Source organism: Bolinopsis microptera, chromosome 1 (assembly GCF_026151205.1).
Source record: "Bolinopsis microptera isolate Bmic1 chromosome 1, MBARI_Bmic_1.0, whole genome shotgun sequence".
Classification (NCBI taxonomy): Eukaryota; Metazoa; Ctenophora; class Tentaculata; order Lobata; family Bolinopsidae; genus Bolinopsis; species Bolinopsis microptera.
This window is the reverse complement of record NC_087072.1, coordinates 18,195,239-18,267,327: the sequence shown is the minus strand read 5'-3', so window position 1 is coordinate 18,267,327 and position 72,089 is coordinate 18,195,239. Positions and strand designations below refer to the sequence as shown.

The 72,089-nt window shown below is 39.4% G+C and overlaps 3 protein-coding genes across 4 annotated transcripts in view; 2 read left to right on the top strand and 1 right to left on the bottom strand.

Annotated features, from left to right (window-relative positions):
* Positions 1-1,175, top strand: part of LOC134815015 (CAP-Gly domain-containing linker protein 4-like) — a gene marked incomplete in the record, with an annotated part of 15,358 nt that extends 14,183 nt beyond the window's left edge. The window contains 1 exon segment of the mRNA XM_063823453.1: positions 1-1,175. This exon segment is cut by the window's left edge and continues 391 nt beyond it.
* Positions 1,176-2,379: 1,204 nt separating this feature from the next.
* On the top strand, positions 2,380-15,064 carry LOC134815000 (ankyrin repeat domain-containing protein 60-like). 2 transcript variants are annotated; one of them, XM_063823432.1, is made up of 6 exons: positions 2,380-2,644; positions 11,977-12,078; positions 12,261-12,390; positions 12,735-13,006; positions 14,213-14,424; positions 14,566-15,064. In XM_063823432.1, exons 1-6 carry the CDS (start codon positions 2,390-2,392, stop codon positions 14,792-14,794), a joined length of 1,200 nt encoding a protein of 399 aa, XP_063679502.1. In that variant the 5' UTR covers positions 2,380-2,389; the 3' UTR covers positions 14,795-15,064. The 2 variants fall into 2 exon arrangements, with proteins under 2 accessions (XP_063679502.1, XP_063679510.1); XM_063823440.1 differs by having other exon boundaries at positions 14,553-14,627.
* Positions 15,065-50,843: 35,779 nt separating this feature from the next.
* Positions 50,844-71,111, bottom strand: LOC134821098 (uncharacterized). The gene is made up of 17 exons (XM_063831768.1): positions 70,782-71,111; positions 70,419-70,584; positions 69,993-70,161; positions 66,114-66,215; positions 65,682-65,804; positions 65,340-65,395; positions 65,075-65,160; positions 62,080-62,192; positions 57,300-57,439; positions 56,783-56,909; positions 55,957-56,166; positions 55,682-55,835; positions 53,825-53,939; positions 53,166-53,290; positions 52,645-52,760; positions 52,310-52,514; positions 50,844-52,155 (listed from the first exon to the last, which is right to left on the bottom strand). Exons 1-17 carry the CDS (start codon positions 70,883-70,885, stop codon positions 51,387-51,389), a joined length of 2,880 nt encoding a protein of 959 aa, XP_063687838.1. The 5' UTR covers positions 70,886-71,111; the 3' UTR covers positions 50,844-51,386.
* Between the last annotated feature and the right edge of the window lie 978 nt (positions 71,112-72,089).

Here is a 72,089-nt window from a genome sequence, read left to right as displayed (position 1 = left end):
GATAGAATGAGTCGGCATAAAGTAGTGATGTAACGATAAAGTAGTGGTGTAACGACTGTCTCCGCTATGAATTATGGGGAGACGGTACATGTAATTGGGGTTTCCGTACAAATTTCTAATCCTAGAAGGGATATCAACTACTACTAAGTAGTAACTCTCTCCTCTGCTAACATTTTACAAACAAATGATAAAAACAAAGAATAGCTGAAGTGGTCGTATTTATCCACATAGCAGGAGCACCAACTATCGTAACACCACTCACCACTGGCTCTGGGCTCATGACTAAATTTGGTCTGTGCCTCATCGTGATAATTCTTTGGATCTGATTTTTGTGGCACATTAAAGGTAGCTCATCTAGTTAGTAACTAGCAGTAACTAGTTGCTAATTAGTAGTTACTAGTTACTAATTAGTAGTTACCAGCCAGTTTGTTAAAGATTTGTTGTCTCATGATACTTTGTTATTTAATGTTCAGATATTCAGAAGATATGAAAAGCTTTTATCATCATAATAATAATAATATGACCAATGCTATAAAGCTGTGATCTTTTTTTGAACTTTTGGATCAAACCATTTTAAATCTATTATGTACACTTAAATAAGGTGTACAATTACTATGTATGTGTTGTTTTTGAAGATAATTTTATCCAAATAACATGTGAATAAAATGAGTTAAACTGTAGGTGTGTTGAGCGTTACTACTCCCCCAGTTTACACTAGATAATACATGTTATTTTTATGTTTGCACTAGGTGCATGCTACCCCTTATTCCTTTACTCTCCCCCAACAAGCTGGGCCCTCTCATCATACCATATAAGTAATAATGACTGTCGGATTTTAGTGCGCACTGTATTCCAGTGATTTGCAGGGCTGGAGGTTACCCAGTTACCTTGTAAGTGGGTAATAGCACAAAGTAAGGTTGGTGAGCCTATGTTTATTGTTTAGAGGGACCCAGGGCATTTCCGGGTATCAGGCACTGGACCTTTTAACTTTAGTAAACCATTACAGAGAGTTATTAGTCACTTTATAATGTAACCGGAGCACAGCTCACTGCCCCTTGCGGTGTACTTACTTAGGGTGATTGTATAGGATGTTGTGTAATCATATGGACGGTATATTGTATGGACAGTGTGCACTATGTCTGTTCAATATTGCAAGCACACACACACACACACACACACACACACACACACACACACACACACACACACACACACACACACACACACACACACACACACACACACACACACACACACACACACACACACACACACACACACACACACACACACACACACACACACACACACACACACACACACACACACACACACACACACACACACACACACACACACACACACACACACACACACACACACACACACACACACACACACACACACACACACACACACACACACACACACACACACACACACACACACACACACACACACACACACACACACACACACACACACACACACACACACACACACACACACACACACACACACACACACACACACACACACACACACACACACACACACACACACACACACACACACACACACACACACACACACACACACACACACACACACACACACACACACACACACACACACACACACACACACACACACACACACACACACACACACACACACACACACACACACACACACACACACACGATAAGCTATTTCCCACACACATTAAAACATTTACTAGATATATCTAAGGGAGGTTAATTACTTGCATAGCTTTAGTTATAGCTGCTGCCAGATAATTCTATATACACTTTGATAGATTTAAGTTAAAGTTAGAGACTGCGGTTACAGCTATATTTGTTAAAAGGAAACTAGAAATTAGGAGTGTTCCGGGCTATATAGGACACGTTAATTTCTCTGAGGTTAATCGTAGATTTTGACATGAAAGGATGAAAATATTTCAGATAAAAGTTTTTGTGATGTATGACACGCAAACCTGATCAATTGTCATGGTTTTACTTTTGATAATGTACTACTGAGTATTGTCTGTTATGAAGATCTGTATTGGTATCACAATCACCGCTGTTTCAATTAAATGTAAAATGTTCCACATGAAATTCAAGCGATCTTTGTACAGTAAATCCTAGAAGTTTTTTTGCATACTTCAGTCATCTTATTCAATTCGTTTTCATTATTGCAATGTCTCAATGTCGGCAACCTGAGAAATTACCAAGGGTTTGATTTGGCAGAAAATTCAAAATTTAAAAGCATGACTTATGCGTACGCGCGGTGAATAAAGTTCCAAACGTCGTTGCGCATAACGTACGTTTATTGGAATGAAATTATAGATTCCATGACAATTCTTTACTCCATAGGGTTGAATGGGACCATGGCAACTATGTACAGAAGAGGGAGAGCCTGGCAAAGTGTGGACATCACGGTCAAGTTGATGACAGGAAAAACCCTGTCCTTCAGTCAGATACCTCTCAACACATCGATCAAGGAGCTGAAACTGAAGGTTGAGGACGCCTGTGGCATCCCTTCGCAATGTCAGAGGCTGACATACCTTGACATGTGTGACATGTTCGATCATAAGACCCTCGAGCAATCAGATGTTGTCGACAGAGGACGGTTCAATATGAAGGTAAGGAAATTGTCGATTCTGATTGCCATTAAGCATGTTTGTGACCAAAACTATGAAATAGATGCTGACTAACTTTGTTATAAGTTTAACAAGTTAGAAGAGTAAAATCTACTTTCTCTACTAAAAATTAACTCCCCATCTTTGGCGGTCATATTGCAGAGTTAAAATTCTTCGATTAAAATAATTCGCTACACTCAAGTTTAATTTCTGTCTGCTTCTATAGCTCATTGGTTTCTGTAATTTTTAATCGGAATTTAATACATTTTATGCTTAGGCTTAAGACAGAAAAACAGAAGATAAAGAAAGAGAATTATTTACAACTAGAAGCTATTCACTATTCAGTATATTCATTTCAAGCTAAAATAATATATCACTACGCTACTTCTGCCGAAAACATTATACAAAATAAATTTGAAACTAATAAAGAAAACGTCTATGTAAAAGATAAATATTTTTGTTTTAATGATTTTCTATTACAATTTTTTTCTTGCTATACATATTTTTCTTATTATAATGAAGAACTCATTAGTATGTATGTAGTTATTGTAGATAGGCAGTATTCAAGAAGCCGACCCTGCGGACTTCAGTTTATTCAGCACTTACTACTCGTACTCTGTACGAACTATCCTGTTCCTCCACTTTGTTCTGTCGCAGCACTGACTCTGTTTGACATTTGTCCCCTCAAACTTAACGGAACTCTCCTCATTGTGGTCAGAAACCTTTCTCTCAATCCCCCACTTCTAGAGATGATGATAACAGGATTCAGGGCTGAACCTAGAATCGGCAGCACTGTCCCAAACACTGCTATGAAAAGTGTAAAGGTTGCATGATCAGGTAGTGTTAGTCCTGACAGTATTGAAAACAGATATCCGTATAAAGCAGAGTTACAGATGACAAATAGGGATGACAAGAGGATTACTGTAATGGTCACGTGACGTTGATTGGAGCTAGCTGGGAACTGACTCGATCTGTGGAGAGATATGACCTGCAGAATGCACGTAATAATGATAATAACGACTGGTATTAGAAAAGCAATCACCAGGAGCGTCACCAATGTGCCGTACCATTTTGTTAAACTTCTACCTGCAACCATAGTTGCTAAACCGGAGCCCATAACAACGTATTCAACATAGAAACCCTTAGTGAACCTTTTTTCCACGATATAAACCTGATATATATCAAGTCCAGCAATGACAATCCACGGAACAACATAAAGAACACAGACCAGTATCACCATCTTTATCTTGATCTGGTGGAAGGGTCTGAGGATCATTACTGTCCTGGAAACAGCCAGCACTAAGTTGTAGAATACGGACGATCTGTAGCTTATTTGGATGAGAGTGAAGCATACCACTGTGTTATAGTCCAGAGTTGCCTCACTGATTACATCTCTTGTGAACAGTAAGATTGCTATGGACTGGTGTATGATCCCAACAGCAGTCAGAATATCAGCCCCTGATATCATATTATAGAGGAGAGGGACTAGGGAGAGTTTGTTTTTCCGGTAAAAGTTGACAACAAAGATGTTGAGGGTGATTGTAATCATACTCAGTATTACACAAGGCACCCCGGTGATGAAGTATGGCTCCAGAGTTTCGGGGTTCATCGGGTTCATCGGGTTATCAGTGGAGTAATAACCAGAATAGTAGTCCGTGTAGTTACCAGAATAGTAGTCCGTGTAGTTACCAGAATAGTAGTCCGTGTAGTTACCAGAATAGCGGTCTGTGATGGAAGATTGTAGCACCACTTCAGTGGTGTGCAGTGCTTAATGTATTGGATCAGTCATATTTCTGTTAATCAATGTGAATTAGATAAGGGGCCATCTACTTAGGACGTCCGGCAAATAGGGATGGGGTGGTTTTGGAATTTCGGACAAATCCGGAGAGGGGAGGGGGTGGTTTCTGAAAATCCGAACGTCCGGAAATTTTGCCAGAATTAACGAAAAAGTCCCATTTATTTCAACTCTTTGAATTTTATTTCAACTCTTTGAATTTTATTAACAATGAATTTGAGTCGGTTTTATTTGTACTCTTAAAAGTAGCTGGAAATCCGGACGTCCGGGGGAGGGGTGGTGGTTTTGAAAATCTGTGATTTTGGCAGACGTCCTAATATAAGTAGATGGCCCCTAACTTGAATCAGGGTAAGAGTTCAGATCGAAGTGATAACAAATTCGAATAGGTTGGTAATTGTGAGGGACGAGGCTCTGCTATACAATATGCTGTGCATTACAAGAAGAAGATTAGTCTGATACTAAAAGCTGAAAAGTAACCTCATATAACGTCACCGCCCATAAAATTAGATTGAGCTATGAAAACATGGAATTATAAATTGTCTTTATCTAAAAAACTATTAAAGAAGAGTATGTTCTTTAGCTCACCAAGGAGCAGCAATGTGGGAAAAATAAAACCTATCTTAATAATATGGAGTCCTCACTCTGATTAGAGATTTAAATAACTAAACCTCGTCATAAGCCACATATTTTCTTTTGTTTCTACGACCTCATGAGCTTATTTGAGCTTGTAATAAGTATATATCATAGTATAAGCTAAAAATTCTATTCGTCTAAACATGCTATTCGTCCCTTTGTTGAGGTGGTTATCAACCATTTTTGTGTACAACTCAACCGAGAGAGAGTCGGCGGACGATGTCACTTCGTTTCTCGGAGGAGGTTTCGGGTTGAAGTGCGCTGTTCTTTAAGTTGCTCAGTGCTCTCAGAACAGTGCAATTAGTTTTTAATCGGACTGGTTTTATAACGAAAAAGTCGGTGCGATTATAAACTAATTGCACTGATTATAAAATCAGAAACGTGGAGTTATACGCGAATCTAACTGCATGTATAATGCGATTACACCAGTTATTACACTCGGCTGCGCCTCGTGAAATAACTGCAATAATCGAACTCGGCTTCGCCTCGTGAGATTATTGTATCAATTTGCACTCGGCTGCGCCTCGTGCAATTAATAGTGTAATCGCATTATACGCAGTTAGATTAGCGTATATGTACGTTCTTCATTGAAGTAGTCAGTAAAACAAGGACATGATACTATGTGTGGGGACGTGGACTACGGAGTACGGACCCCATCATAACCCATTTCAATTTTGCCGCCTGGTTACATAGCACTGAAATACAATATAATTCAATATACAAATTCAAAGCAATGTAATCATAGTACACACCAGCCCAAACGCTCAACATTTTCTAATACAGATTCCAAAAAGGCACACAAAATAACAAAAGGTAATACTAATAATATAGAAATGTACACATACAAGAACTGGCGTTCAAATAATGCCAGTACATGCTAGAGCATGTTAAACAGAGAACAAAATACTAAAGTGAAAGTGATGCTGCCCCATCAACTACAGTGCACGAAACATGGAAGGTAGTGTAAACAGAATATATAATAATAATGTATTATGTTCTTAACGTACATGCTCTAATGTCTTTTAAGCTGCATACAATGATCTTCAGCCCCATTCTCCTAATCGCCACTTATTTTCTTTTTTTTGCGACCTCATGAGGTTTATTTGAGCTGATAATAAATATAATTATATATCATAGTATACCTTAAGAACGACAAATTTAGTCTACCATAAATTTAGTCAAACTTTTGACTAAAATTGTTGTAAACCAAATTTCATGAGACTAAATTTTTCGGCGACTAATTTTAAAAGAGACAAAAATTTCACTAGAGCATATATGACATGAATATTGATTACTATCAAGCTTACTTTGTTTATAAGTTTATAGGGCTTTATAATCTTACTATATATAAACCGAGACGATATACCTTATTGGACCTTATTTGGACGGACATTACTTGAACGGACATAATTATGAACGGACATTAATATGAACGCTAGAAGACAATTAAAACCATCAAAAATCCGATTTTTTTTTCGTCATTCTTTGACGCTTTTTTAATTTTAGCAAATGATTTTTAAATCCATGTTTTTCATACAATAAGCTTATCTTGCGCTGTGCAGATAAGGTACGAAGGTACCTGCAGGACTAAATTAGATACCGTCGGTCACATACCTAGGGAGATATCCCGGTTTGTCTTCTACTTTATCGAGATGGGTGGTATGGTAGAAGGTATCGTAGCTGACATAAGCCACCGAAGGTCGCCTATACCAAGTGGGGGGCTAGAGATAAAGCTTAAGCTGTACTTTAGGCATTCAAGTATCTCTCTAGTAGAGCAGTTGGGATCGTTCATTGCCCGGTACGACTACGAGTTGGACAGACAACCAGTTCTAATAGAAAATGTGGAGGTAGAAGAAGCCAAAGATCAACTTCAAGATAGTGATCATGCAATAATGTGATACTACTACCCTTCGATATACGATTTTGGACTCGAGGGTTCCCCTTTGTAATGCGATCTCGGAAGGCAGGCCTCCCCTTCGCAATACGAGATCGGAAGCGTACGTATCGAGAATGACTAGGACCGCAAATTTTCTAAGTCAAAATTTTTCTTGAAACTACTTTTGTTCATGTTTCATGCTACCCTGATCATTCTGAGCCGAAAATATTTTTTCTCGGTTTTCGAAGTCCGTACCTACATTCGGAAAGTTGTGGATGTGATTGGTTTCATATATTAATTATAGAAAACGTGATATTTGGCCCACAGATTTGAAGGAAAACCGCGATTTGTCGCGGCAAACGTAAAAAATCTCGATGCCGCCCCCATTCTAGGTTCAGGGCTGAACCTAGAATCGGCAGCACTGTCCCAAACACTGCTATTAAAAGAGTAAAGGTTGCATGATCAGGTAGTGTTAGTCCTGACAGTATTGAAAACAGATATCCGTATAAAGCAGAGTTACAGATGACAAATAGGGATGACATGAGGATTACTGTAATGGTCACGTGACGTTAATTGGAGCTAGCTGGGAACTGACTCGATCTGTGGAGAGATATCACCTGCAGAATGCACGTAATAATGATAATAACGACTGGTATTAGAAAAGCAATCACCAGGAGCGTCACCAATGTGCCGTACCATTTTGTGAAACTTCTACCTGCAACCATAGTTGCTAAACCGGAGCCCATAACAACGTAGTAAACATAGAAACCCTCAGTGAACCGTTTTTCCACGATATAAACCTGATATATATCAAGTCCAGCAATGACAATCCACGGCACATCATAAAGAACACAGCCCAGTATCACCATCTTTATCTTGATCTGGTGGAAGGGTCTGAGGATCATTACTGTCCTGGAAACAGCCAGCACTAAGTTGTAGAATACGGACGATCTGTAGCTTATTTGGATAAGAGTGAAGCATACCACTGTGTTATAGTCCAGAGTTGCCTCACTGATTACATCTCTTGTAAAGAGTGATATTGCTATGGACTGGTGTATGATCCCAACAGCAGTCAGAATATCAGCCCCTGATATCATATTATAGAGGAGAGGGACTAGGGAGAGTTTGTTTTTCCGGTAAAAGTTGACAACAAAGATGTTGAGGGTGATTGTAATCATACTCAGTATTACACAAGGCACCCCGGTGATGAAGTATGGCTCCAGAGTTTCGGGGTTCATCGGGTTCATCGGGTTATCAGTGGAGTAATAACCAGAATAGTAGTCCGTGTAGTTACCAGAATAGTAGTCCGTGTAGTTACCAGAATAGTAGTCCGTGTAGTTACCAGAATAGTAGTCCGTGTAGTTACCAGAATAGTAGTCCGTGTAGTTACCAGAATAGCGGTCTGTGATGGAAGATTGTAGCACCACTTCAGTGGTGTGCGGTGCTTTATGTATTGGATCAGTCATATTTCTGTTAATCAATGTGAATTAGATAAGGGGTCATCTACTTAGGACGTCCGGCAAATAGGGATGGGGTGGTTTTGGAATTTCGGACAAATCCGGAGAGGGGAGGGGGTGGTTTCTGAAAATCCGAACGTCCGGAAATTTTGCCAGAATTAACGAAAAAGTCCCATTTATTTCAACTCTTTGAATTTTATTTCAACTCTTTGAATTTTATTAACAATGAATTTGAGTCGGTTTTATTTGTACTCTTAAAAGTAGCTGGAAATCCGGACGTCCGGGGGAGGGGTGGTGGTTTTGAAAATCTGTGATTTTGGCAGACGTCCTAAGTAGATGGCCCCTAACTTGAATCAGGGTAAGAGTTCAGATCGAAGTGATAACAAATTCGGATAGGTTGGTAATTGTGAGGGACGAGGCTCTGCTATACAATATGCTGTGCATTACAAGAAGAAGATTAGTCTGATACTAAAAGCTGAAAAGTAACCTCATATAACGTCACCGCCCATAAAATTAGATTGAGCTATGAAAATATGGAATTATAAATTGTCTTTATCTAAAAAACTATTCAAGAAGAGTATGTTCTTTAGCTCACCAAGGAGCAGCAATGTGGGAAAAATAAAACCTATCTTAATAATATGTTAATATGGAGTCCTCACTCTGATTAGAGATTTAAATAACTAAACCTCGTCATAAGCCACATATTTTCTTTTGTTTCTACGACCTCATGAGCTTTATTTGAGCTTGTAATAAGTATATACCATAGTATAAGCTAAAAATTCTATTCGTCTAAACATGCTATTCGTCCCTTTGTTGAGGTGGTTATCAACCATTTTTGTGTACAACTCAACCGAGAGAGAGTCGGCGGACGACGTCACTTCGTTTCTCGGAGGAGGTTTCGGGTTGAAGTGCGCTGTTCTTTAAGTTGCTCAGTGCTCTCAGAACAGTGCAATTAGTTTATAATCGGACTGGTTTTATAACAAAAAAGTCGGTGCGATTATAAACTAATTGCACTGATTATAACATCAGAATTGTGGAGTTATACGCGAATCTAACTGCATGTATAATGCGATTACACCAGTTATTACACTCGGCTGCGCCTCGTGAAATAATTGCAATAATCGAACTCGGCTTCGCCTCGTGCGATTATTGTATCAACTTCCTCTATATCTCTCTTAACAGTTAGTATCAGCAGATTCAATGAAACTAATGGTATTGTTTTACTGAAAAATGTTTATCCGGAAATTTAAAAATGCACTGAGGCCCTTTAAAAAGATTAAACTGAGGCCCTTTATATATATTAGTTTTACCTCCCGATCCAATGCTTCCAGAAAGAGAGAGAGAGAGAAAGAGAGAGAGAGAGAGAGAGAGAGAGAGAGAGAGAGAGAGAGAGAGAGAGAGAGAGAGAGAGAGAGAGAGAGAGAGGGAGAGAGAGAGAGAGAGAGAGAGAGAGAGAGAGAGAGAGAGAGAGAGAGAGAGAGAGAGAGAGAGAGAGAGAGAGAGAGAGAGAGAGAGAGAGAGAGATAACAATACAAATTACAATTCAGTGTTTAATTGGTAATATAGAGCAAAATTGGGGGGGGGGGGGGGGGGCTAACCATATTAAAGTATATTAAAGTATATCCAATGCTTCCAGAAAGAGAGAGAGAGAGAGAGAGAGAGAGAGAGAGAGAGAGAGAGAGAGAGAGAGAGAGAGAGAGAGAGAGAAAGAGAGAGGGAGAGAGGGAGAGAGGGAGAGAGAGAGAGAGAGAGAGAGAGAGAGAGAGAGAGAGAGAGAGAGAGAGATAGATAGAGAGAGAGAGAGAGAGAGAGAGAGAGAGAGAGAGAGAGAGAGAGAGAGAGAGAGAGAGAGAGAGAGAGAGAGAGAGAGAGAGAGAGAGAGAGAGAGAGAGAGAGAGAGAGAGAGAGAGAGAGAGAGAGAGAGAGAGAGAGAGAGAGAGAGATAACAATACAAATTAAAATTCGGCAGTATCGAGATAGCCCGACCACTGGTCCGCGGACCACTGTCCGCGGACCACTGTCTGCGGACCACTGTCTGCGGACCACTGTCTGCGGACCACTGTCCGCGGACCACTGTCTACCAGATCATATTACTGTATAATAACAGTATCCCCTGAATCAAGCAGGGTTCACATCATCCCCTGAATCAAGCAGGGACATAGATGCATTATTTTCTGGAATAGGAAGTCTCGAGCATTCTCTAGGTGGGTCCATTAATTTCGTCCATTAGACAGAAGAGTACCATGTCAGGAATTGGAATAGTTGTTGTTGTTGATGATGGCAACTGATAATACTTCACCAAAAACGAACGACTTATATACCACATTTTAATCGTAATCATTTATTTCATTGAGCAATCAATATTATTTGAAACTAATTATATCCGAGAGACCACATTTGAATCGTAATCAATAGTTTGATCCAGTAATTTACTACGCTACAATTAATTATGCTAGTCGTAACTAATTGCATCCAAGATACCATACATACCATTCATATGATCTGGTAACCAATCAACTATTCACAAACACCTGTTGCTTGATTCAGGGGATACTGTTATTATACAGTAATATGATTCTGGTAGACAGGTGTGGACAGTGGTCCGCAGACAGTGGTCCGCAGACAGTGGTCCGCAGACAGTGGTCCGCAGACAGTGGTCCGCGGACCAGTGGTCGGGCTATCTCGATACTGCCTAAAATTTCAGTGTTTAATTGGTAATATAGAGCAAAATTGGGGGGGGGGGGGGGGGAAGCCAACCATATTAAAGTATATTAAAGTATATCCCCCGGGTCAGAATCGGAAAAAATCCTACATTTTAATATACTTTAATATACCTACAATTAGAAGATTTATATTCTTCGTTAAGATTTACATGATGGAACTATATTTTTCACTCAGATTCGCAAGATAAAGCCTGTTTTAGGACTAGTACATGAATTTCCATCCAGACTGGTCCAAAATTGGCTGAGCTATGAGCTTTAAAAAATATGCCCCATATTTGGGCATACGCTTTTGCCCAAATTCGCTTTTGCCAAAAGTCGATAAAATTTCAATATTTTTTAATGAGACTAACTCTATGTGAAAGATATAACTCAGTGTTTGTTGAATATAGTGGATACTAAGTAAAAAGACCTCCATGAACAAAATTGGGAAAATTGCACATAATATCTCGGTTCGGAATACTAGCCAAAATGACTTTATTAAAATTGAAATAACTCCATCAGTTTTCAATATTTTTTCAAGAACTTTTTGGAATCGATTAAGAATTGCATTTCAAGCTTATTTTGGGCAACAATTTTTGTTGTAGGCCTCCAAGGAGATAGGGATATATTAAAGTATATTAAAGTATATTAAAGTATATCCCCGGGTCAGAATCGGGAAAAATCCTACATTTTAATATACTTTAATATGGTTGGCACCCCCCCCCCCCCCCCCCCCCCCCCCCCCCCCCCCCCCCCCCCCCCCCCAAATTTTTTTAAAAGACTGTTAGCAGCTAGTTCGCCTAGATGTAATCAACAATTATATCCGTTTAGTCAAAATTTCGTCAGAAAAAAAACCAAAGATTATGTTTCAGGTGTGGGCTCCGTTCGGAGCGCTCGTTAATGCTGCGTCAGGAGGTCACATAACTCAAGTCTTTCAAAGTGGTCTCATCAACAACAGAGGCTTTCTTAATCAGGTTACATCTGGAATTTCTACAGTTGTTACTTAATCTAATTCTATCACTTAGACACTTTTTTATACTTTCACCTCGATTTAAATTTAATATGACAGAGGTTGAAGGTACTTACTATTATGGATCAATAACCCCTATTTATATATATTTACAACCGAAATGTGGTAACAAGGGTACATGTTCAGGACGAAGCGTTTCTAGCGCTGTATATAGCAGCTCACGGTGGTCACCTCAGGCTGGTCCTCATGATACTGTCCTATGGGGTGAACGTTAACTTCAGCACTAAACTAGGCCGCACTGCTCTCCACGCAGCGGGTACAACCTTTCATTATTTCCCTGTTTGTTTGCAATAAATACAATTGTGATGCAAATAGGTACAATGCCGACCGGCTGTTAAAGGGCTAATAGCATTGTACGGTGTACCTATATTCTATAATTTGCCCAATTGTTATGCTTCAAATTTCAAGTGTTAATTTCCAGCCTGAAACTAAAGTTCCAACCTTAAATTACAAGAGTATCTTTGTCGGACCAACTATAGGATGGATTAAATTTGGTGCTTGACGATATCGTAAAATGTGGTATTAAAAAGCTAAAAATAACCGCTATAATGCCTGCAAACTCGATTCTAATAGAATATGTCTGATGAGTAAATGTCCCAGGTATAAAAGGTCAGTGGTCAGTACTGTGTCTCCTGATAAATTGGGGAGCCAACATCTACAGTAAGGACGAATCAGGATTTACAGCAATGGACTACGCGCGCATGTTTGGACACAGAGAATCTGCACGTGGGCTGGCGCTCTACGAGTGGCACCTGAACAAAGAGCAGCACGTGCGAAAGAAGCAGAGTGCGTCTGCGGACCAGTCTATTGATATTATGTCCCAGTTCCCTCCTCATTGGATAGCTGAGGTGCCTGGCTGCAATGTTAAACAGGTGAGGAAAAAGTTAAGAAACGCTTCTGTTTTGGTAAACGACTTTTTAATCAAGTATTAGCTTTGACAAGTTTAATGTAAAGAAACTGTAACCCACAGCCAGCGATCAGCCATACACTCGGTACTGAGTTTCGAGCATGGGGTTAGCCGTTAGGACCCTGGTGTCGATGTCACCTAATCATGCTATCATGATGAGCCGAAATCATTGTTATGATATCCGGCCAAGCACCTTCTAAACTACTTACTATTATAGCCGGATATTCGATCAATTTCTAAATTTTATCACTATCAGAGTGAAATTGAGTGGAATTTGAGTTAAAATATTGTCAAATTGTTATTATTCTAGAGGGTAAAAAAGAAAATGTTGATTACGTGATCAACGACCAACGCTATATTTACCACTTAGTGTCAAACTGTTAAATAATCAGCCGCGACTTTATCAGCTGATATAATCATAATTTTATTTGTTTTGACTTGCTGAATTTTATCACTCGGTAATTCATTAAGCTTGTTTCATAAAAATAACGCTTATATTGATGATTGATCCGCTCAGAAGACTAGTACGCTAAATTGATGAATTAGAGTAAATTGTAACCAGATGGAGACCTGTGTAACAGTCGTCAAGCACCAAAAACTGGTTGTTATGCCTGTAATTAATTAACACATAACTGGCGTCGTGCGCGCAAAATAGACTCCTTTTATACACTTAATTATAAATTATAGGGGAGTGATCTATATTGCGAAGGAGCAGACTTTTGTCATCAACGCAGGACCGTCGGGCCACCTCATATATCCAAACCCGTTTACTTATTCCCTACGATATTTTTGCCTTTGGCAAGAGTAGGGAAAAATTAATTTTGAGTATTTTTGGACCACATTGCACTGATATAAAGATTGATTTGGTATATCACTATTTTTAGTGGACAATTTTTGAGACAATGAGAAATCCATGCTGAATTTCTCAGATTCAAAAATAATTTTTGAGAAATTTTGAGAAAATGAGAAATCCATGCTGATGATTTCTCAGATTCAAAAATGATTTTTGAGTGGACAATTTTTGAGAAAATGAGAAATCCATACTGAATTTCTCAGATTCAAAAATAAATTTTTGAGACATTTTTGAGTATTCCTTGCGAAAATGGTAAAATTCTCAGATTCAAAAATTCTCAAAAATACTCACATGCCTCTGACAACAGCGTTACCCCAGATATTCTCCCCGCCGGTAACGATGAACCTGGTGGCTGCACGTGCGGCAAACATGTTGGTAATCCTCCCAGAAATGGCAGGTCGTGAGGACACGGAACGCCCTCCGTCTCCCAACTACGTTTGTGGTCGCGATCACGCGATACCAGGGGTTTCAGCCCTCAATATCAAGAAGAACACGAGACGTGTTACCCTGCCTCCCCTGGTAACACGGAGGTATGTGGTCTTATCATGCTAGTTGTTATCTCATCTTATAAGCTTATAGTTTATGTACTTCATTTCCAGAGATAACATTTGCGTGGTGTGGTCTCGAATAGTAATTATATGTTTACATTAATTATCAGTTTGCATTAACAGGTCCACCCCACCAAATTACGACGAGTGGCTGATAACTAAGTCAAAGCAGAAGGCTCAGCGGGTGAAGAAGATCCAAGAAGAGTTGGACCTTGAAGCAGAGGAAAAGAGGCAGAAGGAGGTGGAGAAACATATCAGAGCAAGAGATGCGTTTGAGAATTGGGTTAGAATCAGGGCACCTAATCAGAGACAGTTTAATTTACACGATAGAGCTAGAGTGGGAACCGTGTAGCGGGGAACTACTTATCGTTCATCAATACGATGTAGGTTGGAAATAAATTAAACTTTCTTTTTTAGCCCGATTAAGTAATCTATTACTCACAGCAAAGTCATAATTTTCAGAACAATTTTGAGTCATGCATTACAGCATAGTGCAATGTTAAGGTACAAATGCTTTCTTTTAACCTTTAAAAATTAAAATATATACGTTTCATTCTAAACCTTTAGTTGTTGATTATATAATTTATTTTCATTCAGATTTTTAGTTTAGGTTTTTAGTTCAGATTATTAGTTTAATATTTAGTTTATGTATGATTATGGTTGTGATCACATTTGCAGCCTGTTTATTATACAAATATATGCGATGTTATACAGTTATCCACTTGTGTACATCCTGTTGATACTAGTTACTGCAAAAGTACTAGGGTAAAGCACATAATTTTGTCATTTTTTGGCAATTTTCCGACTGCCTGATGTAAACCATGGGTTTTAACCTCGTCTGAAATTCCGATTTAGATGAAACCTCCACCATGTTATAGTAGACAGTCTAGGCAAGTTCTAACACAAAAATGATCGAAATTGCTGGGGTTGAAGATGTTCAAAAAAATTATTTTGAAAAAATGACAAAATTAGGTGACTTTACTTAATTTTGTCACCCCGAACCTAATTTTGTCACTTGAAGATTGTGCAAAAAGTAACCGTTTCTCGGTATTTTAGACTACCTGGATGCATCATTCGAGCGCTTTTTTACCAACATTGACCTCAAAAATCCCAAAGATATGATGTTTTCATAGTTTTGTAGCTTGATGAAAAGATGACACTTTTTGGGTATCTAATCTTAGAAAATAGCCCCAAATGCCCCTGAAACCACTGGCATCTTGAAAAACGATTGGTTCTAGGCCTAGGTTGAAATTTTCATGTCTGTATTTTGTTAGTCATTTTAGATTGAAAAAATCAGATTATCCACCTAATATTTCTCGGCGAAAATATGCTATTATAAGTGTTATAAGTGCCTTATACATATCCTATGGGCAAAAAAACTTCAGAATAGTTGTATAAGGCCATTTTCAACACAATCTGTGATTTACAAGAAATTTGAGAAAGGTCGATTTTTTTGACAAAATTAGGTACTTTTGGCAAAATCGAACCTAATTTTGTCACCCTCTGTAACTTAAACAATAATTGCGCTAGAGACTTGAAAATTTGTACGTATACTTCTGCTGTAGAAGATATTTGAAATATGCAATGGCATGAAGCTAGCTCAATTACTTTTGAAATAGCAATAAATCAAAATTTTGAAAATTCCTTAAGAAAACCTTAACACTTAAGGATCTTATTTATTTTTCGGGTTAACAGTTTCGCCTTCATTTTTGACACAGATGCAAAAGAGCTAGAAACTTAAACTTTGTACGAGCAGTTTCAGCAAAGTCTAAGCTTTCTTTATATACACAATCCTTTTCTTTCAAGCTGAAATTCCGAGCCGAGGCAGTTTTTCAGAGCAAAATGACAAAATTAGGTACCCTGACAAAATTATGTGCCTTACCCTAGTCAAGTGAACTTGCTAACTACTACCGTCTCAGTGATCTCTTGCAGCAATTTTTCATAAATTATAGTTTTAATATTAAATTTATAGATTAATAGTAATACATATTTCTAACATTAATGAATAAAAATAAAATGTTAATATGTAAATTTGTAAATACTGATTCTACAATAGTTTTGCTTAGATTGTCTGTATTATTTTTTAAAGAAGCAAATTTCAACTCTTTGAGGTCAAAAAGGTGATGAAATTGTTTCACCTAGGTCTTAGAAAGATCGCTGTGTCGCAATTTTCAAACTTCACAGTGCACACTGACTCATGTTGCAGCTTCTCCTACAAGGGGACTGCCAAGTGTGTCTGGTCAGGCATGAGGCAACGTCTGACAATAATAATATATTTTTTATAAAACAATTCTCCATTGAACAGCAGCAGTGCACATCGTTAGGGGAGGCTCCACCTGTCCTGCCTCATACTCATACCGATTGTTGGGGGAAATAGTAAATTGGGATGATGATTCTGGCCTTATAATCGGTTGCACGCGTACGTCACGTGACGTAGTTCATAACCAATGTTATTCTATGGCACAAGCTGCCGTAAAACCCAGCAAACCTTACTGGCTGGTGGTGTTACTACTACTAGTACTAGTAGTACACTACTACTAGTACTAGAGGTGATAATTTTTCAATAGCCTGTTTGTCGTCTCGATCGCGCGTGACGTAAAGCTCGCTGCTCTGCACGCGTGTTACAATCTGAATTCATCCATAGAGTCATGGCAACCACATTAATTTTCAAAGTTATAAAGCTGCGACCTTTTATTCGGCCCAAAATCATACTTTTCGGGATAACTCAAAATCTACGTTGTTTTAAAGTTTCCCCCTGGGTGCTTGGGGGAAACGTTATTTTTATACAAGGCGATAATTTTGCTAAAATGTAAAAACCGGAATTCGCCATCTCTTTTACTTTTGAAGTTAGGCCCTAGCCAGTAAACTTAAAGTGTTCTACTTCTGGGAACTCCACGGTCGCGCTAAATCACTCTACAGTCGCGATTCTCCTATAATTTTCATCTCTTTTAGTTTCGCATTATAGATAAAGCACTTGTAGCGCGATGCACTACTGGGTCGCGCGCGCATCAAATAATGCTTCTCGCAACCACTGTGCCGCGCCGAGCTGCGATGAATTGACATCGTCAATTGAATCATGAATATGCGAATTAATTAGTGCCATGCAATGTTTGATAGTTGCCAAATTTCGGTAACAAATTAAAACTTAATTTGAGTTTACTGCACGCGCGATGAATAATTTGTGTTTATCATTTATAGAGATCTGCAGCGCGTTATCTAATCAGTTTAGTAGAGGCTCTTACGGGCATTGTCTGCTCGATACGTTAGGGACCCCAGATACACCTTACTAGACGTATTTTTGACCGTAGAATCGATTGAAAGTGGTTTCAAGATGATTGGACTGATTGTTCTGGGGTAAAATCGCAAAAAACCGATTTTTGGGCCAAAAATAGGCCAAAAAACCATGTTTTTTGATATTTTGAGCAAGTTAATTTTGTTGGCATGTCGATTGTCGGCAAAACTTGCATAAAGATAGCTAAAAGACAGCCGCACAAGATTGTATAAAAATAAAACAAATCCCTCTATTTGTTCTGAGGTAAAAATCCAAAAAAGTGGTAAAAATTTTGACTTTTTTGCTTGAAGTTTGAATAATTTTTTGCAGTTGTATTAAATCAACCCAAAAATAGTCACATCGTGTTTGCCTAAATTTTTCCTTTCCGAGAAGTACCCACTTCATATACTTTATCGAAGTTTGAATATTGTCACTCCGCAAGCGTTTTAGCCAAATTTTCGACGCGCACTACGCGCAAAAGCATTTAGTTGTTATCAATTGGCACCCGCGCGTTCATCATAAATTTCAAACAGCTATAACTCAGCGAGATTATGTCCGTTCTAGCTCATATTTTCACACTAAATAGAAAATAATGTGATCTTATTGCTGACAAAATATGAATATAATTACTCTATTTGCCTTAGAGTAATAGACTGTCAAAGTTTAAAACGCGCATTGGTATAGCACGTGACTAATAAGGCCAAATTTATACTTCTTAACGTATTATCGATCCTTAGACATCATACTATTGTGTCCAATTAGCGGTTAGGTCTCTAAACTCGTAGCAGAAAAAACGTCTTTTTGCCCGTAAGAGCCTCTACTAGTTAAACCATTGTTATGTAGCGCGATGCACTACTGGGTCGCGCGCGCACCAAATAATGCTTCTCGCAACCACGGTAGATCGGCGAAATGCACCACTGTGCCTCACCGAGCTGCGAAGGATTGACATCGTGAATCAAGTTAAACCAATGAAATTACGACGTTTTCGTCACGTGATAGTCGAGTGTAAACAGTAAAGTGATTACTAGGATTACTTTAATTGACGATGTCAATTCATGGCAGCTCGGTGAGGCACAGTGGTGCATTTCGCCGATCTACCGTGGTTGCGAGAAGCATTATTTGGTGCGCGCGCGACCCAGTAGTGCATCGCGCCGATGTCGCTGTGAGAAGCCTTATTAAGTGCGCGGCGCGGCACAGTAACGCATCGCGCTACAACATGATTGATGATCAATTAAACCACTTATCACCTGCCAATTTTTAAACAAGAAATGCGGCTGCATTTCTTTTGTATGGGCGACCGTTGCTCTATCCAGAGCCCTTGCGCTTGCAGTAGCGCGCGCCCACCTCACGGCGGTGAAACAAGCGCGCCCAAAGTGGCGCGAAAGCACATGGTTAGGTGAAGGCGACCGCTCAATTTCCCGATCCGCGATATCTCCTAGTCATACCCAGGAAACCTTACTGGTAGGGGCCTAACTTTGGAAGTAAAAGAGATAGAAACGTATGGTTTTCAACAAAATGTTCGCCTTGTAAAAATAACGTTTCCCCCCAGGGGAAACTTAAAAACAACGTAGATTTTTAATTATCGCGAAAAGTCATATTTTAGGCCTTATAAAACTGCGCAGCTATAACTTTGCAGATTGTTGTTCTCTGATTGGCTGAATCGTATCACGTGGTACGCAGTACAATTGCATCTTTGGAATGTTTGAAGCGTGCAAATGCAATGAACTTACGAGCGCGCGCGGAGCTCAACAAGCTTTGAAAAGGCGATCACCCTGTAGTAATATCGCTAGCCAGTAAGGTTTCCTGGGGTTGCATGATTTAGACCGTTGACCCGACCAAACGAATTATATTTATATATCTAAATTTTGAACCCTTGCGCTGTGGGTAGAACTAGAATCCCACCCCAGTTCTCCATTTAAACTAATGGTATTGGTTGTATATTATGCAACAAACATTTGGTCGGAAGGTCATAATTGTGTGTTACACACTTGTGTACGTTGTGTAACACAGCTGTTGATAATAATAATATAAGGCATGTAATCTGTTGTAGGTTTACAACCTACCAGGACGCGCGCCGAGTTGGACTCGTCGACGGTCCAATATATGGAACAGATATTTTACGAGTTATATCACCCGTTAAGTAATCTTATCTGTAGTACAAGTAGTGAATTGTTGGGATTGATTTGTGCCTGTGGCGAGATAAATAAATGGTAAAGCATCCGAGCGTTCATCGGGAAGTCGTGAGTTCAATTCGCACTCTAGCTCGGCACATCTCATCCTGACTTTTCTTGTTATACAGTTATACGTTGTATAGTTAATTGTATAACCCGCCGCGCACGAGTGCGCGGCTCCCCCTGTATCGTAGAAACTTCACGCTATTATAGTGAAACGACAATGGGGGTTACGACGTGATACAAGACTTTTCACGAAACGTACTACCTTAGTCCTTACTGCCTAGATTGAGTGATCTGCACGATATAGACCGCTGGCCCAACCAAGTGAAACTGAAGGCGTTATATATTAAACTACACTAACTAAATAAATCATGATCCAGGTGTGTTAGTTAAATTACACTAACCATGCTGAACATTGAGAAGCTGTTGTTTATATTCAGCTAGAAGACGCAGCTTTCTACTTATGTTTAAAGATGTTTAAGATAAGGTGATCTGTCATCTGGGAGCCTTGGATCGTTGAGAAATCTGGGCTAATTTAGTGAGATGCTTCGTGAGTCAGAGTCCAATGAGAATTGGTATTGTTAGCGGTGTGTATAATACAAAGTGAGAGTTTGGTCGCATTTAAAACTGGGATGCAAATTAAAAATGTGTGAGTTGAGTGTTGGGGTATAATATAAGTATTATATAGGCATTGCAGGACCTTAGGACCTATCTACTGTCCTCGTATCATAACCGAGGATCTTTCTTGGCTGATGATCTAGCAGTATTGTGTATCTACCGCGGAGGGCCTTGCAGAGGAGGACTACTATTTTAGAAACTAACTACCATAAAACTCTCATGAAACTCTCAAGGTGATATTATTAACATCCGGTGGGTATCTGCTAGTGCTACTATAAGTATTCTTTCAGGCCCGAAAAATATCTATATTACAGGGTGGGACAAAAGTCAGTACCCATATGTTGGCCTTTAAAGCTCAGTCACTGAGTGCCCAATTTAAATACTTCTTTCTGGTATGACTTTGTAGTAGTACCACCACTGGTTCGAGGAATTTGTCAACTCGAAAAATATTCGCGTTCATTTTTTTCAAATGGAGGTTCATTTTCACATTTATTTGATAGTTTGGATAGTCGGATCAAGCTAAATGTTATTGAATTGTGTTTGGATTTTCGAATTACGTTTGTCCTGAAAGAATTAGAACTGTAGCTTCTCAGATGACCGAGATATAAAGCATAACAAATTTATTCATTACGTGTGATCAGGTGATTGGTTTACCTAATCACGTGATCAGTGATAAGGTGACCCCGCTAACTACCCCGTTAAACATTATGGGAATTGTTAAGGGTGCCCAATTAAGGTGTCGTGTCACGGTGTCACATAATCATCCAGTCAATTTTGTGAACGAGATACAGAAAATGCTTGATAACTTCGTTATTTCTAATCCGTTTTGCCTCATGTTTTCAGATCATATGCAACATCTAAAAATCTGCCGTCTCTGAAAAAAATTAGGCGTTCAGCATGTTCAGAGAAAACAATATAGGTGTTTTAATATTGAATGGGCGTGGTCTAAAATATTCGAATTTTCAAATTTTGACGACGGAATCCTCGAACCAGTAAGTACAGTATGCCATCTGCAAAGCAACAGCTCTCAAATATAAAACACGGCGGAGCTATTAAGGCCAACGTATGGGTACTGACTTTTGGCCCACCCTGTATAATTCGAAAGATTATATTTGTCTGTCTGTCTGTATGTATGTATGTACGACCGCCCACGTACAAATCAGATGAGAAATAAGAAGTTGCACAGTAACCATAGTGACGCAGCTTTGAACGTGCAAGTGCACGTCCAAAGATGTACGAGCGCCATTTTGATCGGTTTTGTTGTTATTACGTTCTGTTCAGTGCGAAATACAATTTCATCGGCTGTATCTTCGGTTAAGTGACGGATATTTTTTGATGCGATAAAAACTAACTACCTACCAAAGATCACTACTAGCTTCATTTCTGGTTCTACGGGAGCTAGTCTACCATATAGAATAAAGAATTATGTCTGTACGACCGCCCACATGCAATTCAGAGGAGAAATTGGAAGCTGTATAGTAACCATGGTAACAGTGTTCAAAAGCGCACGTGCAAAGATTTGCGAGCGACATTTTGATCGGTTTTTGGTAATTACGTTGTGTTCAGTTCGGCTGTATCTTCGGTTGTGATGAATATTTTTTGATGCAATAAAAACTTATTACGAAAGAATACTATTAGCCTCCTCCCTGTGACCACGGGCTTTCTAGTCTCTATTACAATTCGAAAGTGTATGTTTGTTTGTCTGTCCACCCGCGTGCATATCAGATGAGAAATAGGGAGTTGCATAGTTACGCACAAGTTACGGGGGTGGAGACGCGCACTTGCAAAGATTGATCATCAATCTGGTCACAGGGAGGAGGCTAATAGTATTCTTTCGTAATTTGATGGACTTGGAAAGTTGGAACGTCATTTTGATCGATTTTGTTGATAGATATTTTTTGATGCGATCATAAAAACTGACCATCAAAAACTCAAAAAATTATTATTTATATCTTCCTCCCTGTGACCAATGAGTATGACACTCACTATGACCATGAGCCTTTCATTAATTATATAATATAAAACATTTAATGACAGCTGAAACCGTCCTCAATGGGTGCTGGAAGAAATTTTGACCTACAACCACAAGTAGTATTTTGATTTCTCTCTGAAGCTCTGATAAACTAAAAGCACACGAACTGGTAAATTAAGTGAGATAGTGACAATAAAAGAAGTATGGAATGGGACTGGGAGAGCCATGCTCACGAGATTTACCGAATTGCTGCTGTTCTATTTGTATTCCTTTCCTTGTAGCGCTTGTCGTTTACCCATTGTTTTATGAAGGATTATGTGATTAAAAGGGGGAAGCAGAGCTAATCTATGTGTGTGCGAACAGGAACTTAACAGAGTGTATAATGGCATCTCGCAACTATACTTGTTTTGTTGTTAGAGGGCGATTATATAATTGAATGTTGGACCCATGAAGGCTGTAAAAGGTTATGAGTATTATGTGCTGCAAGGTATAAGCGATAACCTGCATGTTTATAAGAGAAACCCAGAAGGCTTGAAGGTAACGTACTATGAGTATAATTTCACCAATAATAGAGACTTTATAGGGACTGTCAGCAGCTATAGAAGTATAGATGTCATTTATATAGATAAGAAAGAGCAAGGGGCCAAAACGGATCCTTGTGGTAGGCCTAGTTTAACTGGGAGAGGCTCTGATTCTTCACCAAGTACACTAACATACTGGTATCTATTATTTAGATAGCTGGAGAGCAGCTTTAGTGCGTTTCCTCTAACTCCGTAATTACTAAGTTTCTTAAGTAGCATATCAAATGGTAAGGTATCACAGCCTGTCCCATTACAAGGGGAACACTTAGATCAGCAGTGCCCTGGTGGACAGTATAGCTCACTAAAGCATAGCGGACCTCTTTAGTTCTGAGACGCAAAGCTACCACTTTTCTGAACATATCAGACCAACTCAACTCACTAGGTATTCACATCGAGTAGAACTTAGATGTTCCAGGACATAAAGGAGTATACGGTAACGAACTAACGGACGACCTCGCAAGGGACGAATCCAACAACATCCCGGCCATAGGACTGCAGAACCCTTCCTCCCAATTAGGCCATACTCAGTGACAAAGGAAAATCTCACTTGAGATGATCCTCCACAAATTTAAATACAGGAACTTTAATTTTTCTGGAACTCACATCAGATGGCTAACATGGCCGCTGTCAGGATATAGGACTGTAACTGTAACTTAAAGTTGGTATACATGAATACGAAATTCGGGTCACGAAATCCTCTCCGAACCTCCACGTGGTGTGGCCTGGTTGGCACTAACGGGTGGTGTGCTCTCTTGTTGATTACAAAGGTTGGAATTTGCCAACTCAAAGTTCCCATAGGAACCAGGAAGTCAACACTAACAGCTACCAAGCACCAGGAAATTTCTCTTTCAGATATCAGGTTACAAGATAGTACACACACAAACGACGATACGTTAGACACAGATACATATTACATAAGAGCTATAAGAGCTATTAAATCACCAGGAAATTCTCTTTCAGCTTTCAGGTCCCATCGAAGTCACCCACCACAGAGCTAGGGATTCCAATTCGCTCATCCTGACTACAAGGACACACTGATAATGAGTAGTCTTGGCACTTCTCCCTCCAGTAACCACTTTTCAGGTCTTTTCAGTTAAGACAGCTAATGCGTTAGGGCTGACACACGCTAGACACAGGCTCGTGATAAGACAGTGTTAGGGATGTCAACTCTGACTACGAGGACACACTGATAGCGAGAATTCCTGGCACTTCTTCCTCCAGTAACCACTTTTCAGGGGACCGGGTTAGCTTTGCCACACTATTCATTGAAATGTGACTGGACGTTCTACAATCATCTAGTAGCCAGCAGTGTTTGACTGACACCACTACTGCAACTGGTTCTATTCAGTTCTACAGCGGAAGTTCTCAACACTCGAAAACAGTTCATCTCGGACATCCTGCAGAGATGCTTTTTCACAGCCTGCCCCATTACACGGGGAACCCTTAGATCTACAGTATCCTGGTGGACAGCATAGCTCACTAAAGCATAGTGGACCTCTTTAGTTCTGAGACGCAAAGCTAACCGGACCAGGAATAAACATCAATGCAATGCTTAGGGGATGCAAATAGGACATACAACGTTTAACGATTAACTCTAACTTTTGATTTTTTTTTTATCTCGACGATACATGGTATCATTTCAGGACAGATATTCCTTCTTCAGGTTCATTGAGGAAATCGTACCCGCTATTTGCGTTATACAATGGCAAGTATCTGGACTAATGATAACTTAGGATCTCAGATTCCCAGGCTGCATTCAAAGCACTTAACAGCACCAGTTTTAACTCCAGGTTCGTTCTGAACATCTCAGACCAACTCAACTCACTAGGTATTCTCATCGAGTAGAACTTCGTTCCAGGACATGAAGGAGTATACGGTTAAGAACTAGCGGACGAATTTGCAAGGGACGATCAATCCAACAACATCCCCATAGGACCAGAACCCTTCCTCCCAATTAGGCCACACTCAGTGACAAAGGAACATTCCACTTGAGATGTTCCTCCACAAGTATAAATACAGGAACTTTAATTTTTCTGGAACTCACATCAGATGGCTTACATGGTCGCTTTCAGGATAGGTCACAGCCCACTAGTTTATTTTCAGAACGTGGCAAACAACGTCAACTTCGAGACGCAAGATTGTGAACACTTTTCAGGAGAAGCAGAAACATCCCCGCACCTCCTCTGCAAGTGCATCCAGATCATGACGTTCAGAATGAGGATAATTGGTAAACTCTACCTTAAAAACAGTAAACTACAATCATATCTTCAAATTTGTGGAACAGTCGACAAGACTGGATAGGGAAAACCCTTTTGGGTAACCTCCTAGGATTCTTCACCAGGAACTTTCGCTAAATCCCATACTAGGAACTCAACCTAGGCCCATCTCCGCATAGAGACATATCTCCCAGGCTTTGACCTTGCTCGGAAGTCCCTTGTCTGCCCGCAGAAGTACTACAACGGAAGTGGGTTTGCTCTGAGACAGGTAGTGACAGCTTCAAAACTCCAGGGGTCTGTTGCATTGATATTTATTATTTTATGATTTCGTATATACTTTGGGAGTCCTGGCGTGCAGCTAGCAGGAGTTGCATTCTGTGGGCACGGTGAGAAGGCCTCCATCTTTTAGTAAGAGGCCAGAAACCGTTGACCAGAACAGAGAGAGAGAGAGAATACCAATTTTTTTTTAATATGACATTTAGTATTATACTGTCAAGCAATAGAATTTTTTCGCCCGACTTCAAAATACCATGCACATGTTTGCCAATTATTAAGTAAGCCCCAAATGTGGACTGAACACACCCTTATAAATTACATCTGGAACTTAGATCTCCGCATAGGTCCCTAGCATCCCCTTGCACTCTTGGTAATTATCTGCATTACTGTCTAGCAAATCAGATACTACCACCGTTATGTCAGTATCACAAGGTTTATCGGTTGTTGTATCCACGCATGCACAACCAAGATTTGTGCAGCGGAATTCTTTGAAGACTTCAGGATCCTCCATATGGTATATTCTGAATTTTTCAAAACAGTGCAACGTTTTTAGAGAGAGGTATGTAGCGACCCACAAATCGTCACCGGGTATCAACATGATACTGGTGTACATTTTCTTGTCAAGCATATTTTCACAATTATCATACAGAGGGATTCGAAATTGTCTCTTCAATCTTATTAGTGCTATCAATAATATTCCGATTTTGTTGCAGGTCGACTACAGGGCGCAGGCAACGACTGGCAACCGGAGATCAGAAATTCAGCTTGATCAGACTTAAGTATGCTTCATGATGAACAACGAAAGACATTAAACTTGGTTAAATGTTATACAGATCAACGATTGGGCATATCTACTTAATGCTACATCGACATGTTCCCCTGCATCAGTGACGTGATTTGATTCGTCATGTCAAATTCTCAAAACAACAGCACTCAGCAGGATGATCCTGGCCATGATCACGTGACACTACGTGACATGACTATGTGGTTATTGTGGAGGGACGTGATATCATGTGCAGATCATGTGCATTCATCATACACCTCTAGTCATACGGAAAAAACCCGGCAAGCCAATACCTTAGAAGCCTAGCTACTATGAGAAACGTCGTCTTCACAGAAAACTCATCAAACTTAAGAAGTCATCCTTCTTTAAAGAACTGTGTAGTGATATTGAATCAGGTGACAATATTAATTGGGCAAGATTCAAGAAACTTAAAGAACTGAAGACAGAAGGTAGCAAACTTGACGTCTTTGACATGCTAAAGTTCTGCAAATTCTTTAAAGATCTATATGGCAAACCGTCAATCGATGAAACTAGAATCGAGCAACTGCAGAACGGGATGACTAGGAGTTATTTGCAGTTGGAACTCTCTGAATCTCTCGATCAAAACATAACACATGAAGAACTCCTTAGATGCATCAACTCCCTTAAAAGAGGCAAAGCGGTTTCCGAGGATTGTGTCCTGAACGAATTTCTTAAATCTTCGAACATGAACATGCAGACCGCTATCTTACACTTGTTCAATCAGTGCCTCTCTTTTGGTGTCTACCCCTGGAGCACCTAAGTCCGTCAGTCGTAACCCCGCTGCACAAAAAAGGTAGTATATACGACCCAAACAACTACAGAGCAATTGCTGTTGCTAGTAATATCGGGAAGCTATTTTCTGATATTCTTCTACAGCGCCTGATCAGTTTCAGAAATCTTGCTTGTCCTGACACCTCGAATCAACTAGGGTTCTGCAAAGGAGCACAAACTGCTGACCATATGCTAACCCTTTCAACATGTGTAGAGAAGTATATATCAAAGAAGAAAGAGCGAGTCTACGCGTGCTTCGTCGACTATGCCAAAGCTTTCGACACAGTTTGCAGAGAAGCTCTCTTATACAAAATTTGGCACCTAGGAATACAAGGCCGATTCCTCAGCTGTTTGAAACACATGTATACTAACTCATCAGCGAAAATTAAACTCTTGAACAAACTGTCAGAAAGGATTGATGTTCTTTGTGGCACAGAACAGGGTCACCCAATTTCTCCTAAACTTTTTAAGATATTTATCCATCAGCTCTCTGAAGACCTTAACGAGCTGGAAGAAGTTGAAGTGCCTATCATCAATTCGACACGAGTAACTCACTTACTCTGGGCTGATGATCTAATACTGCTTGCCCTAAATTCGATGAGTCTCCAGAAAATGCTCAACACTCGAATCCTACTGCCTTGAGTGGGGCTTCTCAGTTAACATATCTAAAACAGCTATGATCTGCTATCATGGTTTTCAACCGTGCAGGGAGGATACTAAAAGAAAGCAAAAACTTCACTTACGGTCAAATATCCATCTCCTCTGTCCGACCCAGGAAAACTTACCGTTAGGGGCCTAACTTCGGAAGTAAAAGAGATAGAAAGTTCAGGTTTTCAACAAAATGTCCGTCTCGTAAAACTAAAGTTAGCTCCCCAGGAAGGAGCCAAATTTGGGACAACTTAGATTTTGAATTAAACCGAAAAGTTTGATTTTGGGCTAAATAAAAGATCACAGCTTTTAAACTTTGCAAAGTAATGTCGTTGTCATGACTCCAGATTGTAATAACAAAAACTTGACCTTGAAAACCTTTCGTGGACGGACAAGAACTTTGTCCTTTACAACTTTTAAACAAAATATTAGCAAAATTATCAATTGAGAACACTAACTGATATCGTCTTATTTAAAAAGAAACTAAAAACTCATCTCTTTGAAAACGTATTTGTATAAGTATCATGTATTACCTCTCTCATTGCTCATAAAATCCATACTTCATAAAAATAAGTTCTTATGTACATGTTACTCATGAGTCGCTTTAGATGGTTTGAACTGAATCTTTGGGTTTTGAGTTCTTTATGCATTATGGCTATAAAGCGATGTATAAATTCCTACTTATTATTATTATTATTATTAAAATATAACAGCTGTAAGAATCCTAAACGTTAGTGCAGTCAAATAAATGAACTGCGATAATGCATTTGACAGTCAGTCACTGCAATTTATTCTGCAACTTATTTTTAAATTTTCACTGCCACACTTAGGCTTATCTTGCCTACACATATTTTTTAAAACGAAATTCCTTGCGCACGCACCGCGTACTAAAATTGCTTGGATTTCTACCGCTTTGATAAATGACTACAAGAAGATGGGGAGTTAATATTGTTGATTTATATGATATAGATTATTTATTCTTTAGTGTAGATTAACTTTATTTTTATATATTTTACCAAGTGTGAAGGATCAACCATACGTTATTGATATTCTTGAAATATTTAATGATAAATTGATATAATAATAAATTATTGCAATATTTTTATTGAGGCACATGCCACCCCATCGCGGGTTTACTACCTACTAATTCACGCGAGTGAACATGCAGTGAACATGACGTCACGCGCGCTGACTCACGTGCTATGAAAAACGACCACCTCTAGTAACACGGCCAGCCGGTATATAAGCTTTCCTGGGTATAAATGGTAAAACTATAAACAATATTTATTAAATATATTGATAAATTTAAATTGTCTGCGACGCGATAGATTTGTCGACAATTGTTTGTAACATGTTGAACTACTGGGTTGCACTACGCAGTACATTCAACATTAATTATTGTAAGTGATTAAGTCGTGGTGAGTCAAGGGTTAAATGGTTAATTAAACATTACTATTAGTCTGCTGAGTAACACTAACTGTGATAGCGAAAAGTGCGTTATTCAAATAATAATTTGTTATCATGCTATGAATGCTTTAAACTTTCAAATTATGGTAGCTGACGTGTAAAACGGAACATGAACGTTTGCCAATAAAATTTTAAATTTCGAAAGTGGAAAGCCGCGCGCAGATAATTTTACATTTAAGGTTGAAAAGCCGCGCGCTCTAGTAATTTAATAGTCAATAATATTGCTGAAGATTGTTTCGCGTTGGATAAAAATGGACTCGTGATACCTGTTATGCTTGTGATTGGACTACGCAATAGTGACGTGATGATAATACTGAAAATCTTAGCCAATGATGTTGGAACAATCTAAATGTAGCGTGATAAAGCTGGATAGGATATTGAATGTACTATTTGATGATCATTTAGTTATACAATTTTACAGTCTTGTTCGCGTGTTGTTGCCGTTTGGCGTTAGAGAATCCATTAGAAACAGCCGGTCGGTAATTTGAATTTGTGGTGTATTGTGATAAACAATGAGACACTTTTTGTATGTATCATATTAAAGTTAGTGCAACGAGGAGAACTCTATTAGTGAATAATTTTACATTAAACAATATTATATTAAGGTTGGTCATGTGAGCCTCAATGGGGTAAAATATGCCAAATCCGTACTTAATTTAATTTTACGCGAACATTCCGTTGAATGTATGTTAGTGTTACTATAAATATCCTCACATCTGGTTAGATACTTAGAACTGGGCGGTGAACAATTACCTAATACGGAGTTGTCTTAGCAGTTTGTACTTTTGTTTTAGTTTAGTCTTTAATATGAGGAACTGTTTCAGTGGAGATTAGCCAATCTTGTAAGAGTACCTAAGTTGAGTCGAAGTTTAGGCAACGTTTCTTGTCGCAGGTTAATATTGTTGATATAAGAATGATGACTGTGTTGAATGAATGAGGAGTTGTTGGTTGGCTTCATGTATATGTGTGCAGATTAGAACATCGATAGAGTTATACTGAATATTGTGGTTGCTGATTGGTAGCAGTCTTGATCTGTTTGGTTCAGTGTTGAGAAACACTGAGAAATGATCTTAGTGTTGGTTTTTAGTGTTAAAAAACACTGAGAAATGATGCAGTGTTGAAAACACTGCAGTACTGGAAAATGATGAAATGGTGGTTGATAGGGCTGCCAGACCTTGGGTCAGGAGTGATATAACCACCATATACGTCATCAAGTAATTAACATGCAAGCTTGAAGCTTGTATGTCTTAGCTAAATTCGTCTTGCGAATTTAGCTATGACTTTCAATTTTGATGGGTTGATACAAATTAATATAACTAGTATATAGAACAAAAATATAAGTCGATAATTATAATTATTAAACATGCGATGACCAAAAACGTTTTATAAAACATGATCACTAAACGATGGGATTATAAACATTTTACACTACACTGATTTTAACACGCGAGAGAATCTTTTACTAAAAATTTAAATCTTTAAAGGTCTTCGTTTGCGTTGAAAAGTCTTATTAAATGGTACGGTGCAATCACCTAGCCTTTCAAGCAAATGTCCAGACGGAATTGAGTGTCAACGAATTTGCGTTTTAAGGTGTTTCTAACTAACGAATAAACGGCCGTTCAATCCCCGTTCAATCCCTGTTCAATTTTGCATTTCCTTTTAATGTTTAATTACATTTATAAATTTTTTTACTATTTAGTTATAAATTCGACATAAGGAAGAATGTCTTGAAAAATTGCAAAAAGTAATTGTTTCTAAATAAGGAATGAGAAGATTCCGACGAGAAAGATCGATGTCTCCGCTCGAGTTTCCGATGACATTGACACATAGCTCTCGAAGTCTCGACGTCACTTTCCTCGTTCTTCTTCTCGTCCTGCACCCGTCATCCTCGCACACGTCCATCCGACAGGTAAAACCGGTCAATCCTTCAGTATCTTTAACCAACTCTTCATTACCCTTACAAATGTCCTCTTCGCTCATTAATGCCTTAATACCACAACCAAAAAGGTTAGTATAGCCCTCAGTGGGTGTGCCATCCACAATGATCGAGTAGGTCATGAAAAGGCTTATGCACATATCATCCGGCATCATATCATCGATATGGGCGTGATAATCTCAATTAGAAAGATCATTACAAATTTACATTATGTGTCACTGTCAGATCCAGATCAATTAAATGAAAATAATGGAAACTGTTAGTGTAAGGGCAGAAAATTTCGGAACACGATGTTACAGTATACATTTACAATTTCAGAAAATCAGTGCGATTAGTAATCACACTCCCTGTCACAAGTTTCATTTAGCCTGGAGAAGGAAGAACCGCGATTAAAAAAGTTAAGTGGCCGTCAAATAGGTAAAAAGTTATACTGGCCGGCGCTTACAGTTACAGCTTAGCCTGTCATTTCGCCGCAACTTTAATAAAAAATATGATAATAAATCAATTATTTGACCAAAACCCATAATCATGGGTAGAGACAGAGTGGGCCGCTGCCAGTGTCTCTCTTTCCCAAACAAAAGGAAATGATATTAATTTGAATAACCGTCCGCAAATGCAAAATGATATCGAGAATGAAACAGATAACCTTGTGACGCATTGAGACACTGAGGCCCTTGAAGCACCACTTTGAGGCCCTTGAGGCACCTGAGGCACCAATTTGCGACCCTTGATACATCGTACAGGGTTAGAAACATAACATGATGATTAATCTCGTGACTTACTATACCACTCGTTTGGATAAACAGTTTTTGCAAATAACTGTGGCAGTTCATTGTCGTCATAAAACCAATATTTAGTTAATAACTGCTGTTTTGCTCAACCTGAGTCAGTCCGACTGACTCAGTCGATAAATTTATTCAGCTATTGAAATCGAAAGTTAGCCTTCTAGTATATGAATATCTGTATACTAGTGTAACCTGGCCTTCGGCCGGCATTTCACTGCCGCAGTTAAAAAGGGTAGGAGTCAAAACCCGCTGAGTCAAAACCCGCATTAGGTGAGCAATTCTATTCGGAGTGCCCTCACGTAATTAATAGTATCTTAAACAATAGTATCTTAAACAATAATCAATAGAAATTAACCCTTATTAACTCCGCACTAGTTACACCCGCATATTTGAAAACATGCATTACATTTTCGTATGAAAGTATGAACTCTCTCTACAGTCCAAACAGTCCGCTATATATGAGCGATCCCTCCCCTAATACGTTTATAGTATTCATGACAATGTAATTATGATATATGCACCAACGCTACCTACATATTATGCATTAATGGGAGAGAGAGCGAGCCCCGTAAATCTTACCGTTTTCTTGATTAAGCTGCTCAAGCCATTTTATTTAAAATTTGTGGTACAAAACCATAAATTAAACCACTTACCACCGACCGATTTAAAAACCCTTTACCATTTGACTTCCTCGTAGTTTTGTCGGCACTATACCGAAAAAACCAGCCCCGTTTTCTTGATTAAGCCGCTCGGAAATTACAGACAGACAGACATACAGACAGACATACAGACAGACAGACAGACAGACAGACAGACAGACAGACAGACAGACAGACAGACAGACAGACAACCAGACAGACAGACAGACAGACAGACAGACAGACAGACAGACAGACAGACAGACAGACAGACAGACAGACAGACAGACAGACAGATAGACAGACAGACAGACAGACAGACAGACAGACAGACAGACAGACAGACAGACAGACAGACAGACAGACAGACAGACAGACAGACAGACAGACAGACAGACAGACAGACAGACAGACAGGCAGACAGACAGACAGACAGACAGACAGACAGAAAACACACATTCTGAGATTATTGTTTAAGATATAGTCCTAGTCCTACAGACTGGTAATCTAATTGTCCAGGAAACACAAGTTCCAACTGCTCTGATCTACTTGATAAAAAACGTACTACAATTCGGATTCCAACTGCTGTTGATTCTTTCAAAGAAAGAAGCTGTCATTAAAAAACAAAATGTAAACTGACTCGTTAGCCTCAATTTGCCCTCGATTAAATGCTTCAAAAATTGTATTAATCGAAACTAACTTCTTTTAACTTTCTAAAGTTAAATTGGGAAAAACGTGGTCCATCTCGTGCGTACTTTCCTAATGACCAGGGTCACTAAACGTTCTGTCTTTCCAACAAACAATCCGGGCAGATACTGATAAAAAATCTGAGAGTATAGCATATAGCCAAAAGTCCTAGGAGGAATGGCTATTCCTACTCTACCCATGAGTATGGGTTTTGGTCACAATCACATACTTAATCGATTTCTCGGGACAATTAACAATCAAATGTCGTAACGTGATTTATTTAATTTCATTTTAAACTGTTGGCACTGAGTTTACTGTTTTATTAGAAATTTCTTTGAAAGAATCATCAGCAGTTGGAATTGTAGTACGTTTTTTTATCAAGTAGATCAGAGCAGTTGGCATTTGTGTTACCTGGACAGTGGACAATTAGATTACCAGTCTGTAGGACTAGGACTATATAGTAGTCCTGGCCCAAAAGTGACTACCCACACGCAACCTCTTAATAATTCACGTAATTCGTCTCCAAGGTTTTAAATTATCAAGCCAAATGTGTGCAAAAATTTTTGAGTTCTTAGCTTAAAGCGTTCTCATTTTACGAAGACAATAGTGAAAAAAGGGAGTGTCACGCTACGCCCACTGTAATTGGGTGTGGCTTACGAAACTTTCAGGAATTCTAAGTTTGACCCATATCTATAATCTCTGAAATTTTGGTACAATTTGAAGACGAATTACGCGAGTTATTAAGAGGTTGCGTGTGGGTAGTCACTTTTGGGCCACCCTATATAGATCATTTGGTGATTTATTGTACTCCGGAACCTTCCTGCTTTTATGAAGCTCCGCAGTGGAAGGGTTTTATCTTATGCTCCCGACCTTCCAACGCCTATACCTCCTACTCCTTCAGCTACACATCCCTCTTTACAGCTTCCTCCATGTCCAGCACCACACACTCCCGCACCCATACCACCCATACCGCCGACCGCTGCTCCTGGTAACTACCCTAGCACCCCCATAAAATTACTATCCCTAGTCCTATTACAGACTGTGGAAATTGTCTTATGTGCAATAAAGGCTTTCTTAAAACTGACCCCTGCTACTCCAATCGGATAACAGGAGAGGAGTACACAATCTCTGAGCCCATGACGTGTACTACTTCCGGTATAGTATACCTAATTACTTGTGCACATCCTGACTGCCCTCTCCAGTATGTTGGCATCTCCATCCAATCACTTAGAACTCGCTTCACAAATCATAGGTCAGGCCTCAACCATGGCAAAGGCTCCACGCGGTGGAGTTCTACTCTATTCACATGACCAACTCCCCATTACTCATGTTGAGACATATGATGACCAAATATGCCAAGCTCTTATCTGCAAATGTGAACTGACAAAATCTATTATCTGCGTGCTCTACCGTCCACCTAACTGTTCAGTATTCAGCTTCAGATCTTGTCTTGATTTTCTTGATAACTACATTGCACGCGAACCTGATGGTTTTGAGCTATCAATTTTTGGTGATTTCAACCTTCCCCGTATAAACTGGTCCACTCATACTGTTTTACCAGGGGGAACTGTCTCGTCCATGGATGCTACTGCGCTCCTTCTTGATTTTATGGCTGAAAACTTGTGTACACAGTACATATCTCAACCGACTAGACTAGAAAATATTCTCGACCTCTGCATCTCGAATTCTGAAGAGCTTGTTACCCACACTTCTACATCAGACACCATCCTCTCAGACCACAGACTTGTTGAGATTTTCTGGTCTTACAATCCTTGCTCCTTCACTACTCCTGATCCGCCTGACTTTAAAGAACTATCCTTCAGAAGTCTTGATTTCTTCAAAGCTGACTATGATTCAATCAGTAATAAAATCAAGTCAGTGGATTGGGACGCTCTCTGGGAAGCTAGCGAGCCAGAGGTTTTTCCGGAGCTCTTTACTCAGACTGTCCATCAAATCTGTGTAATATATTGCCCAAAGAAAATTCCTCCCAAAAACAAGCAAGCATCACTTGTCCGGATTCCTTCTAGAAAGAAGCGCAAGCTTCAAAAAGAACTTCGTGATGCTGAGAACGACGTTCACTGCCCTAGTACTCGTTTGAAATCTCTTCAAAACAAGCTTGCTTTGGCCCACATAGGAATTCGTGATGCTATTAACAAGACCCTTCAGTATCGCGAAGAGCAGGCTGCAGCAAAAGTAAAAGCAAACCCGAAGTACTTTTATAGTTATGCCAAGAAGTTTTCGAAAAAGAAAAGGAATATCAGCATGCTATTCGATGAGAACAGTAACATCCGTTCTCATCCTAAGGAAATGGCAGACCTTTTACAAAACCAGTTTCTATCCGTATTTAGCGACCCCTCCAAAACTGAGTTAGACGCTGCATCATTCCCTCCTCCGGATTTAACATATCCGTTCACGGATCAGATTCTGGAATTCTCTATCAGTGATGTTATCGAGGCTATTGATGATATTAAGCCAAATGCTTCATCTGGTCCTGATGAGATCCCAGTTGCTCTACTTAAGAATTGCAAAGATGCTATGGCGATTCCTATCCATCTGATCTGGTCAAAATCCCTTGCATCTGGAGAAGTACCTTCATTTTATAAGTACTCCAACGTTTCTCCGCTCCACAAGAAAGATAGCAAGGCGTTTCCTTCCAACTACAGGCCCATTTCACTCACCTCCCATATAATCAAGGTGTTTGAGAGAATCATAAGGAAAAAGCTAGTCTTACATCTAGAAATGAACAACTTGCTCTGTAGCAAACAGCATGGCTTTAGATCAGGCCGCAGCTGCCTTACACAGCTTCTCCACCATTTCGACGACGTTTTTGAGTCATTAACCAACAAAGCTGACTTTGATTCTATATATCTTGATTACGCTAAGGCGTTCGATAAAGTTGATCACAAACTGTTGATCAGGAAACTTCACCTCTATGGCTTAAATCCAAAAATCATCAAATGGATTGAATCTTTTCTGTCAGACCGGAAGCAAGCTGTAGTGGTCGACGGCCACTTGTCATTTCTCGCTCTGATCATCAGTGGTGTCTCCCAGGGAACAGTCCTCGGGCCGATCTTGTTCCTTATTTTCATTAATGATATTGAGCATTGCATAACTGAATCCATCATCAGATGCTTTGCAGACGACACTCGTGTTTCAATATCGGTAACCTGTGAACAAGACGTATCTGTGTTACAAAACGACTTGAACAGTGTCATAAAATGGTCTGAACGAAACAATATGGCACTACATAAAGACAAGTTTGAGTACATGTGTCACAGACACAATCGACGTAGTGCTCTCGTCGAACTTCCTTTTGTTAGTGAACTATACCAGTACTCAGTATCCAAAGACAAGTCACTCGCACCTGTAGGTCAACTAAGAGACCTCGGGGTTCTCGTCTCCAACGATCTATCTTGGCAACCCCACATCAAGACCGCAGCAAACAAGGCTCGACAAAAAGCTGCCTGGGTTTTCAGTGTCTTTCAGACAAGATCTCCAGTCATAATGCTTACGCTTTACAAGTCGATGGTTCGTAGTTTACTGGAATACTGTTGCCCGCTATGGCACCCCTCCAAGATATGTGACATCCAGGAGCTTGAAAGCGTACAGAAAGCTTTCACCGCAAGGATTACTGGAATGCGTGATCTCCATTATTGGGACCGTCTTCAACGGCTATCTCTGATGACTCTACAGCGTCGCAGGGAGCGGTTCATTTTACTTCATATGTGGAAGATTCTCCATCACCATACCAGCAACGACATTAACGTGCAGTTTGTCTCCAGGCCACGTTTTGGAAACCTTGCAGTCATTCCATCTGCATGCAGACACAGCTCAGCAGCAAATCAGTCACTGTATGATAATTCATTTGCAGTCATAGGCCCAAAATTGTGGAATGCAATGCCTTACCATTTGAATTCCATCGGCGACCGAGAGCATTTCAAATCGCAGCTCACCCAGTTCATGCTATCTCTTCCGGATACACCGCCCATCAGGGGCTACACTCCTCAGAACTCAAACTCGCTGCTTTGCTGGAGGAATGACAGAGAGATCTCCTCTCTGTGGGGTGGTCACACAATGTGATGGCCCTGTTAAAGCTTAACGAATCTCAACATAGGTGACATAGGTAGGTGACTCATGTCCTTCACCATTTCACTAAAGTCCACCAGCCTTCAGACCTTCGCATCACACCCCTACGAACAGTCCTAACATCAGATTCTAATCCTAATACCAAGAAAAAGTCTCTGACTGCTGCACTTAAGTCTGCTGAAGATAGCCTTATGCTGTCCTTAAACACTTTATACCCCTATGGCCTAAACGATCGCTTGGAGAAGCCTCACTACCTGGATGCAGAGAGCGAATACCTGGATGGAGCCTGTATCTACAAACTCTTCCCTCCTCGCTCTTCTTCTCGATCATCTCGAGGCTCGAGAAATTCCACTACCTCACCTCTACCTAACCCTAGCAACTTTAACCCTAACACTACACTTTCCTCTATTGTCAGGCTTTTTGAAGAGGGTAACCTTCAAGCATGTCGTGCTTTGATTTGTAATTTTAAAAAGCATCAAGTTATAGGCCTTGGTAGCTTTACTTATAATAATATTGGCAATGCTACAACTGATATTAAAGTTTGTTATTTAATTGTGATTGATTTATGTAACCATTATAAGACTCGCTCCATCTCGTTTTAAGATTTTAAGAAAAATAATTTTAAAGTTAATAAGAAACCAGTTAATAAATATTCTGAGTTTGTGCCTATTAAATTTGTCTCTAAAGAGGTAGAACATTTTGGATTAAATTGTATATTAAATGATTCTGACGCTATGAAAGTATTTCCGTTTAGGGATCTCAGTAAGAAATTCAGTAGTCCTCAGTTTAGATTTTCCACTTGTTTCAAATATGAGAAGTTAATCCGTGCTGATGTCACGAATTATAAGGAACATGTTTTAAGTAATGAGCGTATCTCTAATGTTAATTGTTCATGTAATCTTTACAGTGATTTCATCAACCCGGGTGTCGGGCATGTTATCATTGGGGACGTTGATATTGTTAAGAATAAAAAACTTAGAAAATTATTCAAGAAAGGTTACACGTATATTGAACCAGTTTACATAAATAAGTTTGCTATTTTTAGGAATGTTCAATCCGACTTAAATAGATATATTAAAAGTCTGGCAACTAAGCATAATGTCAGCACTAAATTATTTGATGGTTGGCAAGCCATAGTTCTAGATAGACTAAAATCTAAGATTTTTTCTTCCAAATTATTTTGTAAACGGAATAAGACGGTTATTTCCACGGAGTCTGAGGACCTTAATGTCCTAAAAGAACATTTTATTATGACTAGCGTAGACAAAGCGAGTAATAATGTTTCCTTTGTCTGTAAGAAATATTATTTAGATAATTTACTGCATGAACTTTCTTCCACTAGTACTTATCAAGTTTCCACAGATTCTGAAGTAGATATTGTAAGAAGGCATGTGCAATTTTGCCTGAGGTTTAGGATTCCGGTAAATGATCTTTCGGTACCATTTATGCACATGTTGCCGAAATTCCATAAACCGACCTTGGATTTCAGGTACATTGCAGCTGGGATTAAATCTTCCACAAAAGTTCTTTCTAAGATCCTGAGTGGGGTATTTAAACTGCTTGGTACTACTTTAAAATACCAAGATAATTTTAATTTTAAGTTCTTAGACGCTTCTGGTTATTGGATTGTCAACAATAAAGACAAAGTGACATCAAACTTAAATTATCTTAATAATACTTGCTCAGCTAAGTCAGTATATTTGTTTGATTTTAAGAAACTTTACACCAACCTTCCCCATGATAAACTTATTGAGAAGTTATCATCTTTGATTAAATTATGTTTTGAGGAAAAGAAACTTGATTTTATCAAAATCAACGACCAGTTTCGGGCAAGATGGTCGGGAGTTAATAAGACTAAGTGGTCTTTTACATGTAGTGACCTGATAGATATGTTTAAATTCCTAATGGATAATATTTATGTTAAGTTTCGAGGTGTGATCTACAGACAGGTAATTGGTATCCCGATGGGATGTGATTGTGCCTCTCAGGTCGCTGACCTATTTCTATACTGGTACGAGCATGATTACATTACATTGCAAGTTAAAAACAAGAACCCTGTGGTTCACACTTTGAAACATGCTAGTCGATATATTGATGATTTAACTACCCCTAATATCAGTCATAAAACTGTCGATATAATTTGCAAGGATATTTACCCAGTAGAGTTGAAGATTGTAGTCACAAACTCTAGCATTTTATCTACGACTTTTCTTGATTTAGACATTTATATTACGAACAGTCGTTTCTACACTAAATTATATGACAAACGACGTGATTTCAGTTTTAAAGTCGTCATTTTCCCTAACCTCAACTCCAACGTACCTGTGAAACCTTCATATGGAATATTTGTAGGTGAACTATATAGGATATGCAAATCCTCCTCAGTAGTGAATGAATTTATTAATGATGTTAAATTATTAATCGATAAACTGATCACCCAGAATTTTGAACGGAAAATCTTACATAGACATCTTAAATTATTTATTAACAGTCAACCAGCGTGTATTCTTAAACACTGGCACAATTTCACTGTTAATGACTTCATGTAATTATATTGTGTGTGAGGCCATACCTGTAATTCCTTATGCATGTTACCTCGTCCGTGATCCATTCACTTCCCCCTTTGATCTTTTGATCGTTTCGGAACAGTTTTATATCACGTTAACTATTCTTTGGCAGTTTATTATTTAGCTTTCTAGCAGTATATATTTTGTTTTCTACATTCTTTCAGACTTTTACTTAAGTCTAGTTATAATACATTACTTTATCATATTTTATCGAACTAAGGTGTAGTATTGCCAGATCCCAGTTCATTTTGTAACGGAGTTTTATATTAACAGGAAACGATGTAACAGAGTCGATATATTTTAATGTTGCCATGGGGTGGCAAGTCCCCATACATCGTGGTCCGGTAGTTTCATTGCGTCCTAATATATACAGATATTCATATATACTGATATAGTCCTGCAGACTGCAGGTAACCTAATTGTACATGTAATAAACACATACCGTTGCTGTGACTCAAGGAAAATCACATTTACAAAGCGACCTTTTGATTGTGGAATTCGATTAAAAGTTCCTTTGAGATCCTTGCACCTCTTAATATTGCTTCTGCGGAACACTCCTGCTTCTCAATACTCCAGCAATTTGGTAATCTAGCTAGGCACACTTGGGGCACACTTGGGGCACAAAATTGAATTTCCTGAGACAAACTTGGGGCACACTTGGGGCACAAGATTGAATTTCCTGAGGCACACTTGGGGCACAAAATTGAATTTCCTGAGGCACACTTGGGGCACACTTGTTACTGCCCCTAGTAACTTTTTGCCCCAAGTGTGCCCCAAGTGTGCCCCAAGTGTGACCCAAGTGTGCCCCAAGTGTGCCCCAAGTAACTTTGTGCCCCAAGTGTGCCCCAAATGTGCTCCAAGTGTGACCCAAGTGTGACCCAAGTAACTTTGTGTCCCAAGTGTGTTTAGTTTACTTAAACTGTGCTTCAGGTAATTTTTGCCTCAACTGTGCCCCGAGTGTGCCCCAAGTGTGCCCCAGCTGTGCCCCAACTGTATCTGCCCCAAGTGTGCCCCAAGTGTGCCTAGCTAGATTACCAAATTGCCCAATGCAATACTCCTTCCGCGGAACAAGTGGAACGAAAAATCTAACTGATAGTGCTGATTAGTGCACCGGCCCTGCTAGGTTCAACCATGAACTGTTAATTTTCTACTTGAACTCATAGTTAGTGTTACCTCCTGAGTCCTGAGGCATCCTGACGTGACCTCTTATCGCGATATTGGTTTGGTGATTTTCTTCAATCACCTTTACCGTATATAACTATACCTGACACGTGCTGATTTCTCCGGAATAAGATTGGGACGGATCCGAGGAGATTATAATCTGATCATAAGGTAAAACACTTTGTCTAAAACAAAGATGACGCTTTTGTCATGTCACACTCACATGGTATATATATATATTTTGTAGCTGTACTCCTACACATTAAAAGTCGGTGTTGATTAGATCTTCGAAATAAGTCTTTGCATCATTTTATTAAACATCGTTATCTGAGATAAAATTGTTCTAAAAGCAACTGGAATATTCACAAATCTTTAAAATAACTTACAAACTAGGAAAGGAAAACAAGTCTTAGGAAGACGTACAAAACTATGTGACTTAAAACGGTACAAAACTAAAATATACTGGGTAATAATCAAACGAAAAGAATGGCTGCGTACATTTTATCTAATCTATTAAAGATTAGTTTCTCGGAAAAAGCTAGATTTCTCTGAATCAAGCAGTAAAAATATATAAATAGTAATGGATATAACACGTCTCTGATAGCAATATTGTAAACTAAACACGGGTTAATAGGCTGAGATCATGTCAAATAAAATAAATAAACTAAACACTAAGCTCCAGCGGATTTAAAAAGGATGTGGTTACTATCGAGGGTGTTCATACCCCCATAACGCTCAAGGGTTTTCAATTGGGTCTGGTAGAACCCCTCTCTAGCTTCCATGGCCTTTTCCCTATCTGCTTGACTTATTTCAGGTTTAAATTCAAGAGCGTCCACTATAATAACAGAAAGGTGCGTACTAAGTGAAGAGTTATATAAAGCTACTGAACTAAAATCTAAATCATGATCAATATCTAAAAAGTGATTTACTAACTTACAACTTCTGATACCTTTCTTAATGTGGCTCTTATGATTAGAAAATCTCTTAGGGAGATTAGAAGTAGTATATCCTACATACGACTGTTTACAAGTTCTACACTCCATTAAATAAATAAGGTTATTACTCTGACAAGTTATATATTTAGTAATAGGGAAAACTTGTTTAGAATGGTGACTACTAAATTTGGAACAAGGGGACAGGAAACTTTGCTTACAAACATAGCATTTTCCACAGGCATGGCACCCTGCGTTGTCAGCCTCCCGAACAGCCGGCAATATTGCAGCGTCTGGTTCAAGAAATTGACTAGCAGTGGCTTCTCCATCTCTATCACTGCTTACAGTTCCACTAGCACGATACTTATTGTGTACAAGCATGCCACCGATAGTTTGATTCTTTCGGTGACTTACAAATACACTGTCTGCACGTACTAGCTTCTTCAAGGCTGGATCGAGATTAAGAAGGTGCTTATACTTGTGAATAATGCTCCCCATGTTGGGAAGTGCTGGATTCTGATCCATCACCATGGGTATTAGACAAGTAGTCGTCTCATCCTTATTTTTAGGGGCATACAAGTTTTTCCTATTGGTTATATCACTAAATTTGTTGAAAGCATCGTCTACAATACTAGAATGGTAACCACGGGCTACAAGGTAACCAGTATATACCTCCCTTTGCTCTAAGAAATTAGTGTCTTCACTATTGTTCTGCCTCACTCGCCTCGCCACACCATAGGGTATGTTTTTGAGAACATGGCTCCTATGACATGAGGTGGGGATGAGATAGCAGTGGGTGTCACTGGGCTTAGAGTAAAGTTTGGTATGAATAACATCGCCAACAGCATAGACATAGGTGTCTAAAAACTCAACACCATCCTTAGAGTAGTCGTAAGTAAACACAAGGTCCGGATGGATACTATTGAGCCATTCCATAAATTGTAGAAGCTCCTCAACAGTACCAGGCCAGGCTATGTATATATCGTCACGCAACCTACCCCAGAATGCTGGTCTGTGTGGCGGGCCATGTTCTAAATCTCTTTCATTAACTAAAATATCGATCTTATCCATTGCACAATCTGCATACTCACATGAGTTCTTAGGACCCATCGCCGCTCCACGCTCCTGACGGTATGTTATACCGTTGAACGAAGCTATGTTGTAATCAAGAGTGATTTCTAGAGCACTAATAATGCATTCTGTACTGAACAATTGATCATAACTACTTCTTTCATTCAGGTGCTTGGTGCATTGTTGGATCCCCATATCCCTGGGGATATTGGTGAACATGTTGGATATATCTATGGCAACATGTATCACCTCCTTACCCAACAATATGGTGGACTCATTCAAGCTATCAATCTTCCTCAAAAAATGAGGGGTGTCAATAATTCTATAATCTAAAATAGCCTTCTTCAATTCGTATGCAGTCAGGGCAGATAGGTTCTCAATGTACGAACCACATCCAGTAGTAATCATCCTCCCAGGGTACAAAGGTGGCTTGTGGGCCTTGGGATTCAGGTACATATTACCAGGCTGGTTGAGCTCCGTACACGGAATAACCCACTCCCTGACCTTCTTAGACATACCTAATTCTTCTTTATACTTGACTGTCCAACATGAAATTTTATCAATTAATTCTGAAACTAAATCATCTACATTATTTACAATACTATATACAGATCTATCATTCTATATATAGGAAAGCGCTGGATCGATATTAGTATAATCTGGACGATTTTAGAAGATTCTGGTTCTTGCGTAACTACGTTTCAATAGTTCCGCATACGATTTTGTGCGTGTTTTATATGCTCGTTATTTTGCCGACGCAATTTGTTCATTTGCTTGCTGCTCGCGGTAATTGTTCACTGCTGACGCGTATTTTTCGCAAATTTCTTAAAAACCTCCACATAACTATTTCTTATTCCTGTCATCTTTGACATTGAATTAGAATGTTTTGAACTTAGAATATGCCTGCTGAACTACTTTCGGTGAGAGTTAATGCCTGAAAACAGCAAAGGGGGTATAATAGTATAGTGAGTATAATGTGCTTATTGCTAGCCTGTGCTATAGGATAAAGATAATAATGAACGACTAATATATAATAATATAATATATATAATAATAATACTATGATCCCGTCATATATTAAAGTCACTATTGTGACGGTACATTAGAACTAGACAGAAACAAAGTGTGAAGGGCCTGAACGGAACCCCTCGGTTTCAGTTCCTTGTTTAACACTGCCGTACAGCAAGGACATTCGCCGGGTTCTCCAAGGATGGGCACATAGCTCACTCCACACAATGCTCTGTCAAATGTAGCTTATATACCAAGGATCTACAGGAAATATATATATATGTAATTATACAGGATGCTACTACTCAGCTCTGGTATAAAAGTATAAAGCCACGTACAGACCCTCCTAAAACTTGCTCAAAAATCTTAATGGATTTTCCCTTTTGTTTCCTGGACCATTCTTCGCAGCTTTGCGTCTATCGTTATGATCGTACGATTTTTATTGAATAAAATTTCCTTTTTATTATAATTGGGGGATTTCTATATCGATTGGGCGCAACTGTCGTATCTGATCAAGCAGTTTTTTAATTGGTGGAGGTGGGGGGGATTGATGTGTGTGTGTGTGTGTGTGTGTGTGTGTGTGTGTGTGTGTGTGTGTGTGTGTGTGTATGTGTGTGTGTGTGTGTGCGTGCGTGCGTGCGTGCGTGCGTGCGTGCGTGCGTGCGTGCGTGCGTGCGTGCGTGCGTGCGTGCGTGCGTGCGTGCGTGCGTGCGTGCGTGCGTGCGTGTGTGTGTTGCAAACAATTTGCAACAATTCCTAGAGCTCTTCTCTACTTCAGCACTCTTAGTAGAAAATAGAAATCATATCATTTATAGTATGAAACTCAACAAATATTTAATCTTAAACAAATTGTCATCTTAAACATGGATCACTTCCGCACTAATACTAATAGTTGATTCCGCTTAATTTTGTGTCCAAATAAAGCTAAAATCCCGGTCCCGGTCAAATTTGACTAATCCCGGCCAATTTCAAATTGGATAAAAAATCCCGGTCCCGGTCAAAATTTACCAATCCCGGTCCCGGTCCCGTCCATTTCAAAATTCTTATTCCGGTCGTTTGCTGAATGCTAGTTGATTAGGAGTCGTTCACACTTCACAATTACGTAATCAAGATTTTTACCCCCTCCCCCCTCCGTAATCAACCGTAATCAAGACCCAACCCCCCCCCCCCCCCCCTCCTGACAGCAATATTATGTAATTATGGCCGCCCCCCCCCCTCCCCCCCCCCCCCCCCCCCCTTTTGACTTTTTTCCCTGGAAACACTTTTCTTTACGTTTGATGCTATAATGTTCGCCTGACCCGTAAACTCAACACTATAAGTATAAAGGGCTTTGGAGCATTTAAACACTAACTAATATTTCTATTATATCGATTAAAAATAATAACATCGTTACACTTAATGTAATAGTGAGACTGAGAGTATTGCTCATAGTCATCATAAATTACCTGTATTATCAGGTTGTGACGGTCGTGCTCTACAGCTACAAGTACAAAGCTAAAGTTGCTGAATATCGATTGTACTACTAACTACAAGTGCGATTAGAGCAACAACTCGCTGATTAAATGGGAAGAATTGGGAACCGAGAAGTCTGAATATTTCCAGTATTATAGGACATTGTCCTGAGAAAGAGAATGTCCAGAAGTGCTAGGACGGTGAGCAATGTATCGACGCAATGTATGTGATGGAGGTTCACAAGTTGGTTCTTGTACCTTTCAATGGAGAATTTGTGGGTTTTTAATCTCTTATATGTCACAATTTGCTGGTGTTTGATTGTTTTCAACGTCTTTATGAAGTTCACTTTTGCGTAAAATAGCTTACAAATTGCCGAGGGCATGAGTAATAGGACAAATATAATGCTTAGTTAGAACAAAGTCTACAACTACAACTACAAAGCTAAAGTTGCTGAATATCGATCGTACAAATGCGATTAGAGCAACAACTCGCTGATTGAATGGGAAGAATTGCAAACCGAGAAGTCTGACAGCTTTTTCCAGTATTAGGACATTGTCCTGAGAAAGAGAATGTCCAGAAGGATATTTGAAGTGCTCGGACGGTGAGCAATGTATCGACGCTAGTTAAGCAATGTATGTGATGGAGGTTCACAAGTGGGCACGGAGTAGCTCCTCCATTTTGGCTTGCCAGCTAGGCAGCCCCATCTTATTCTTAACGTTAATGCCTAATATTGATATTTTCACATTTGTTTTATAGTAACCATTTCCTAATATATTTGCCATTATGTTGGTAGGTTTATCCCAACATCCTCCAAATTACCGTCTCTCAATCGTCCAATTAGCTGGAACTGAAACTATCAGTCCAGCATGAAGTAACTCAAGTAAATCTGTGCTTGACACAATGACTCAAAAGTACAGTGTATTCCAAATAAGACCGAATCCGGTCATTACAACTATGAACTAAATTATGAATGAAATTGTGAATGAACTTGCGAATTGAACTATCATTAAAATTAAAGGTCATTAACCAAAGCTCCTACATCCATTGCCTCTTCCTAAAACCCATCGGTTTGTCGTCAGGCCATTGGCCCAGAACGCAAGGCCTCGTGAACTTCACATAGCCATGTGCCTACGCGTACTGCGTGACGCGCTACTGCAAGTGCAAGCGAGAGGGCTCTGGTTAGAGCAAGTAGGATCCTACTTGTGAAACAAGCGCGTCACGCAGTACGCGTAGGCACAAGTAGGATCTTTGCCGCCTCCGCACTCCGGCGGTCGCGCGCTACTGCAAGCGAGAGGGCTCTGGTTAGAGCAACTCGTGAACCCTCGTGTCGTAACCGGTTTGCAGAAATCAAGCCCTGTGGATGCCTAGCCGTTAGTCTAGCTAGGCTGGAGCCTCAACTGAGCACGGAGACTCGACACCCTGTGATGGCACGGACTAAAGAACACCTTTTCCGTCCTTACAAGAGCAAAGAGACACTGGCAGCGGTCCACTCTACCCATGATTATGGGCTTTGGTCAAATATCAATATCATCTCTTTTTGATTAATGTCAGGGTTTACCGGGCCGCGCTCAGCCTGTCATTCCGCCGAATCTCTATTCGTGTTTATGAACATGATAGCTTGAGGTCCCCAGGTAATGTCAGGGTACTTTACAAAGTCGAAATATAAACTGATAACTTCATTAATAAGGAGGTAATTTCAACGATTTCGAAATTTTATCTTTGAAAACATTTCCTTGTGTTCAGGTAAGCATATCTGTCCATCACTGACTGAATATGTTACCTGAGGACCCCAGGCTATTATGTTCATTAACATATAGATTTGGCGGAATGACAGGCTGAGCGCGGCCCAGTAATGAATATGCCACTCATTCAAGTTGGCATTAAATTCATATATAATGCCATTTAACTGTCGTGGGAAAACACGAATTGCGAAAGAGCAAAATTCTCACCTTTCGCACGTGCAAACTTTTTACTGGGCCGCGCTCAGCCTGTCATTCCGCCTAATGTCTCTATGTTTATGAACATGATAGCCTGAGGTCCCCAGGTAAGTAAACTTTGAGCAAACGTTGCGTGCGCATCCAACATTGAATCACCTTAAATTTGTGCATATTGGTATTTTATATATAGTTTGATAAGCAAGCGAAGTTTCAAAATATATTATACTAGAAACCCGCTAGTCGAAAGCTTTGTTCGAGGAAATTTTAAAAATCAGTTATGTTTTAATTTCTCTTCATCATATAGCTCTGTTATACTGTAGACATAATGGAATTTATCTAACAATGGCGACAGCGTTGTTAGTATTCGGATTCCCAAAACGATACTTTTTACCGCATCAAAAAATACCAATCACAACCAAAGTTATGAATATAAGTCATAGCGTGAGCGTAAATGGTAAATGTGAGCTAGTTTTGAAATTATGACGTAGCATACAGCATAACAACGCGCGTAGTTAAAATGTTTTTGCTCGCGCACGTGCATTTTAACGTTGCTACGCAACAGCGCAGTAAACCTTTGCTAAAATAACGACATTATTCTAACGGTTATTTTACCTCACTTCCGACGTTAATTATAAAAAATCTAAAGCCTAAATCAAAATTCTAAGAATGCTATAGCCTATTCCTATCCTTTTTCTACAACCCTGCTAAAAATAGCGAGGTTTCAACTCCATTTGCGAGCTGGGTTTGGCATCACCAGAGGGTCATTTTGAGGTCGAATCTCGGTGTTTTTTCTTCTATGTCCCCGTTGCCGGGGAAATTTCGTCAAGTTTAAAATATAATATAGATAATATTTCGAGAAAAAAGTGGCGCGCGCTACTTCGAAGAAATTTAGACGAGTAACATCCGTCAAACTTTAATAGCAAATATCTTCATTTCAAATACGCCGCGCCATGACACATAAAAATATGTGTAGGACGCACGGTATGAAGGAGCAAGCTAAGAAAACTTTTCGGTAGATTTTCAGAATGCTTGAGTGCAATTATCTAACTTCATTGTTGCCTCAATGCTCAAACTTTCAATAAAATTACCGTACCCCTTTTTATGTATTATGTAAAATAGATTATTGAAGAGTTTTAATTTTACTTTCTCAAAAATCAAGCTTTAACATTTAAAAACCGTTAACTCAAGTGGTAATGATGACGTTAAATTATTTTTCATACAATGCAATGTAAACTGAAGTACGTCTAATCAATTATCTTCAAGACCTGTGCTCCGAAATGGCTGTACAGTGTACCTTTTTAAAGCTTAACCTTTGAATCTACGGACATTTGAATATAATCTATAATTGATTGCCATGCAAATCGTCTATCTATAAATTTGATTAACGATGTCAATAACTCACAGCTCGGCGAGGCCCAGTGGTGCATTTCGTTAACGGGTGATACTCGTAAAATATCTGTTCCATATTACATATATTGGACCGTCGACGAGTCCAACTCGGCGCGCGTCTTGGTAGGTTGTAAACCTACAATGCATTTCGCCGATCTACCGAATTTGTGGTTGCGAGAAGAATTATTTGATGTGCAGCCTAGTACTAGTACATAGTACAATAGTAGCGCATCGCGCTATACTACAAATAAATATGAAATATGCTTTAAGACAATCTGTCACAAAACAAGGGTTCCAGAAAATCCACTTTCCGATACACCTAAAACTTTTTTCGCAGTCGATTTGTTTAACGTCTGACACACACTGCAAAATTTCAGATCTCAACACAATTTTATTTTTAAATGGTTTTAAAGCACCTGAATCAGAATATGGCGATTTCCTTACTGGCGCGGCGCTCAGCCAGCAGCCTGTCATGCCCGCCTAATCTTAATAAACGGGTGATACTCGCAAAATATTTGTTCCATATATTACCTTGTATCACGTTTTTGCGACCCCAACGGTCTGTTTCACAATATATATAATAAGGTGGGGAGCCCGCGCACGTATTCGAGCGCGGGCGGGTCATACAACGTAAGACAAATATTACCGTCGACGAGTCCAACTCGGCGCGCGTCCTGGTAGGTTATAAACCTACAACCTAATCTCTATGATTATGAACATAAATATAACAGCCTGCTTTGATTCACGATGTCAATCCTTCGCATCTCGCCGATCTGCATACTGGTTGCAGAAGCATTATTTGATGCGCGCGCGACCCAGTAGTGCATCGCTACAACACCTGCTAGGTCCCCTGTTGACGATGTTACTCGCAAAAATTCTTCGAATGTAGCGCGCGCCGCCTTCTTCTCGAAATGGCCCGATGCAAGTGCTACGAAAGTAGCGCGCGCCGGGTCAACCATTATCAATGGTTTAAGGTCTCCCAGTAAGGCGATTTTCGTGTTTTTTGCGTATTTTGCGCAAATTTCTTAAAAACCTCCATATAACTAGTAGTATTTCTTATCCTCGTCATCCTTTTGACACTGAATGATAATTTTTGAACTTACTAAGTAATATGCCTGCTAACTACTTCCTTTGATCTTAATGCCTGGAAAACCAGCTGTAGCGCCGCGCCGCGCGATGCACTACTTACTGGGCCGCGCGTCCAGTAATGCTTGAGCTTCTTCGCTAGATCGGCGAGATCAGATGCACCATGCACTGGGCCTCGCCGAGCTGTGAAGGATTGATATCGTGAATCAAGAGAAACAGTAAAAGGGGTATACTACTAACTATAGTAAAGGGGGTTAATTATATAAGTAGTGAGTTAGAGTATAATGGCGGCGGTCGTGCTTGCCAGCACTGTGATATCTGTAGCTGTTTCAGTTTTAAAATCAAAAATTTCGATATCCGATTGCCAAAAGACGTCATGAAAAATTGCTCCCACAAAACTGCGTTGCACAGGGGGAATTGAAATACTGTAATAAAATTAAAACAGTAATAAAATTAAAACCTTTCCACATAGGTATCAGGTAATACTAATAAGTTATAGTACATAGAAAGTGTATATAGGATTCAATTCTGGCAAACCTTAATTATTGGATCAAGTGTTTTTTGAGGTTTCACAAATCAATCATCGTATCACACAACAATTGAAGATGGATTCAACAGTATACGTATAACTATACATACATTTTCATGATGATACTTATTTTGGAATAAAAAACGAAAGTGTAGGATGTGGAGCAGGTACACATACACACTGGCACTCGATGATTAGCGATATTCTCATCGGTATACAGAGAATACAGGCGGGGGACAGTTCGCGCGCGCCCCCCCCCCCACCCCCCCCCCCCCCTGACCTCTGACAAACCCCCCACCATTTTTTTTTTTTTTTTGTTTTTAAAAAAAAAGCCAATTTTTCCATTTCTTTGCACATTCAAATACAATTCTAATTTCAAGCTTTCCATTCAAGTTCAAGCCAACTTTGTTCCTACATTCTTAGATACATTTCAAGTCGCCTTACCACCAATGAGGGGTTTCATTTTTACGTAAGAAGCTGCATTTAGTATTACTTGACAATTCGACTATGTTAAAACTTTAAAATAAAATTAATCGTAAACATTTAAAAAATTTGACTTAAAGATAAATTTGCCGCCGAACAATAAGTTCAGAGTTCCTTTGTCACAACTCCAAAGAAATGGAAATTTCTCCCGGCGATATCAAAACAGGAGTCGAACACATGTCAGAATACGCCAATAAATCACGTTCTGGGAGCACAGTCCCAATGACAAGGAAAATCAGGTGATGTAACAAAAACCGAGTCTGTTACTGATGACGTCATACTATTTGGTGATATCATACTATCTGGTGACGTCATACTATTTGATGACTTCATAGTTATACTATCTGGTGACGCCACGTAGTCAGGTAACGTTACCTCAGTTAAACTTAAAGTCGATGTTATTTGTGTGAGAGAAGTTTCCTCGTTGTCGACATCTTCGTAATCAGTTTCTTCTCCTCATTGGCATTATGTTTGACTGAGAAGGTCTCATAGTCTATAGGGCGGTCGGTTTTCTGAGAAGATACACCCGGGAGTGTCTCGTAGTCTGATTCAGCCTCGTTACTTACAGGCTCCAGTTCATTTCCAGGCACGTTTAGTCTGGTATTCTCGTATATTTTCGAGGGGGAGGAGGAGAGGGTTGCTTTACGAGTCAATGACATGCCTGGAAGAGTCTGACAAACATGTACACTGTTACAGCACGTGCACAAAATGGAAGGACGCCGGTCAGTCGGCACAGCGGGAGGGGTGCCGAGGATATCCGATATTGATTTGCCATATTTCTTCCGGTTAAAACTACGGTTAAAACTACGTGACAGGACTCCCTTCCGCTTGAGTTTTACTTTGTTAGATCTGGAGGAGGTGGGAGAGTAGTCGATCAGACAGCTTGCATGTTTAGAGCGATCAGTGTGGGTCTGTGAGTTAGCACGTGACCTGACGATCACCCTGTCGGAGTCTAGGTTCCATATTTCATGAGCTGATCTGGACTTGGATATTGGGAGATGGTTGACTGAGAGGGTGCTTTGGGAGGGTTCAGAGATAAGGGGGGTAGGAGAGTTCTGGAGTGAAGTATCACGAAGATGAACTGAAGCTTCTAGAACTTCATCAGGTATTTCGTAGTCGCTGTACACTGAGAGGGGAACACTGATTCCTGAGGAAACTGACACGGTCCTACAAGGGAGACCGAGTTAGTGGCCATACCGTACAATTACTGGAGTATTGTTATATTTTTGGGGGACAAAGACACAAGCCCACTTTAAAACGACTAGTTAAGTCCAATAACCACAAAAATGTATATGTATGTAATCTACATAAAAATACAAACCTAGTTGGAACCATGTGTGGGCTGCCCTCACTAGCTCCATTACAAGGAGGAGGCTCGGAGTTGAGGACAGGAGGTTCAGAGTTGAGGACAGGTCCGTTAAAGGTAGGAGGAACTAGGAGACAAGTCTCACTTTGAGACGTCTCTCTCTCATACGATCGTCTTGTCAACTTGTGGGGAACTGGAGACTTTGAGTTTGACCCCATCCCTGAAATCAAATTCATAGAGCTATAGCTGGTGCCTCAAGGTGAATAACTTTCATTTTAGAATCAAATCAGGTTATCCAAAAATATTCTTCAAAAGAAAATTGTTTGAGGGAAAATTAGAACGAAGCTTACATTTTTTGGAGCTGATGAGGAGGTTTCTGAAGGACCGTTTCTCCCAGCTGTCATTTTTGTTTGGTAAAGTTTCGTAACCACACTCGTCTTTTACCGGTCCCTTCTGACGAATCTTCCTGATGAAGCCAGGAATAATAACACAAAATCCAATCCTATCAGTAGATATACTTTTCACTGAACTGCAATACTTTTGACTAGCTTATCGGACTTTATTTGAACGGACATTAATTGGACGCTGCAGGCCCTATACTAGTGTTCATTTTAATGTCCGTTCAAATTAAGTCCGACAAGATAGTTAAATTTAATATATCAAATGAATGCCTTTGAGCGTTCATTTTAATGTCCGTTCAAAATTATGTCCGTTCACAAAATGTCCGGTCAAGTAACATCCGATAAGGTAAACTACAATTTACTTCAAAATTTGGGAATAAAAGGAGCTCCGAAAATTCTCCATATCAGTCATATAAGAAATAACTAAACCTAGACAACACAAATACATTTTTCACAGACTTGAAGCAAACCTAAATGAAGCATGAAGAGCTGAGCCGATCCTCTTAAGAGAGGAGTGTGCTTCTTTCTTGTCCTGGAAGAGCTGATCAGCATCCTCGTACTCATCACTACTACAACTTCTGGTATCAAACTCTTCCTGATGGGGGAATGCCCTCTTTAGAGGAGACCGCTTAAGCGAAGAGCACCAAACTAAAAATATCATCGGAAATGTAAGAAAATGGATTTAGGAGTAGACTTCGAAGAAGCAAATTGGTTCTAGACAATGGCAAGCAATCCTCGCATGACTCATGAGGCTTTTAACCAGTGCCCTATCAAAAGTTCATTACGAAGTGACATGATCCCCTAGAGGTGATCTGATTCTGATTAGGTTGGAAAGTTACGATTGTCAGACAATCCATGCAATTAGACAATACCTCAATCTTCACGGCTCTAATATCTGATCACAACGTATAAGAAATTCGAGAACTTTACAATGTACAGTTAGACCCCGATTTACCGCAAAACCCGATTTACTGCGGCCGTTTTCTTCCCATTAATAAGCTAATAGGTCTAAACTAACATAATGTGAAAAAACAAAACCCAAATTTACCACTGCTGCTTCCTGCCACCATACTCCGCAGTACTTTGGGGTTTAACAGTTAATCACAGATTAAAAGTGATAATTATATACCTCATTAAAGAGAACAGAGTTAGGGCGATCCAAACTGCCAGGAGGTCTGATTTGAAGGGCTTGCCTGAAGTTCATCAGGTCGTTCAGACTGGACACACGTCTCATCTTAATAACTCTGCGGCGAAACAAAATGATGAGACAGAGAGACCCTTCAGTTTTCTTCTCACAATACGAGATATCATTTCTAGAAGAAACCGTTGTACTACCACCGATAGCAGCACAGCACAACATATCAACAAGTATAACTGTGTAGTTTTACTTCTGGACACACACACACAACCACACCTCACATGCACACTGCGTCTCCATTGGAGCACATCTAATGAACATTTAAATGGCAGTCTGGCACTGTTTTAGGAAGCTGGGTCTCGACGTGCAGTTAGTCGGGGTGTCTTTGAGCGTCTCCTCCTGGCCTGCCCTACAGCCTAGGGCGTTTATTGGGAGATTCTTTTGAAAAGTTCGTGTGCGCCTACTAGGTCGGTCATTAGGGATTGGTTAGTTGTAGATTTGCTGATTGTTTGATCCATTTTTTAAAGAATTGTGAGTAATCTAGCTTTGCCGCGCCAGTACTTCATGACCATGTTTTATGTAGTAAGACTTCAAATGGAATTAAAAAGTTACAAGCAGAAAAACTATACATGACAAAATTGCAAACGCTGCTGTCTAGATTAGAATGATAAACACAGACGATATTCAATCTAATTCCAATACTCCAGGATATACAGATGAGTGGTCCTTACTTTTCTTGGTGGCACAAAGCCAGGTAATAAAGTAAGGGCAGACACGTCACACACAGTGATAATTTTACAATATTATGATGCTCGAAGTTTGGGGAACACGGGACTAAAATTGGTTCAGTTTCGAATCGTTGGTGTCTTTAGAATCAAAATTTGATCTGGAGAAGGATCGCTCACTAGAGTTGATGTTATTTGAACTGGAAGTGTATGTAAATGAGCTACTAAAGGTAGAAGAGTCAGAATCTGAAGTTCCCTCTGATATCTGGTTTCTAACATCCGGTTTGTCAGTTTGTCCGTCTGGCCGTTTGTCTGTTTGTATTACAATTTGTTCATTTTGTCGACTGGGCAGATTAGGAGCGTTTTCATACATTTCCTCGAGAAAGATACCCTCAGTTAAAAATGGGTTGAGACTGTTATTACGATTGATACTACTCAACCGATGAATGGAATCCTCTCCCAGAAAAACACCGGACTGGAATAATTTGGGGCCCTGAGGTGGAGGTCGGTTCAGGGATAAAGTCTTGATTTTGTCGATGTCCTTGCTAATTTGTTTGTCAGAAGAGTGGTTCTGTTTGTGTGGGAGTGAGTAGAGTTTGTTGTTGGGGTCCAGTCTGTCAATCTTGTCTGTCTTGTCAGGCATTTGTTCAGTGTTAGTGTAAGTCGCCTCTTCACGAGCCTTCCCTCGCTTTCCTTTCCTAAAACACAGAACAAATTAAATATATCCTGGGTAAAAAGGGTAGAAATTACCTAAGCTGACGGGTTGACCCGAATTAGCTCAATATTGGGTCACAGTTAGACATAGATTAGTTGCTTAATAATTTACTCAGAGTGACTCTGACATTTAGTTAATCCTAGCAAACCTAGTATGAGCATCTCAAGTCGATACAACGAAAAGAACGAATAGTTGACTTGACTGCAGTCGGTATTAACAGTTCGATAAGGCACCAATAAAACCTAGTTCTCAGTCTCACAAAGTACTCGTTTTGACAGCTGGTATAATTTGTCTGCTGATGTAAGCAACTGTTTGCTGTCACCTATCAAGATCTAAACCAAATGTGGTTCAGTAGGGCGCCGCCCCAACAGTGGTCGACTCAACAAAATGAGAGAACGGTGGACTTACTTGGGACGGGTAGGTTGGGGAGGGAGTAGTCCTGATTCTAAGTTATTATACTCTCTGTCATAGTCACTCTCTGTCGTACTCAGATCATCAAATTCAGCTGAGCTGGTACTCAACAGGTCCATTGTAGCTCCGGTGTTTCGTCCAGTTCCTGTGCCTGGAGTTTTATTAATGTTAACCATGATTTGAACCCCTTCACGCGACAAATCAGGTAATACAGGACAGATCGATTTGAAAGAACAATGTATGTCCTCATCATTTCAACATCCGCAACTAACCATTCTGGAAGTCGAGAGGATCAGCGTAGGTGACATCCCCACGAGGCAAGGAGCTGTCACCTTGTTGTGGAGATGTATCTCGTGTCAAGGTGATGGGGATACGGGATATTGAGCCAGTTCTAACGGGGGTACCTGACAGTTCACCTCCTCCTCCTGGCAAGGTAAAATAGAGGGGTCTCTGTGCGTGCTCTTCTCTTGCCACGTCCACTTCTAAATGAGGGGGCACACAATTAAATAACAACTACTAGAATAAGGGTTTGCAGCAACAGTTGGGAGTTGGATTACTTTAACTCTATGGAGATTGAAGAGAAAACAAAATAGAGAACCATTAAAGCAGTAATTAGAGTTTGCTTCAGTATTTGGGAGCTCAATTATACCTGATTTACTTAAAATAATGCAATTACACGGGTATTGAATGACAAATGTACTGAAATCAAGATTGTACAGCAAATGAGATTAAGCGAACTGAGGTAATTATATTTTGTTGTCAAGCGAACGATTTTAATGAGCTTACTAGAATTAACAAGACTTCTTGCTGTTTAAAACCGTAACGTAAAGCTGTAAGCTAATTCTCTTCGTATGAAAATAATTTCCGCTTTACAGTAAAATCAGACAATTCTGTTAGTTAAAGGAATTTCATCTTACGACACTTGGACCGAATTCTCTTAGGGTTGATGATAGAAATTAGAATTACGCTTAGGATTGGGCTCAGGCGTAACTCCGTATCTTGAATTAAAGATCTTGGATCTAAAGTCGTGAGATGAATTATTCAATTATTGAGGGGTGGCAAGTCTCCGAAGTTTTGCACCAACTCTGTTCACTTTACCTTGTTGGTCGAAGAATATCTTGTCTAAAAGCTCTGTGTTTGCGTATTGAAGACGTCTGCTATCAATAAACTTGTTAGTCAGCGCGACCTCGGATCCTTCAAGAAGACGTTCGAGCACTAACCGGATCTAAAGTGAACGTAAAGTTAACGTAAAGTTAACGTTGTTTTCAGGAAAGACAACAACTAAGGAAATGACTTGATAATGAACTTTGGACACGAACGCGGCCAATTCCATGAAGATATTACACCCTCCGAAATCGTGCTCTCAATTACCAGAGAAGAGGGGTAATTATAAAATCAGTTATCAGCGACAGTCATTTTGACGAACGATAACATTTTAACACTAAACGGAGGGGCCACGAATTGGACCCTTGTAATCTTATACAGGGGACCGAGTGTTCTAACAATTACCAAAGGCAACCTGTTATATCAATGTTCCTTTTATCTCAGTAACCTTCAGTGGGCGTGGGGTACGTGGGAGGATACATTGGAGGCGGAGTTATAAAAGCACTCTTACCTGACTGAAAGAAGGTCTGTGGTGGGGATAAAGGTTGAAGCACTCGCTGAAGAGCCGAGCTACACTCGTATCACCGGGTGGTGGTGTTAACTTGTACTGCCCTGTTCTGGTCTGGTTCACCACCTCATCTACTGTCAGATCTAGAGATGAGGGGACAGGTTACTAACAGGTTACTAACAGGTTACTAACACTGACGTCTGACACTTTCATCGTGTCGAGAGATGCTAATTAAAGTTACGGAAAAGAATTCCAAGATTTCAGTTGGTCGGTATAACTATAATATGTTACAGTGCACAATTACTAGATTACTAGATAGTCGACAACGACCAATCAACAGTTTATCATTTCAGCACCTCCAGAAATGCAAGGAAATGAGAATTATTATAAAGGAGCTGCAGGGGGACGATGCAGCTATGAGAAGCTAATAAGAGTTTGTGTTGTTAAACACAGTAGTATAACACAGTACAAGATAACAGATGTCAATATACTTTATATTATTATCCAGCATGGTATGACGGCTATCGATATTGTTAGAGGTGTCCACACTAAACTCCAGTTATCGGAGCACGTGTACGGAACAGCCCTGACAGTTCCTACTACGTGAAAGCTAGCCGGTGTTATCAGGTAGTACCTACCTAGTATAGTACTACATAGTATAGTGCAAAGTAGATAATGCTTTTCAACCAGTTTCACCAAAACTGTTGTCCGGGAAAATGTAAAGAAAGGTGGCATTTTATTATTCGAGAGTTATGGTAAATGGATGGTAATGTATAACAGACCCCTCCCCCCCCCTCTATAACAGAGGATACTATATAATATATAGTGTATATTGTATAGTATCGGGGTAATATAATATATGGATGTTTAGTGTTTACTCGTAATATGTAGAAATAATATACAGCGCTCCAAGACTAGGTTAGGGAATAGGGGTCCCCCTAGCTAGTCTAGGGGGAGGGGATTTGGAAAATATCGTAATTTCAACACAATAGATGTGAGGTGTAATTAAGTGGATTACGGAAGGGAAGGGGAGGGGGGTTTGAAAAGGTACAAATCGGGCTTATGTAATATGTGGTCCCTTACCAAGATGGCTGGGTGGGCGTTCACAAGAGCAGTGGGAATGAGTTAAATGTAAAACGTCAAATATATCAGCTCAATATCTCAAGAAACATTTGTTATAAACCCCCTCTTATTATACCAAATGAGGATTGTGAGATTCGATCTTCCAGTTTAACGGCAGGAAAATAAGCCACCAGTCGCTCTTTGAGTACTTATAAGAGTTAAGTAGCATATTATTATAATAAGGGGTGATGTTATAAAGAATTGGACTGCTTTGCGATGGATCGTTGATCCTCTACATAATCTAGGATTTTAGATATCGAAAATCTGGTAAGTTTACTTATTTGTATCCTTAGTATCCAATGAGTATGTATATAAAGGCTTTTCCACACTTTAAAAAGTCAGATTGAATATATGCTGCACATGCTCCCTTTTTAATTATGCGATCGCTAATTGACTTGGGCGATATATGCAACTATGTCTCAGTATTTAGTTGAGAGCGGTTTAATACTTGGCAGTTGGCAACCTAGTTCTGTTTTATACACCCGGTTCAGCTGCTAGGTTGTACAAGGATTGAAGCTTATAAGAAATCGTGCATTATTGGAAATCAGAATCCTTATCTGTGTATGGAAGAGAATTTAAAACAGCACAATTTTTTGCATCAACCTGAAGTAACTTGTTCACAAAATTAAATACTGAATAACTCAAATCACAACAGTCAAGCCGAAGTCTACAAATTATCAACCAATAGTAGCACTAGCAGGTGGAAAGAAAACGAACTATATAAAATAAAATGTAATAGAATTCACAAACAGCTTTGAACGACGAGTTCGGTGCGGACTGAGCCGTCGGCAGTAATGACCGAACTGACTTCCGTAAAAGTAATAAATATTAGTAATTGATACATATTACATAGTAAGTAATACATAATAAGTAATACATATTAAGTAATACATAATAAGTAATACATAATAAGTAATACATATTAGTTAGACAGTTTAACAGAAAAGTTCATTAAAATCTGCAGAATTCTGTGACTATAAACTTCTTGAAACGACTCTAGCTTATACTCTGCAGCCAGGTAGTAAATATTCTCAGAACGCTGACAATTTTATCAGCAAATCACTATCAGAGTTCAGACGGAGCGTGATTTGAGGAGCTGAGTGATGATAGATTTCACGGTCCTTTAAAAATCAAAGAAAACTGAGCGCAAAGTACAAAGGTAATGAGGCCCGCGTACAAACTTTATACCAACAAGTAAAACTTATCAACCAGCTTATACCTACCATCTCATAAAAAGAAACAGCTCTCAAAGGTGGAGGAGGAGAATAAAGGATTACAGGCCGCAACAACCCATAGAGCACAACTAATTGCAGAGCTTACAGACATTACAAGGACGCTGTGCAGTGTATTAGCTGTCCTGTTAGCTCTGATAAGTTGTCAAGAGACAATCTAACAAGCTTCCAACGCTTGACAGGTACTGAACAACAAGTGAAACAGTTCGAACAATTAATAAGCCTAATTTCATCAACGAGACTTGGATGTGCATATTGAGATTTGAGCAAAGAGTAAAGATGTGTTGTGACGACAAAGCTTTCACAAAAACAATAGCAGTAAGTCTTAGAAACACACGGGAGTGAAGCCGCTAAAATGTGAAAGCTTTTGTCTCAGAAATATGAGATATAATATTTGAGGGAAACGAGGGGATGAAACATGAATTTAGCAGAATGGTGTAACTGTGAGAACAGGTCAGGATGGAGCCGTTTGAGCAGCCAGGTGGTTCAACCTGTTATAACTTTAGATCAAGTAAGATAATATTCAAGTAATATCTACGACATGAATGTAGGTTTGAAAAACGCTGAATTATCAATCATATTATACACCAGATCACAGAACTGTTGAACTGATGGACTATTATAATAACAAATAACGGAGTAGTTCGCTGTTTATTAGTCTCATGATTGAAATACTGATATCTGGATATCACAGTAGAGTAGAACAGCACACGATAGATTTTCAGAGCATCGAAGAGCAGTCAACAGGCCTTTAACCTATCCTGAAAATGCGTTGGCTGCTCATTATTCAGAGTTTCACGATAACATAGAACCAGATATTTCCTTCGATATTTTAGAAATTAACTTATATAGCACCATTAAACGTAAAGTGACAGAAGCTTACTACATTAATTTATTTAAACCTAGTATCAATAACAAAGAAGAGTGCGAGAAGCTTAAGGGATTTCTTTTACAACATATTCAAAGACAAATTTAAACAAATAGCACACGACCCTGCTGTTCAGTAGATATTATGTACTTGGACAGAGTGTAAAACGTGTGTACATCACTATTTTCAATGTAATGTACAATACCATTTGATGTAACCTGTATTCAGTGTGTGTAATTTTAATTTAGCATTTTAACTAGTATAGAAGCATTTATTATATACTAACATTTATAACAATTTTAGCCTGAAGATGGCGTTGACGCCGAAAATTTGCCCTTACTCCTAACTTCCTTGTTTCACAATTGTCCTTGTCTCTTCCAACCGGATAATATCCAGATATCAGTATTATAATAACGGGCTACACGGACTACACCCTTAACCATGATAATATAATATGCAAGTAAGGCAACATGTATATTGTATCCAATGAGCAAAGGTGATATTTCCCTCATTCTCTCATTAGAATGCGCCAAATTGAAAGTAGGGCAGAACTGTTATCTCAACCGGCACTCAAAGTAGTGCAAAGTTTACCGGCAATTAATACAGCCTTGCTGTCTGGGTAATGCACCAAAGTCCTCAAAATTATCGATATTACCGCAAAAAGGATGGTGCATTTATGAATGTCCATAGCTTTAATGCACTAGAATGGTTTTATCGTTACAAAAAAAGACGGAAGATTCGTGTTTAGATAAATTTTCGAGTAAATGGTGTCCCTCTTATATTAAGGGCGCGCTTTCAGAAATGCTCGGTGATCAGCTCATCCTTTTGTTGCTTAAGATTGTATAACATATGGGTCTTTGAGTTTGCTGACGTATGAATGTGTATTAATCCTAAAATGTTATAAAAATTGTAACAATATAATCGTACTGTTAAAACTACCTGGAACCTCTTGTTATATGATTAGGATTAACACACGGTAACCAGCTGGGTGTAGGATTAGGAATGATTTTCTTCGAAAAGGGGCCATTTCGCCCATTAGCTGCAAATGGCCAAACTTCACTGCAGGTAACGAAGCTGCCAGTGGTAAAATTACAAAGTTATCTGAGAAATATCTTTTAAAATGTCAAAATTTTTGTATTTCCTAAACAATTAACAAAGGGGCCGGATAAGGCAAAAAAGTTGTCCCCTTTTTGCCCCTTCGCTGCAGATGGTCTAACTACATCACAGAAATCTTAACTGCAGATGGTAAAACTACACAGTAATGTGAGAAATATCTTTAAATGTGTCAAAAATGTATTATTTTCTTAGCAAAGGGGCCAAATGAGGCAAAAAATTTGGCCCCTTTTCTCCCCTTTCCCAGATTTCATGGGGGACAGTCGCCCCCCCCCCCCCGCTTCCTGAACCCCTGACGGTAACACGAAAGATTATAAACTGCTGCGAAATTCGCGAAATTTAAAAATCTATGAATGTGAAATTTGATCAAATTTGGACAACTTTGATTATAACTAGAACCTAATATGGCCTAAATATTAAAAATCATTCCATCACATGCTAAACTTACGGTTATAAGGAATAGCCCCGCAGTTGAAGAGTTCCCACATTGTCACCCCAAAGGACCAAACATCAGCCTGCTTTGTCAGAGTCTTCGTCACAAAAACTTCTGGAGCCATCCACCTGCGTGGTGTATATTTTGGGTTTTTGTTGCTTGGGAATGGGTTGCGAGGCATTTAGGGTCATTTTTCTAAAATGAGTGCTTATTATGGTTGGGCACCACTTAAAACCGTTTATGAATATTCCAGGCAGATGACTTCAGATTTGGAAAATACAGACAAAAACGATATGTTTAAAGTCACTTTTTAAAACTTGTTTGTTTTCTTTTTAAAGATTTTTTCATTTAATTCTGGTTAAGTCTGTCGCTGTAATACCAATATCACATAAGTATATTCGCCATACAAATGAGATATCATATCGTTAGCATCTAAGAATCTTTTTGTATTATAGAGAATATTTCAGTGTAGTTAAGAGAGAGGACTGGAAAGGCAGATGCAGAAAGAGAGTTGGGCAGGGACGGAAAAGAAAAAAAAGGCGTAAAGATTAATTCATTCCGTTATAACATCTAACATCTATAATATCTATTCGATATTGATATGATTGTTTTCATATCAAGATTTGCCATAATTAAATGGACAAGATAGGGGAGGGACATGCCTCGTTCGTAAGTTACTTTGTTCTTATGTCAATTACGCTGCAACATTTTGCATTGTGATGCAAAATAAAGCGCTAAAGACTCTCAGACTGCTTTAAAGTTTTACAATATATCATGTAATAGTAGTTCCCCCAATAATACAACAACTGTCAAATGGATTCCTCCCAACAAGATCTGTGACAACATCATCGACTGCTCGAATGGACTGGATGAGTTTCAGACTTGTACCAATGGGGCCATTTCATCCATTAAAGAGTGATTTACATTATGACTGCTTTTTCTGGGGTTAAAATGCTCGTTCTGAATTTGGTTGTCGGGACACAGTGTTTTAAGAAAATCCCCGAGTCGCATGCTGGAAAGAATGACAGAATACTCTGTCTCCAAGTCTTCTTTTTTGACAGTCTCATGGGAATCTACATTTGCTCAATCACTCTAGCATCCATAGTGCTGGAGATCAAAGGAGATTACTGCTTATTTGATCAAGATTGGATATCCAGCATCTTCTGCCCGATACTTGGCTCAATATTTTCGGTTGCTTCCCATGGTTCTCTTCTAACTATCACTTTTATGAGTCTGGTCAGATGTCTTATCTGTACAAGAACTGTTATTGAAATCAAACATTCAACAATTATTTTTGTCTCGGGAACTATTGTCGTGTTCCACCGGGGGGGGGGGGGGGGGGGGTAATGACTACCAATGGAGACTTTTGGGGACTAATGGGGACTAAAAATCATGGGGACTAGAGGTCAACTCGTTGACGTAATTCACCATTTGTCCCCATAAGTCCCAGAATTTTTGACAGTTATTTATGGTTTTCAAGTTAGTTTAATAACGATACGATCGAGATGTTTTGTCCAAGATAAGAGTAGGATAAATCTAAATGGGGACTAATAGAGACTTTTGGGGACTAATGGGGTCTAAAAATCATCTAAATGGGGACTAATGGAGACTTTTGGGGACTAATGGGGACTAAAAATCATGGGGACTCGGGGTAAAATCGTTGACGCAATTCCCCAAGTCCCCAAAAGTAGTCATTACCCTAATGAATGAATGAAATCTAAATAACATTACCTCCAATAAAAACATATTTGATCTTTTGGAGATCGGATACTATGGTAACAGTGCAACGTTTTCAAAACTCAAGATTCTTACTTTTTGTATAAAGTGGCCTACTGCACTATTATACCCTTCTCATCCTATTTTTCATCTTGATAACAACATACGCTAAGATCATGCACAGCAAGTTCATCTCAAGAAGGAGGGATGCTGAGGCTGGTGGGAACATGCCAGATCAGAGTATTGCATCTCTGGGGGTCAAAGTTTTCCTGATAATCGGAACCCAGGCTGTCAGTTGGATGTCTTTCATCGTGACCATGATTTATTTTCAGTTTACCACTGAAAAACCTGGGCCCATTATTTTAGAGATTTTTTCGTTGCTTGTTATTCCGATAAACATTGTTCTGAATCCTATATTTTACAGTGGCCTCTATGGAAAACTGACGACACATTTGTGGACATCGTGGCGTTATCTCGTCTCAAAAATAGTTCATGAGCCCTCCCATCAAGTTAATGGGCAGGATATTTCATATTTCACAAATTGATGGATTTTCTCGAGGAGATGGCGAAGGAGATAATACGGATACTGCTTTAGAAGAAGACCATCCGAACGTTCGGGTTTCTGCCACTTTAAGGCTTTCACCAGAAAATAAGGACACAATTATCAAAAGTACCGATCTTACCGTCCCTTGTACACATCATGAAGGACCAGATCTGCACCATTTAAATAATGATCTATTTGAGTGTGAGCACCTTTCTGACCTGGATTACTCTGCTTCTACTGGCAGCACTTTAGAAAGATGTGGCGCTAAAGAATTGACGGAAACGGTTGATTTTGAAATGAAGGCACGAGTTGACGAGTTGGGATTGAGAACCCTAATTCAAAACATGACCATCAAGAGCAAGTCACAGCGCTTCCAACGTTCCAGAGGAGGAACTTGAAGAGGCATCACGTGATTATTATCTGCCAGAACAAGTTGTAATTGTAAATGAAACAGTAGCAAGGCTTTCGGAATAAACAAGCACCGTGGAAGGAATAAGGATGTAGTTAGATCTAATGTTTGTCCCATAACACAGACACTAACGATAGATAAAGTAATTTATTACGTGTCCAAATATTATGTTTATCTGAATTTCTTTCACAAACTGTCTAGAAAAGTATAAATCCATCAAAATTAATTGATCAACGATAGAAAATAATAATACATGAGATTCCAGATATTGAGTAACAACTCACTACATATCACAACAATGCACACTATACATTGTACACTGTACATTGTACACTGCTAACCTCGGGATGGCGTTGAGAGCGTACTTGTCCTCAAACGCTAACGAGAAACAGTTGATCTTCAGGTTGAGGTGCCCCGTAACAAATACCTGTGTTAAAGATTACCTGCTATTGATGACAGTAACAATTACAACCTACTCGAGAATATGATAGATGGCAGATACAACAATCACCGACCATCTTAATGGCTTAAACCACCCAGACCGCGCCAAATATCTGACAATCTGTCATTTTCTTGTTAAGATTATGTGCAGTGACATGTACCTACGTTAAACGAACAGAGGCTGCCGTGGATGTAGTTCCGTAGATGTAAAAACTCCATTCCTGAAATAATACGTCTCTCTAAATTACTCAACTGGGACAAATCAAGTTCCGATCTTGTAAATTTGTTAACTAATTGATCGATCTGACAGTTACAGCTCAGATGGACACACGGTAGTCGGCCAAGTACGTTACAATGAGATATTCCCCCGGACTTTTTCAAAGTGTGATATTTCAGCGGGGCAAGTAAGTTATCTGTCTTAATCGCAAATATCAATTCCAGATTACTAATTAGCAAACCATCTGACAGTCATTGGTAAGTTCCTAAAATTTGAAGATAATGACCTACCAAGACATATCTGCCACATAAGGAAGTACAGTGTGAGAGCTGAGAGTGGGGTTTTTCGACTCTCCATCACTATCTTGGGGTACGCAAACAGGTTCCTCTTACGCTGTAAGGAGTTTATACTCTCTGATGAAGTTTGGATTAGAGACACAAGTTACTAATCGTCACTAAGAAAAAATAGAGTGACGAATAAATTAATGGCAATATTTATTGAACTTACATAACTGAATAAGCAGCTAAACAATAAAATTCATTATTCATAGAGTGAGATTTATTTTATTCGAAAGGTTCTTCAATTCATTTTTTAAGCTTCCTATCGACTGCTCTGAGTTAGATTAAAAATCTCGCTAATAACTCCTTAGATGGTATATATGTTAATTTTATATAAATGACATGCATTAAAAACAATCCTCATGTCGGTTTTGAAGCACGTACCTGGAGATCGCATGTTGCTGAAAGTGTCGTCATCGTCACTAAACCCTCTGTAGTCGTAGAACGTCTTGTAGGAACTGTACGACAGATAGTACTTTAGGGTACCTGTGAAAAGAGCAATGTCAAACTAAATGATACATTTCGGTCTTCTAAGGGTGGATAATGGGTAATAGATAAAGGATGAGTAGTGAGTACCGGAGATATTTTTAAAACAAAGTTAAATATATACAAAATAGTATTACAATTCATGTACTTTAAATGGTATCATTACCCAGTCCATATGGTTTTGATACTTTCGGATACCTTAAGTCACTGGCAAGTGCCCAGATTGTCGTCAAAAATTCGTTTCAAATAGTAAGTTTATAACCGGATTTCTCAATTAGAGACTAGACTCCTTGGTTATGCTATCAAGAACAAGCTCAATGAGGTCAGATCCCTTAGCCAGGTAAACTCAGAAGAATCGGACCAAACCCCCATGCCACTAAAGGAACGGACCACCTTGAGAAAGCATTTTGACAAGAAAATCAGTTTCTACAAACTCCAAGAGAAAGAGAAGTGGGACCATTGGCCACGCAAGACTTCGGATATACTTAGAGTTTTGAGTGACCGAAAAGACAAAAACTATAAAAGACGTGAGAACCAAAGACACCGAAGAATAGAAAAAGAAGCTCGAAAGGCCTTAGACGAAGGAAGTGTCGTGGTACTAGTGGATGTGGGAGAAGAAATTCCACTTGAAGCGATAGCAATTTGAACAAAGGGCTAGGTTTTGTACCAACCCCAAAGGTTGACACGGAGGAGGCTCGTCTGGACATGCGCTTAACAATAAACAGAATCGTAACTGCCTCAACAAGAAGCCTCAACAGCTCACCTACAACATCATGTGAGGACATATCAACGCTTGATTTGGAACAGACCGCCCCAACTGGACTACCTCCACAACTATCAAGGAAGTACTACGGAAGAAAGCCCCCAAGTGAGGACCAATCCATCAATGAGATTACAAACACCATGGCAGCGGACTTAGATCAGCAACTCATTAGAGGACCTAAAACTAATCTACAGCCAAAAAACCTCAACAAGATGGAGTCCCGTGGCCTCAAATGGTTAGAAAGAATGATCAAACATGAAAAACTTGCAATAGTTGCAGCTGACAAAGGTGGAGCCGTGTTACTAGTGGACCCAGCTATGCTAAAGCGAAGAACACAGGAAAAGCTCGACAACCCCCTATTGTATAAAAAGCTCGCTAAAGACCCTACGCAAGACCTACACCAGGAACTATTTGATTTATGGATCGAGGGAAAAAAGAAAAACTTTGTTACACCAAAAGAAGCTAAAGACATCATGGGTATTACCAACAATCTAAACAGTGATGGTACAGTTACTAACAACAAGAGTACTTCTTCCCACTTCAAACCTGGTAAAGCTTATTTCTACCCCACCCTAAAGATCCACAAGCTTCAAAAGGAAGACCTTAAACCAGGAGTCGAACCCCCCTTCAGGCTCATCACGGCACTCCAGGATGGGATCACAAAACGCAGTGATGTTTTCCTTGCTAGCCAATACCTGAAGGATCTTGAAAAAGATTTCTGCTCTGACCTTTTGACTGATAGCACTGATGCCCTTCAATGGTTGGATTTCGTGGATAGTGAACATTCCCTAGTACAGAAGAAAGGCTTCAGATCATTTACCTACGACTTTAAGGCCCTCTATGATTCTCTAACACCACCCCTCGTCATAGAGGCCCTGAATTCCGCTATGTCATCATGCAGAGAAGATTGGTCTGAAGATTTCTGCAAATGGCTCATCAAATTGGTGGAATTGAGCCTGGTGTTCGATCAAAATTGGTTCATACAACTCGTCGGTATCCCTACGGGTGGATCACTATGTGTCCAAATCGCAAACATAGCAGTCTACTACCTAATGAACAAATGTGTTTATAGTAACCCAGAGCTCATGAATAAGATCGTATCAGCCAGTCGTTACATTGACGACGGAGCAGGTTTGTTTGAGGGAACTACAGATGAGTTCAAAATTTGGATTGCAGATGTTAACAAAGCACTCCTCTCCCATGGCCTAATCATTGAAGAATACCAAATAGAAGATCCTGGTAAATACGTATCTTTCCTTGACATAATGTTCACCTTCGATTCCTTAGGATCCCTCCAAACGGATTTGTTCATAAAGCCAACAGACTCTCGTTCATATCTACATTTTAAAAGCTCCCACCCTAACCATATCTATTCCGGTATCGTGTACTCTCAATGCCTTAGACTCAGAAGGATCATCAACTGCCAAGAACGCCTGAAAGAACATCTCAACAACCTTAAAAAAGCCTTCCTTGCCGCATGTTACCCTAGAAAAATGATTGAGAACATCAGTAATAAGGTCCTTAACACAGCAAGATCACTGTCACGCAAAGTTCAGGCTCCTGATGACCAGACATCATTACATCTTCCAATCAGGGTCATATCTACTTATGGTAGTGATGATGATCTGGTGTCTGTGACCAAGAAGTATGAAGAACACCTCTCAAGAACGAGGAGTTTCAGTGAAAGTGACACTGCTGAAACATCCCAAGAGACCTCCTCAACATCCGCCACACCTAGGAAGACAATTTTCAGTTACACAAAGAAAACAGGGCCAAGCCTAAAATCTCGCCTCGTCAAATTGAAAGAACTTGCTTTAGGAGCTCAACATGGCCCAACCAGCAAATGCAATGTGCCAAGATGCAAATGTTGTGAACTTGTCAAAGGCACCCGTGAATTCAAAGTGAACGGCAAGAAGGTTAAAGCTTCCCCTGGAAACTGCCAGAGCTACAACATCATTTATCTGTTCCAATGTAGTGTCTGTGGAAAGGCTTACGTCGGCCGCACAACTCGATCTCTACGGGTTAGGACTGGAGAACATAGGGTCAAATATTATAAACTTTTAAATGGTGATAAGGTAGATGAAACAAGTGATGAATATAGTTTGGGTTTACATTTGTTGGATCATGGTTTTAGACAAAGGGAAGATTTTAACAAAATTTTTAATGTGTCAATTATTGATAATTCTAGTCCTAAAACTTTGGATGTCCGTGAACATAAATATATTCAACTACTCAAGACTTTAAAACCTTTGGGAATTAATACTATAAATCCTTTTGGCCTTCCATTACTCCTAACATCTTAATTCTAACTTTATAACCGTTTTAAGAGTGTCCAGATTTTTAAAGGAATTTTGGGTTTTACTAACTTTTTACAATTTTTAGGGCTTATGTCACTGAAGATGACGCCTTGCAACATGTTTGACGATAGCCTGTAGATTGATAGTTTGATCTCAGTATTTACAACAATTCATCTAGTTTGATTGATTCAAAGGGAAACAAATTCCTCTATAACCGGACTATATCTTATTTCCGTTGCTGTATATTCATTTGCCTACCTAAGTTACAAAGAAACCCATGTAGTTGCACAAAAATGCACTGAAATTGGCGGTATTTGATCAACTTCATACTTTCATATAAGCAAATAATTCTTCACAGAATGTCCGTCAAAGCAGTTGCTAATTGTTGACAGAATCAGTACGTCTAGAATTTGTGACGCCAGGAAGGCGGAAAACATCTTATCGAGTAAAGAGTGAGAAATTATACCGGTAAAAGGTACATGGCTCGTTTGGACAGCTCACAGCTGTAAGGGGTGGCTCCTTAGATAAAGCTTAAACATTCCTCCATCTTCAGGAGGACGGACGGAATAAGAATAAGCCCCAGCGGACTCTACAATCTCTGGACTGCTTAAGATAAGGACACTTATTCAATATTCAATCTTCGTACTCTAAAATGTACAAAATAATCCTCATCTTAAACGATAATAGATTTGTCAAAATCAACACAGCTTTCCTCACCAAATTGGGAGAACTCGATGACAGAGCAAGCCCCAGAAGGGGTGTCGTAAGTCCCATAAAACGCAGCCACATGATCATGTTTATCAAGTCTTCTCAGAGTTTCCAAGCTGTTAAGATAGATCTCTTTAGAGACTGACGATATGTCTGATTTCATCTGTAGAATCATCACCTGGGTTTTTGGTATGTGAACTAATCAGGGTTATACATTATACATTATACAATATACATAAAAATATATATTGGGAACAAGTAATGAAATGAGCGGAGGAGTAGAATGTTTCAAGAATGTTGTGACATTATTGCGAAAAAGTTACTAAGTTTTTTTCAAGACCACATTTCTTCCTCTACCAAGAATTTGTTTGTCAACCTCATACCGTAACCTTACATTATCATAACCGGTGAATAAGAGCTCAAATAGAAACTTACAGCATCAGAATCAATATGAGATAGCTCAAGTCTCTGTTTAGGTTTGGATCCTATCATCAACTCGAAGTGAGTACCAGATTTAATAACTGGTGAGAGGGAGAAGAACGACTTCTTCAGCTCCAGAGTCACATTATCTAGATACATATCCCGTGTTTTCGTTTTGGACCTGAAAAGTAACGAATTTATCGAAAGTAAACTAACGCCCTGAATGATAAACAATCAACTGAAAACCGCAATTTATTTTTTTCATCCATACTAGCTACAAATCACATAAGTTGACTAAAGTCGGAAAAAACAAGAATGTGACAAATAACAAAGACAAATCAATGACAATTGGCAAATTGTTACAGCGACAAATCTTACCCGAAGACACCGTACGCTCTACAAAGACAGAGTCCCAGGCCAATGGCTAAGAGGATCACCGCCACAGACACGGATATAATCACTACCAGTGTGGTATCCGCCATATCTCACAGTGACAACGAGACAATGAAACTGATCCAGTAGTGTTCAATCCCAGAACCCTTGTCTCTTTTATTGAGTAGCGACAAGTAGAAGGAGGCTGGAAGTGCAGCACGAGTTTGAAGTTCAAGGATTAGGTTGTCTGACTAGAGGGTAATGACGATCATAGGGGACTTGGGTGTGTGGATCACTTGTGAGTCATTGTACACCTTTCTAACATCATCCTGACCTGGGCGAGGGGATGTTTGAGTTATTTATATCTTACTACATCTCAATTGACGTCATGTCATCACAACGATTTTAATGCGGCAATGAATCTCAAACTTTGAATATAGTTACTACGTACTTGGGTAATGATAATCTAATTTTAATTTTTAATATATCATTAGCAGTTTGAATGAGTGATATTTTGTACAATATAATAGTGGTGCATGATATTCGACTCAACCGAATTCGTTAAATAAACAAATTTTCGAAATTTGCTGCACAACATCCAAAAAAGCATTAAGTTTGCAGAGTTTTAATCGAATGAAAAGTAAGGCACACATGTCAAGGTGTGAACTGTAAAAGTTCTACAGAATCAGAGGAACAATAACAGCGTATTCTGAATTCTGATAATAATCATTCCATGATAAATGACCGTGGTATCCAGCCTCATCGCCCACAAAATATCATACCAATTATATGTTTGACCACCCCTACCACCTCTCAAAGTAACAAGACAAAAATGGACAATCATCTAAAAAGTAAAAACATTAAACATATCGTATCAACAATTGCATCTTTTACAATGTAACTGATATCGTCAATAAGTATAACTAAACGATCGGATATAGTTTCCTGTTTGGTTACAAAAAGTTAATCCGAGCGAATTATAAGGGCCCGAACATCCATAGCCGATAGGACAGAACTCAAAGAAACGGACGATAATTTTGTTTCCGCTAAATCTTTATAACTCGGTCTGGCACCTTGAAATATAATTTGCCGTAAGTATGTGATAATAAAGTAACCAAAGAGAGATAGGTTCATCGTTACACTAGACCTGAATTCCACAAAACTTCCGCTAATAGTGCAAACCTTTCATGATCTCGTCACCTCCGTAATCCATTCCAGCTCATTCCTGGTGCTCGTTAGCTGATGTAGTATTCCTGGACACCGAAGGGTCCCCATTTACATGATAGGGTTATCGTTTATAGGTCACAGAGTAGT

Bases quoted from the DNA above. Each gene is read 5' to 3' on its own strand.
- LOC134815000 (XM_063823432.1), top strand. From the start codon at position 2,390: ATGGCAACTATGTACAGAAGAGGGAGAGCCTGGCAAAGTGTGGACATC. The intron at 13,007-14,212 runs GTGAGGAAAAAG...GCGTTACCCCAG, and splicing joins CTGGCTGCAATGTTAAACAG to ATATTCTCCCCGCCGGTAAC. The intron at 14,425-14,565 runs GTATGTGGTCTT...TTGCATTAACAG, and splicing joins CCTCCCCTGGTAACACGGAG to GTCCACCCCACCAAATTACG.
- LOC134821098 (XM_063831768.1), bottom strand. From the start codon at position 70,885: ATGGCGGATACCACACTGGTAGTGATTATATCCGTGTCTGTGGCGGTG. The intron at 65,805-66,113 runs GTACGTGCTTCA...AAACTTCATCAG, and splicing joins CAGCAACATGCGATCTCCAG to AGAGTATAAACTCCTTACAG. The intron at 65,396-65,681 runs GTAGGTCATTAT...GTATTATTTCAG, and splicing joins TATGTGGCAGATATGTCTTG to GAATGGAGTTTTTACATCTA.